The 70,819-nt window shown below is 39.1% G+C and overlaps 5 protein-coding genes across 6 annotated transcripts; 4 read left to right on the plus strand and 1 right to left on the minus strand.

The window, feature by feature from the left end:
• Positions 1 to 985: 985 nt before the first annotated feature.
• tac4 (tachykinin precursor 4) lies at positions 986 to 3,681 on the plus strand. Its single transcript, XM_072368956.1, has 5 exons — positions 986 to 1,322; positions 2,606 to 2,702; positions 2,850 to 2,888; positions 3,035 to 3,094; positions 3,282 to 3,681. Exons 1-5 carry the CDS (start codon positions 1,197 to 1,199, stop codon positions 3,317 to 3,319), a joined length of 360 nt encoding a protein of 119 aa, XP_072225057.1. The 5' UTR covers positions 986 to 1,196; the 3' UTR covers positions 3,320 to 3,681.
• A 1,930-nt stretch (positions 3,682 to 5,611) lies between these two features.
• Positions 5,612 to 24,890, minus strand: LOC140273111 (histone acetyltransferase KAT7-like). 2 transcript variants are annotated; one of them, XM_072368630.1, is made up of 15 exons: positions 24,690 to 24,890; positions 23,039 to 23,183; positions 21,214 to 21,432; positions 18,971 to 19,252; positions 18,769 to 18,851; positions 18,250 to 18,336; positions 16,355 to 16,453; positions 16,142 to 16,252; positions 15,362 to 15,553; positions 13,884 to 13,973; positions 13,363 to 13,503; positions 12,098 to 12,191; positions 11,765 to 11,911; positions 10,792 to 10,898; positions 5,612 to 10,708 (listed from the first exon to the last, which is right to left on the minus strand). In XM_072368630.1, exons 1-15 carry the CDS (start codon positions 24,702 to 24,704, stop codon positions 10,610 to 10,612), a joined length of 1,911 nt encoding a protein of 636 aa, XP_072224731.1. In that variant the 5' UTR covers positions 24,705 to 24,890; the 3' UTR covers positions 5,612 to 10,609. The 2 variants fall into 2 exon arrangements, with proteins under 2 accessions (XP_072224731.1, XP_072224730.1); XM_072368629.1 differs by having other exon boundaries at positions 18,971 to 19,255.
• Positions 24,891 to 25,136: 246 nt separating this feature from the next.
• Positions 25,137 to 38,317, plus strand: aldh16a1 (aldehyde dehydrogenase 16 family, member A1). The gene is made up of 17 exons (XM_072368425.1): positions 25,137 to 25,464; positions 27,937 to 28,036; positions 28,211 to 28,337; positions 28,592 to 28,749; positions 28,842 to 28,919; positions 30,485 to 30,672; positions 30,771 to 30,929; positions 31,014 to 31,172; positions 31,407 to 31,563; positions 32,014 to 32,089; positions 32,353 to 32,458; positions 33,203 to 33,336; positions 33,443 to 33,613; positions 34,482 to 34,686; positions 34,785 to 34,970; positions 36,693 to 36,818; positions 36,974 to 38,317. Exons 1-17 carry the CDS (start codon positions 25,375 to 25,377, stop codon positions 37,151 to 37,153), a joined length of 2,400 nt encoding a protein of 799 aa, XP_072224526.1. The 5' UTR covers positions 25,137 to 25,374; the 3' UTR covers positions 37,154 to 38,317.
• A 3,357-nt stretch (positions 38,318 to 41,674) lies between these two features.
• LOC140273120 (ferritin, liver middle subunit) lies at positions 41,675 to 43,256 on the plus strand. The gene is made up of 4 exons (XM_072368636.1): positions 41,675 to 41,997; positions 42,453 to 42,599; positions 42,724 to 42,849; positions 42,936 to 43,256. The coding sequence occupies exons 1-4, from the start codon at positions 41,896 to 41,898 to the stop codon at positions 43,089 to 43,091; spliced, it is 531 nt and encodes a 176-aa protein (XP_072224737.1). The 5' UTR covers positions 41,675 to 41,895; the 3' UTR covers positions 43,092 to 43,256.
• Positions 43,257 to 59,015: 15,759 nt separating this feature from the next.
• On the plus strand, positions 59,016 to 65,449 carry syt5a (synaptotagmin Va). Its single transcript, XM_072368721.1, has 9 exons — positions 59,016 to 59,166; positions 59,913 to 59,927; positions 60,489 to 60,670; positions 62,104 to 62,190; positions 62,312 to 62,479; positions 62,589 to 62,756; positions 62,859 to 62,976; positions 63,064 to 63,197; positions 64,752 to 65,449. Exons 1-9 carry the CDS (start codon positions 59,016 to 59,018, stop codon positions 64,959 to 64,961), a joined length of 1,233 nt encoding a protein of 410 aa, XP_072224822.1. The 3' UTR covers positions 64,962 to 65,449.
• Positions 65,450 to 70,819: the final 5,370 nt, after the last annotated feature.

Consider the following 70,819-nt stretch of genomic DNA (forward strand, 5'->3'; position numbering starts at 1 on the left):
ATTTTGACAAATAACAGACTATAATAAGTAATAAGTAATAAGTTACTCAGCATCTCCCATTCATCATCATTGGTACTGCAATGTTTTTGGTATTTGACATATGTGTAACTTTTTTCTTTTGGTCTGAGTTGTGGATGAAGTTAGATGAAGCAAGTGACTTGATGTCTAGAATGTTCAATTGAGTTTGTTTTTGACATTGATGGTTGGTTAAATCACATCCCTAATCTGCCTTTGTAATCCGTATCTCCTGGTTCACAAGTCAAATATTTTTTTTCATAACTGAGGGTGTAATGGAAAAAGCTTATTAGAAACCACAATAAAGATGCATCAAGTGTGGCCCAAAAACCATTTGAACTGCATTCAAGGTTGTGCACACATATAACATGGGATGCATAACATAATAGTAGGACCATAGGGGCCCCAACCCCCAAGATGTGTAATGTAATGTAGTTTTGTGTGAACCACACTGATAGAAAGAGAGAGAGAGACTCTTGTCAAAAACTGATTAGTTAGAGAATAAATGAATCAGGAACCAGCGCCCCCCCATCTGCAGAGTCACACAGACAAATCATGAATAGCAAAGGTACATCACAGCCTGAAATCAAATTGCAGCAGAAGACGGTGACACAAACCATAAAGATAACACAAAACATGATAGTGATCCGCTTCAGGTTTGAAGGAAGGCCTGAAAGTGAAAATTTAACGTCAGCGTCAGTTTTAGCTGTGATGTGGTTTGGCGTATTGAATATCACACCTCCCTGTAGTTCATGCATCCGATTACTCAAAACATGTCAGACATCAGCTAAAGAAAGGAATCAACACATCCATCTCTCGGAGTTTAGGAGTGGACGGTTTGTTTTGATGAAGGTGAAGTTTACTCACTGTGAATGTCGAATGAGTCAGACAAAGGAAAAAAAATATATATATATATATATATTTATATATATATATATGACCAGCAGGGTTTACTCATTTTGATGTGAGGCTGAGGGATGAGGGGAGGAGCGAGCGGAAGGAGTTTATAAAACCAAGCTGAGACCTTCTCATTCAGGATTAAAGCACAAAGTGCAGAAAAATAACATTCTGAATACGTTTCTTTGCGAGGCTGAAATAAGTTGGTCTCTGCGTGCTGCTGAATCAGGCGGATACTTTCTGATCGTTTGCTGCTTCTGTGATTTCTGGCCCCGTTAGTGATTATGGAGGCTGTGAAGTTTGTGGCCGTGCTGTTGGCTGTCGTGTTCGTGCAGATTTTCGGCGCGCTGGGGACTCCGCTTTCTGGAGAAGACGAAGGAGGAGAAATGTGGACTGTGGAGAACTGGCAGGTAAAAGTTTGAGGATAAACAGCAAGGTGTATCTGCATGCGGTGTGAGAAGGGACACGTTCATCCACAGGTGTGTCCCTTGACTTGTGAGAAAAACACATTTTAGGGGCTACTTTATTGTTTAATCTGAGAAAGGCAACAAGGCCGGCGTCGTTTAAATTTCTTCAGTTATCTGCAGTTTATTTGATGCCCTGATGCACTCTGAGGAGCTCCATTGCTCGTCGGAAGAAAAAGTCCAGAAACAACTTAAAACGAAAATTTCCGGCATTGATTCACCTGTCTCTGAACATGTTGAAAAGTTCTCCCTCAGTGGGCACACTGGAAGAAGTTTCCAAAAATGGCAGCATAAATTACTGTAAAAAACGTCTCTGCTCCACCAGACGAAGTACTTCATGTTGAATAGTGTACAAAATACCGGATTTAACGACGTTAAGCAGCCTTTGAGCCCCTTTAAATTGAACTATAAAAGCAGAACCCAAAGCGAAATCAGTTTGCGCGTCGTCCGGAACTATGTAAATCTACGTAAACTGTAAATCTCCTTCATCAGCCAGCAGAGACTATGTTTGGTGAACAGCTGAACACAAGTTCACTCCACGGGCACCGCTGTGGCGGTATCTTCATCGGTACAGGCGACTTCGAACCAATACGCACCTCAACCTAATGACGCGACGCAAACCGCTTTGGTTTCTGTCGCTACATCCTCCTGATAACATCATTAAATTGACGTGTTTGAGATTAGGCAGTAGTATTGCTGCATTGCTGAGTGTTCAGTAGTAATTATCTTTGGATAAAAGCGTCTGCTAAATGAATGCAATATAATGTAATGAAAAGTGATGTCAGTCTTAGTCCGATACAGTAAAACCAAATTAAATGGCTGAGGTCAGACCCTAATTAATCACTTTCTAAAACAAAAAAGTCTTATCTAATAACTGTTAAATTGTAAATACAATGTAATCAATGCCCTTTGAGCTGCCGAGTGCAATACGGACTGCAGTGAATGAAGCACATAAGTTGGTTATGCGGTTTTAACGGGCTTATTGACATCTGGGAAGTGAATTGTAGCATTTATAGTATTTGTATTTTATACATAGTATTTTTATATATCGTATTTTTGTGCACCAATTCAGTAGATCCTAACCTGCTTGTGAAACACTGTACAGTTTCAGCACCATGGACAGCACATCAGAGAGCAGGGATACGAGGAATAACTTATTGCATAATGTCCTGTAGGCTGCCAAAGCAGACATATCTGTCGTCTTTGTGTGTGTATGTGTGTGTGTGTAGGGCTACCCGCTAGAGAGAGGAATAACCATCCAGCTGGCAGATCTTATTAAGCGTTCCAAAGCACAGCAGTTCCATGGCCTGATGGGAAGAAGCCCAGGTAAACAAACAAATAAATAAGAGCATAATTGTACTTTATGTGGAGTTCAGAGCTGATTTTTTTGCACTATAATGTGCTGTTTTATATTCAAACTGAAACATTTGGTTTCCATTTTCATTTTTGGTTGAAATCTTTTTTCCTTCTTAGTTTCAGGTGCATCTAAACCTGCAAGGCTTGGTAGGAAAAGTGAGTAAAATCGCATAATAATAAAGTCATTGTTGCCTTTCATCTTCTTTTCACATGGCAGGTTAAAAAGAGTCTGATTTCTTTTAACCCCTGAAAAAATCTGTCATTCTCTCATTCTCCATCCCTGCGTTTTTTTCTTTTATCAGGAAATAACAACAAAGGGGAGGTGTTTGTTGGACTCATGGGCAGGAGAGGTTTAGGAGGAGGTAATGCAAACTCAGTGTGTTTCTACCTATGCTATTTTAGAAATAAATGGAAACGTGTAATTCATGTCATCTAAGAAATTATTCTATGCATTTTAAAGTTATTTATCTTTGTCAAATCCTTCTTTCTCCCAATGAAATGCTCCCTTCTTGATTGTCACATTTTTCTATTTCTTTCTCTGTTTTCCAGACATTGAAGAAGATGAATGGAATTCTGACTCATACTGAAGATGAAAAAACACCTTAACTCGCATTATAAAGGATCCATTTCAATGGCACAGTCCTATTCAGTCCTATGTTGTTGATCGACAGGACATAGTGACACACTCTGATCAAGATAGATGGTCTAAATACCTGCGCTGCAGTAAACTGAAACTAATTCAAGCTCCAAAAAAACTTAATTTATCATCTGTTCATCTCTAGATTCTAATGTACCATATGTTGTCAATGATAATATGTATTAACATTTAAAATGCTGTAAATATGATTTATTAACTAAAACTTTCAAACATCATTCTGTTACTTAAGGTTGTCATCCTTTTGTGTTGTTACTTTAAAGAACAATGTTGTTGAATTGGAAAGTTGTCACAGCATGGCAAAATTCATTTATTTAATGTTGGTTTAAAGATAAAAGATTCAGTTGTTCAGGAAAAAAAAAAATGTTCCATTTATTTCGTAATTGCACAATGATGGCATAATGTTGCAATTAATGAATAAAACCTTGTTTTGGTCACATAGTTCTCTGTATGTTTTTTTCCCCTATGAATATCATACCCCCTTTACCAATTCTAAGGTTTTACATATTAGGACATAACAACAACACAAGACATTACACCATGACATTGCTTATACCAAAACTAAGCCAATATATAGAAGAGCATGGAATAAAACTAAGTTTACCCTTGCTGCTTCCATCGGAATTTAGAGGCAAATAAGCATCCTGGTACTGCTGATGAAATGGACTTGGTTAATTGATCATCAGCAAGTATGAGCACCTCTATAAAAGCAGAAGTTTTAGCAGTTTGCTGGTCGATCATAGCATCAACTCGGAGGCCATCTGTCCGACAGCTAAAGCTTGGCTGAAGGTGGGTGATGCAACAGGACAATGATCCCAAACAGCAGAAAATCTACAACAGAGTGTTTGAAAAAGAAAAGAACTGAGGTGTTGCATTGGTCCAAAGTCCAGACATGAATCTGGTTGAAAGGTTTTGGTGGAACCATAAGAGAGCTGTGCATAAACCAATGTTGCCAACTTCAATGAACTGAAGCAATGACGTAAGAGACTGATGATGTTTTTACAGAGAACTGTTATGTCAAATTATTGCTGCTAAAGGCGGTTCTATAAGTTGTTGAATCATGGGGTGGATTTTTTTTTCTTTTCTTTACACGCTGCTTCTAAATTTTTGCTTAGTTCTTGTTAATCAAATTAAGAGTGATATTTCATGTATTTAATTTTTTTGTATATATAAAACCTTAGAAATAAAAAAGGGTGTACTTTTAATGTCAAATGATTGCGTGTAGCCTACTATTGAGAGATCATTATGTTCTGTCTAATCACAGGGTAAAATTCCAATAACACTGTATCATAATTTTCTGAATTTGTAACTCAGTGGTTTCTCCTCATTTTACAGTTATGTGCCTCCTAAACACTGAACTCCAAACCCAATGTTTGCAACAGAGAATCTTAGTCATGTTATAAGTGTCTCAAAGCCAACTCGGAGATATCAGAGATGACATCATGACAATTTATTTGGTCAGACTAAACACACAGTTATATATTGCAACTAGCAAAACCTGCCTATATTTGCAACACTGGAAGTGAGGCTTCCATGTGATTAGTGTTTAATATTTAGTTAAATTATGATAGAAAATCTAATTTACTAATTTACACGGCATACTTCAAGTTTTCAATTTTCTGTTTATAAGTTTATATACAGTCTTATAGTCTATATACAAAACTCACTGGTGAGTCCCCTTAAATAGGCGGCTGGAGCTCAGGAGGAAGAGCAGTTGCCCACTAATTGGAGGGTCAGGGATTCCCCGGGCCACATGTCGAAGCGTCCTTGGGCAAGACACTGAACCCCACATTGCCTATCGATGCATTCATCGGTGTATGAATGTGTGTGAAAGCGTAGAAAGCATGTAGTTATAGACTAAGACGTGCTGTGTGAGTGAAAGGTTGAATGTGGCATGTTGTGTTGAAGCGCTTTTGAGGGGTCAGTTAGACTAGAAAAGCGCTATACAAGTACATTCCTTTTTATTTATTTTCTTAATTTCAAAGTCAAGAAAAAACTGTTTACATTTTTTTTATTAAATCTATTTATTTCAAAATCTATTAGCCATTTTTAAATGTGCTATATATGTATGTATATTTACATATACACATATATATATATATATATATGTTCCTCATTAGCTAAAAAGAAAAACTTAACCAATCTTGAACAATCTTTACCTTCACACTTCTGTAAATGAAAACAGCTTACACACACACACACACAAAAATCTACATATCATCTGTATCACCATGTGCATTTATTGAAGAGGAAGGCAGGGGGAAAAGCAAAAAGAGAAGCACAACTGAGCTACTTATGGACACCACGCTACTTTTGTGTTAGTAATTTAGGTAGCAGTACTACAACAGCTCGCTGGTGACTTATAGAACGTGACGGAATGCCTGTTTAGTGTGTCTTATTCAGGTGGGTTAATAACCAGCAAAGTGCTCTGAAGCTGCCAATCTATAGCTGCCATCAGCACGGAAAGAATAACGAAACAAAACAAAAAGACAAGAGGATGGAGAGGACGCAAAGAAATAAACAAAGATTTTGTGACTTCACTTTTGGATACCTTAACACGTGTTTTGATACTCAGCACATCACAGGTGTCATTTGTTGACAAATTCATTTCTGTTATTTAAAAAACAAACAAACAAAAAAACATGTTAAGCTTTTTCCAGCCAATAGGAACATAATATTCAGATCTACTTTTTACTAAGGTGAAAACCAGACAATTTCTCACTGTATGGTTGTTGAATATCAATGATAGCATTAATAACAAAAAGAAGAAGAAAAAAAAGATCTATGTTTTTTAATTCGCAGGTACCAGCAGGTACAGACCATATCTTAACATAAAATAAGAACAAAAAGGCCCCAGTCATATATAAAACATCATTGGAAGTATGTCTTGCCTCCTGAAAGTTCTTCACAAATTAAGTGCACTTTCTGTTAATGCATGTAAGAAATGGTAAAAGGAAAGAAAAAAAGTTGTAAGAACAGGATGAATACATTTCTTTGAATCCACCACCACCTCTTAGAATAGATATATAGTCTACGAGGCAGTCTTGACTCTTCTCCCACATATAGCAAAGTAACAACAGCATTAGATCAAATATCAACAGGTAACATGAAATAATATAAAAGAAAATGAAGGAAAACAATGAATCTAAAAATTTATCGAGAAATAAAGACAGATAATACCTTCAACATCTTTTTGTGTAGTTTAAAGGCCACAGACTGTATCTTCCACCACAAAAAAGCAAATTAAATTTTAAACTGCAATTTTCCACCACACTGAAACACAAAAGCTATCAAACAAAGAGCGTTGTTAAAAAAAAAGATGATTTAATCTAACATTGCTGGCCACAGACCTCCAACTTCACAACTAAGTGCTGTCATCTGCATGGTGTTTCTAAGAATATTTCAATAAGATGCTTCTATCTGAATTTAACGGCTTCGCTAATTCTACTTTTACATTTATCATAAGGCAATCGCTTAATTATTGGATCGATTTCTGTCTTGTGTTTTTTATTTTGAATTAGCATTTTAGCTAACGCAGGTAGATTTGCATTTAAATTGTTAATATTATGATTAATGCACATTGTCCTTTTTTTTTTTAAATAAATGAACAAATGAGGGTGAAACTGCCAGGTTACGTCCACAGCTGATAAAATCCACCCATCAGCAGCTCTGATGGTGTGTTCAGACCGAACACAAAGTGAGCTGTGTGGTGGCGGCGTGATGCATGTAATCATTATGTTCACTTACTTAAGAATGCTTTTTTTAAAAAGCATTTTTCATGCTCTGTTTGGTGAATTTGGCTCAAATGTTAGTTTTAATGCCAAATAATATCCAGAAGAAAAAAAAAGTTAATTTATAGAAGGGAATCGACAAACAATTTAAACAACCAATTCAAAAGCACAGAGGCAGCAATCAAATTAATTGCTCTGCACCACAGCATTTTGCTTTACAGTCACATGACTTTTTTGTGACCTCTTCAACGTGACAACAAATTCATGTGGATGGCTGTACATGCGCCAGGTACATGTTACCTGCCACAACTGCAGGGGGAGCCAAAGAGGAAATAATTTAACGTGAAATTTAACGTTACTTTAACGCGAAATACAAATATAAGTAAATTACCTCAGCAATATTCTCAGGAACTAAACTTGTATATTCATTTGGCTACCTTCCTGGAACATACACTTATCTTGTATTTTACCACTAGAAGTAGACGTTTTGTGTAAAACATGCGGTATAAATGCAATCTAACCTTGATTAAAAAATGATAAAACGCCTTCTCAAAGTATGGCAATTCTTGCTGGGATAAGTTATCGCAGGTGGCCTTGATAGTTGGTTAAGGCTGTCGGCTACTTTGCTAGTGGGGCCTTGCTACTCTGAAAACATTGGAGCAAAATTCTAAGGGAGGCTCAATCTTGTTAAATCAACCACATATTTGAAGTTTTGAGATCTATATTCTTGTGTACATTTTTATTTTATTTTTGCACAAGCCAGTTCACTGCTGATGGCAAAAATAAACGTGGTTAAGAGCATGGCATCTATGGAATCAACCACTGAACCAGGGACGAATACTCGAGTTGAGAAATGCTGCTAAAACACTCCAGTGCCTGAATATATTTTGAATTACTGTAAGTTTTGCTTTATATTTTGGTCTGAACACACCATAAGGCTTATTGGCAGATGCTACATCTTGTGTGTTGGACTTTAAAAGCAAAAGTTTGTTTTACATATAGACAAAGGGCCACAGCTAGGCTAAGTTAAATTAAGCTGCTGCTGGGATTAAATCACTTTTAAAGTGTATTTACAGGAATATTAAACGACTGCTTCAATCTTAACAACACAAAAAAAAAAAAAAAAAAAAACAAAACATGGAGATTGTCGATAAATTAGAATCAATTTTGAATTAGTCACATTGGGCTTCCGACCATGCTTATTAAGCTTATACAAACGGTTCACCCTCGCCATTTAACCGCTTGCAGCAGTAATTACAGCAGTAACAAGGAGTGACAGCGTGCAAAAGTGACGCCTCAATCATGTCATTTCTGATAAGAGGAAATAAACATCTGAAATATAAATGACTTCTGCCATTATTTGGTTGGGTTGGGGGGGTGACGTCCCTCTGGTACCTAATAATCTCTAGTTACATTCAAATCTACAGGTTTTAGATAAATATATTTACAAGGAATCCAGTCCTACAAAGTAGACATTCCTTAACGCTCTATGCAGTTAACATATATTTTTGAAGAATATAAATAGCATGTTTTTGTAAAAATCTATAAGAAAAAAAAACAAAAAAACCCACTTGCTTAGCAAACACAACCACACATTTTCATGTGTCAACACAAAATAAAAAAAGAAAACACTGAAGCTCAACATGGGCTGTTCTAGCTTTAAAACAGTGGTAACGCCTTAGAGGTAGAGAAAGTATGAAATGTAAATGAGAACGTAAAACCAAATAAAGGACACGGAACCAAAATGTTTGCCGTCTTGTACGCTCCAAACCACGAAGACTTCTCCGAATCAAACTGGATATATCGTGAAATGACACAGCTGAGATAAACATTTAAAAAGAAAAAGAAAAAAAAAAAGAACGTGTGACAGTAAACATACATCAGGTCCCTCCACGATGACACAACACAGTCCAAACGAGGCGAGTGGCAGCTATAGGTTCCCGAGCTACCGCCTGACTGGCTAAGTCAGTGCTTTGCTCTGGGTTCAAAAAGTCACTGTTCGGTGCCATTTTTTCCATCTTACACAAGAAGGCAGTCTGAAAACGAGTTAAAAAGATCTTACCTGAGATCATCCTAACTCATCACAGCATTTCAAATATCTACATCCTTTCGGCTCAAACTTTTAAACCTTTAGCTGATGGGATGCATCATGTAATGTCAAAGTCATGCCTGCAGGCATTCTGAAAAGTGCAGTGGAGAAAGCATCGGTTCACAAAGGATGGCCGCATTCCATTTAGGGGGCAGAGGGGTCCTGCTTTTGTGCATGCAACATGGCTGACTGGAATGAAGTCATCATTATTACTCTAACATAAAAGTTCAAATTGTTTCCACAATTTATCATGCCTCTCTCAACATTGTGTGGAAACTCTTTCCTTAGTTTACATGAGAAGTCAATCAATAGACCAATCTTTTTTAACATAATTAGCATTACCAAGACCAAAAAATACAAATACAAATACAAATCCCTCTTAGTTAGGGCATCTGTTCTTTGAAACTCTGTTCTTAGAACCAGCCAGCTGGTCAGTGTCTACCAGAACGTGTTTGCATGAGTGTCGCCAACCTGCGTTGTGTCGACCGTCTCAAAAACTGAAATACAGCTCATGTTCGATACCGGCTGTCTCAGATTGGATTAGCAGACATGCCTGGTGCCCGTTGCTAATCAAATGACAGGGAGGAGGTGAGCGTACAACGCTCTATGACTTTTACTTTTCAGGAAACAAATTAGGATATGTCAGCAGCCATATTTATGTCTACTGTTCCCACCGGCTACAGATGCAGATCTTCGCTTTTCATTTTAGCCGTACTGTTGGGCAGAATCTCAACATTAATATCAATTTCTAGACCTGGGACCCCAAAAAGTTCCACTAAAACAGTGTCATGTACCTAAAACTTCTGAGTTAACAGCACAAATAATACAAAACTGACGCATTATTACAAAAAACTAGATTCTCGTGACTTTTGAAAGATGAAAGGCCAGTTGAATTCTATGAGTTAGAATAACTTACCCTACACTTTAATGCTGTGCTGTCTTCAAATACATGGCTTATTGCTATAAATACGTGTAAAACTTGTTACCTAGTTAACTTTAACGTATCTATATCTGCACAAATACTAGTTTTTAATTGTAATATTTAGTCCCAGAAATTAATTTAATGTCCCAGTCCAAAGTATCTGTTTTTGAAACATGTACAATTTCACACAAAGTACCACCCGCTCTACAGATGATTACTCTGACTAAGAAGTAATTCGTAGGTCTGGTCAAGCACATTTGACTTAATTTTCCTTTTATTCATATCAGTCAGCATCATATTAGTGAAATAATTTCTAGTAATAACCTCAGTAACAGCTTGAACCCAAAGAAAAGGCTGACTGTGTTTGTAAGTGACTCTGCTGTGGCGGTGAGGGTTGAGGCTCAGGGTCAGTGAGCATGCCAGTGTACGGAGGAGGACCTGCGTGCACGTGTGTGTTTTTGGGGTTTCAAGTAAGCTCCTTTATGTCCCTTTAGGTGGGGTCCATTTTAAGGCTGTGGGGTCAATGGCCTTGCTGTTACCCCGTTTGGTCTCCTTGGCCTTCCAGTCATCAATAAGGTCCTAAGGAAGAAAATGAACCTTGGTTAGCGGCCAGCTGGGCACAGTAAAGAGCTCCGTGAGGAAAAATCTGAAATGCTCTGTACCTGTCTTTTTAAAACCAGGTGCTTTCCCTTCCAGTATTTGAGCATCTGGAGGGATTGAAGCGTGCTGACAATATCCACCGGGTTCACTGCTGTCTCCTGACTGATCTCTGCAAGAATAAGATGAGAGTTCGAATGCTGGGTGATGAAGTCAGCATGCTATCGCTAGGTGTCATTGATTTAAGACTTAAAGAGACTGAAATTAGACTTAAATCACAATTCCACTGTGAAATATTTATTTGGTTACCAATTAAACTTAAAAAGAAGTGTCATATTCATGTAAACACATATGGGCAAACATATCAGCACAGTCACTGACAGAAATACTGCTGACACAAGCTTCTTTTTCTAATCGTGACACCAAAAATAAAAATAATAATATAATAAATAATAAAAATAAAAATGTTTGTAAAATAAGACATTCCTCTCTTTAAGCATTTCTTTAAAAAGCTAGTTTAGCTATATAAACCTAAATACTTATGGGGCACTCTTTTAATGGATTTACCATCACATGTGAAAATACTATATTCAGTACGTGACTAAATGGGCTTTCGTGAAAACCTTTTTTTTTAAAGAGCATTTAAAGACAATTTTAAGCTCAAACCTAAAAGTGCCCAAACCTAATTCTGTATTCCCAATGATGGTTTAGGGGTTAACGCCTTTAATTCTATAAATCTCAAAGGTCCATGATTAATACCAATTCAAAAATATCAGTTTATCAGTGGGTTTTTTTGTGTATCGTGTGAAAAAAAAAAAAAAAAAACTCATTCTAGAGTAGTAAAGGAATACATATCCCATAATCCACTTTGATAAATCAAATGTAGCGATAAGTCTATGACAGAAGCTCGGAAGGGAGCTATCAGCAAGTAAACACAGGTGTAAAAAATTCATAACGTCAATATCATACAAAAGTACTTATTTGCTCATGCAAAGGCTCTCTTATTCTTTTCATGTGTAAGTGTCATTCAATTCTGACCTTTGATGGAGATCTCCTTGCCCTGAAAGTTGTTCAGGTAACGGAGCAGAACGTCTTTCCAGTAACTTCTGTAGCTGATGAGTCCCAGGTCAGACAGGGGGCGCTCAGGCGAGCCCACCTTCTCCTCCACCTTGGACAACAGGTAGCCTGGTGGGACAGGTCAAACAGGGCGGCTGCTTGTTTCTCATCATTTTAAGCATCACGCTGCTGAATATGAAACCCAAATGCCAAATGTGCAGGCTCCTGAATCTACTGTTACTGGCTGGAGCCGAATCCCAGACTAGTGTGTATAGTAGTAAAATCTAGCATGAGTAGAGAGGCGTCTGTACTCACTGAAGTCTATGAGCATCTTGCCGTAGCCCTGCCTCATGTACTGTGGCATGGTGAGGATGCAAGACACATTGTAGTTCAAGAAAGAGTTCTTCTCCTGCAGAGGCAGAGTAAACGTATGAGCATGGCGCTTTCAACAAACATTTTAGCCGATATTCAGAGACAGGAAACATTTATTCTATTTACAAAATCAAAGGATTTAGTCTGATCCTAACTTTTCCCCATCGTCGAGTACTTTCGGTATTCTATATACTTACATTATTTATGTCAAACAGAGGCTGAGGCCTTTATCTAATTAAATGGCTAAGGAACCAGACCTGTTGTGCATCCCTACAGAATGAAAAAAACCTACCGGATTTGTTCCAAAGAAAAGAATCAAATGACGCTTTGACAATGCTCAATCCAGTACAGACACATGGTTAAAACAGCACGGCTATTTCATTAAACCGATAGATCAGATAAAAGCGGTGTAAACTGAACAATCTTAGGGGAAAAAAGTAAGCTTCCCCCCTCATATCTTCATGTTCAGTAAAAATTAACTGTGGACATAACCGTGATTAAACAACATATAGATCATATATCAGGTAAATATGCAATAACAAGTATTCATGAAGTAGTACTTAGTGAAGCCTTTTCAGCGCAAAATCAGCGCAATGGCAGCTCCCTTCCAAACTTAAATGATCAAGCAACTGACATTGCAAACTGTTCATAACTGAAGGATGACAATCTGTAGAGTTCAAGCTTCATCGGTGCTGTGCTTCCCATTTATGAATTTAGGCGGAGTTTTGCTACAGCTTAAAGTTGCAGCGTTCAATAATAACAGACATACTCCAAACAACAACAAAAAATGATCAGTTCATATGCCACTTTGCTAATTCAAGCGTTTTCTTATTACTTTGGACAGCGCAGCAGGTCCTTCTCCATTGGTTAAGGGCCCTAGTTATGTCACCATCGTTTAACTTTTATTTAGTTTTTGGAACCAACTGCCATAAAAGGCACATGGAAAGAGAATGCTGCTCAGAGGCTGACGTAAAAGAAGAAAGTGCACGTAGCCAGTGGTAGTAAATGCTGTTTGAGGGTACACATTTGAGAAATGGAGGCTCAAGCAAGAACAGGTAACGGTAAAGAAGTGAAATCTGCAACGGCCAACGAAAAGCCAAAGTTCAGATACTGAACTGTAGCATACTTCTTTCAAAATAATCAACTTAATATTTCCCAACTTCTAAAAGAAAAAAAATAGAGAGCAAGTGTAACTTGCCCCGTGCTACCTTGGAGAAGTATCCCACTAGGTGGCACCCTGTGTTATCAGCTTCGGTCATGACGTAGAAGAGAAACGGCTCAACGTCATAATACAGAGTCTTGTGGTCCAGGAAGAGCTTTGCCAGCAGACACAAGTTCTGGCAGTAAATCTGACAGAGGAAAAAGCACAACAGGTGGTAAGCCTCTAAATTCTCCATGAAAACACAGCTGGCTGAATTACACTGTTACACCTCTTTTAGTTCTGCAGGTCTAACACTCAGGGGTAAATTTAGGTGAAAGCAGGTCACAATTTAAGCTGAAGAGAAAACTAGCTAGGCTGAATGTTTCACTTCAAGCCATTTTTTACCCACCTTTTAGCATCCCATCCTTAATGTTCACACTGTTTATTACCTCATCTCTAAGAGCAGCTGTAGATTTTTCTTGATTTGTCTTTACCTTAGTGCAAACCACTTCTTAAACACAAGAATTTCAGCACCTTAGTTTGCTTTAACATGTTAGGCCATTCGTTTCTGGACATGCACGGTCTCACCTTATTCTTCTTTCCATCAACCTCAAACACAGAGATGTTCCCCTTCCTGTAGATCTCATCGCCTGGGGGGTGCTTCCACACACACTTAGCCTTCAGAAGAGATAACAAGGACGAAAAAGATAGTGAGTGAAAAGTGAAGAACAGAGGTTATTACAACATCTCACTCTCTGTTTCAGATAGCAGCAAAAGTGAAGACTCTTTTTAAACTCTAACTTATATAATCTGTGACCAGCCTTATAAGAGCACTCTAATGATTCAGAGAGTCTATAACCTAAGATGGGTGAGAGATCAAAAACGCTTAAAACCAAATAAACAGACAGTCTGAAGGGCAGAGTTAATACAGTCTATTTCAATAGAGTCTTAATGGTCTTGGAATAAAATGGAAGTGCTTTAGGTGTCGAGATTGTGCCACAGAGTCCACTTAATATCAAACTTAAAGCCTTACTTTTATTCTAAATCATCTACTAGAATATGCTCCGACTGAAACACCTGAAATGCTTCATCACTTGGTAAATTCAATGTTAGAATGTCTTTTATGTGTTGTAAAAAGGAATGGCAACAGCCCTAACACTGCGGCTGGGCAATATAGGCTAAAAATACGATCTGTTGATTTTCTTTTGTTGTTCCTGTAACTGCCTGGTACAGCTGGACCAGAGGTCCGTTATAGGGAAGAAATATGTCACCTTCTCTTCACGTGTATAGTTGTAAAAAATCGGCTAAATACTTACAACGTGGTAGAACATACCTGGGGTCCACAGTTTTAAGAATGTGGATAATGGGCAACTTATCTTCAGCAATGTGAATCGCATCTGCATCGATAATCTCTTTTCACCGGATCCTCTCCTACGGGATACACTGCGAAAATGACTCCACTAACGCTACGTGGAGCGTCTGCATCTCGTAGTGACAGACATTTCTTCCACTTGGCTGAGATGCTGAAATGAATCCGTCGCACCGCTGCCATTAGTTGCAATAACCTTTTAACCACGGTTTGTTCCAGGTCTGACTCTGGAAAACCAATGCAAACAATCGAAGAGACTCGGCCTTTTTTGGGAACAAACTTTTCCCTCGTGGATGCCTGAACTACGGAAGCCCAGAGGGTGTGGCAGCGGTGGAAGTCAAAGAGAAAACCAATTGTCTTGTAAAGAAATTGTCCTAAATTGACTTTTAATTGAAAAATAACTTCTTTTTGCCCAGCCCTACGCAACACCTTTTGGAATCATCAGGCCTGAAATGCAATTAAATGTAAGAGCCGTTGTTCGTGTTGTTTTTTCCTGCATTTGTTTTTGTTATGGCATTTTCATATTTCGACAAGCCACAAGATTGTAGCAGTGAATCAGTGACACACTCACCACACAGAAAGCTGCTGCAGTGCTTAAGCTAAACTAACCTCTCAAGGTCATGACATGAGAATTTATTCAAGAATTTTGACTAAGTGTGTTGCACTACACAGTTATTCCCCCCCAAAACCACATTACCATGTGCCTGCGCAGAATGGTCTGACTCTTCATATACTTAAGGCAGAACTCGCACATATAGAGCCTCCCCAGGCGGGCGTACTCCTCTGGGTATGGCGAGTGGTACCAGGTGTCCAGCTCAAAACGGCCAAACACAATAGTCTTTATCATGTTGCTGCCCTCCGACACCTGACCGGCCAGACGCAGCTTCTCCTGTACAGCCGGGACAGGAGGGTAAGGGAGAGAAGAGGACAACGGGAGGGGGAAGGTGAGCAGGGTGAGGGGTGACCGGAAAAAGAAGGAGGGGGAAAAAAAAAAAAATTATTCCGGGAAGAGGTTCAGGTGAGCCACAGATCCCGCTCTGGGGAAAACCTCAGTGGAGGGAACCAGCCAGAAAATTAAAGAAAAAAAAAGATGCAGGAAGAAAAAGTACAAAGTGTGTCAAATTTTTAGTTTTTAACATATCTTTTCTCTGGTTATACAATTTAAACTAATAGCAGCTTGAAAATCATGACTAATCTGAATCTACTCTTCATCAGAAAGCTGTAGTTCATTGGTTGTTAATTAATCAAAATGTGTGAAAACGTGATGGTGTAGAGTAAGTTGCACAACGTCCTCTCATCTGAAGAGTTAAAAACAAACAGAATGACAAGAAGTGATTGTCCAAACTACCAAAAATATCTCAGACTCCTCCTGTGGCTGCAGAGGAGGGTTTGCAGACTGAAACAGAGAAGAAGACGAATAAGGCAGAAAGGAGAAAAAGCGTAAGGGAGGGGGCTGATGATGAGTTTTCTCTCTTACAAGGTCCTCCGAGGCACGTGCCTGCGCTTTCCTGAACAGCTCGAGGTCGTAGTCACTGGTGATGTTCTCCAGCAGCGGCTCCCGGCTCGTCCCATGGCTTTGACGGTGTTCCTGGCAGCGGGTCGGTAGAAGGGAAGGAGAGAGCTTTACAAAAATAACCTGTGACAGAAAGCCCCACAGTTCATGGCATACGTTGGTTTCTCATCTGCTTACCATGTACTTTTCCTTCTGCTCCTTATTGAGGCCGGAGTTCCTCTTCCTGCGCAGCTCAGTCACCTTCTCTTTGTAGCGCAGCTGACGTTCTGTCGGGGCCTGGGCGACCACACAGAGACCAACACTTCAACTCTGATGCTTATGTGAACTGTGAAAAGCCTTGTAGCTCATTATCTTTTGAATAGTGACAACGACAGAGTAAAGAACACATCTCTATGTTCAGTTTAAATATCTGATGATTTGAGCAGGTCTTGCTGAACTTGAGTAAATCCCAACAATACTGTTACTGATATTCTATCAGTGTCCGGTACCGGGATGTTACAAGTAAGTCTGTGTGACAAAATGCTTTGGTAGTGACATCCATGTTAATGCCAGGATGGGGAACATTCCATAGAAAATTCCAGAAATTCTGTTGTTTTTTCTTCAAATTTTCATCTCTTCGTAAGAGACGAGACGTCTAACTCTTCGTTTCTTTGTTTGAACATGAGAGATGGGAAATAATAACTGGAATTGTTTTTTTTAATTAAACCATTTACTCTTTTAATTGCACAAACCCACTGATTATATAGTCGTAACCCTCAGTAGATTCTAAGCTTCTACTCATCAGGACATAATAAAAACCCATCAGGTTCATACCAGGTCTTAAAACAAAGTAAATGCAACCTCATGAATGAATGAATAACTGAGGTCTGGACTTTGACTGGACCATTGCAACATTTCTTTTCTTTTTCACACATTCTGTTGTAGATTTGCTGCTGTGTTTGGGATCATTATCCTGTTGATGAGCCAGTTTCAGCCCAGCTTTAGCTGTGGGACAGATGGCCTCACATTTGACTCTAGAATACTTTGGTATCCAGAGGAGTTCACGGTGGACTCACTGACTGCAAGGTGCCCAGGTCCTGTGGCTGCAGAACCAGCCCAGATCATCATACCTCCACCACCGTGCTTGACAGCTGGTATGAGGTGTTTGTGCTGATATGCTGCTGTGCATTATGACCAAACAACTCCACTTTGGTCTGGTCTGTCCAAAGGACATTGTTTCAGAAGTCTTGTGGTTTGTTCAGATGCAGCTTTACAAACCTAAGCTGTGCTGCCATGTTCTTTTTAGAGAGAAGAGGCTTTCTCCTGCAGCCCTTCCAAACAAGTCATACTTTTCAGTCTCTTTCTAACTGTGCTGTCATGAACTTTAACATTTAACCTGCTAACTGAGCAACAATTGCTTCTCTAAGATCATTGCTGATGTATTTCCTCCTTGGCATTGTGTTAACAGACACCTGAATGCTCCAGACCAGCAAACTGACAAAACCTCTGCTTTTATGGAGGCGCTCACATTCGCAGATGATCAATGGATCAAGTACATTTGATAAGCAGCACCTGGCTGCTAGTTAACTTCAGGGGAAGTTTTTAAAGGTGGACTTGATTTTTCACACAATGCTTCTACATAATGGCTTAATTTTTGTTAAATGAATAATAACGTTGTGTAATAGCTCATGTGCTGGTCATTACATAAATTTAAGACATGGTAACGAGCAGATGTTTGTTTGCTTGTTTTAACTCTGTGGATTATTCAGTCCTTCATCACTTTTACTCGGACCTTGCTACACAGTACTTGAAAAGAAACATTGATCTGAGCGGGAATTCCCTTCCACACACACATAGTTGTGTGACCATCCAGAAGTAGACGGTTTAACCACGGCAGGGTCACAGTGTGTTCATCCGGATTCACTCGCTCAATACAGCTGACAGAAACGGTCACCTTCCAGAAAGTCAGTGCCTGTGTACGCGCATGTGTCAGTTTTGAGCGTGAGTCTGTGTCACTATTTGTTATGCTTGTCTGACGCATCCGTAAATGCATCGCACAGCCGTGTCTGAGCGTGGGTTTGACGCCGCGTTACCTGGTTTCTGGTGGAGTGTCTGTTCTCGTCCTGCCGGTGCGAGAGCGTCCTTTCCTCGGTCTGCTTGTCGCGCGTCGATGCCTTGCCCTGACAAAACATCAACACCGTCTGCAACCAACAACTCACAAGCAGCCCCGCAGCAAAAAACATCGCAGCAACCCCCTCCATGTTTCAGCAGCTTGACAATTTCAATTTTGTTCTCTTGGATTACTTCAGCTTCATCCGCTGGACATGTTGTCACAGTGGTGGTGGCTGACTGGAAAACTGGTTTTACAAACAACTAATATTCCAAAGTGAAAGAGAAGACTGAACTAAATGCAGCTTTTTGTCCACTCCAAAGTAGCTTGTCGAAAGAATCCAGCAAATTAAAGTGACATAAAAAAGACAGAAAATGTAACCATCACAGAGTTTTTTCTATTTTAAAAATAGCTTACAGTCTAATAGTTTCTCACTCACTTCATAGCCTGGAATCCTTGTGTGTGTGTGTGTGTGTGTGTGTGTGTGTGTGTGTGTGTATACCTTGCACTCATCAGCAGAGAGGTTGTGGTAGAGAGGGCATCCTGAAATGGAGAAATGTCTCTCATGTCTTCCTGTTAGATGACCTGAGAGCAAAAGAGAGGGAGGAAGGAAGAAGGAGAGAACAGGTGGATTACAAAGAGATGTTCACAGAAAGTTGCTTGAGCCTGTGAAAAATGTGGCAGCACAGTGCTTGCGGCCTAACCCAGTGAGTTGCACCCAGGTGTGGGACACTTCATGTTGAAGTTGTAGCTTTCGTGGAAACGCCGTCGTTTGGGCCGATGGGAAAGGTCGTGGGCAGCGGCTTCTTTGAGCGACAGCTCTTTCGCCAATCTCTCGTCCTCCTCTTGTGACACGATGATATCGTTACTAGAAGACACGTGATCGTTGCTCGGGCTGGAAACTTCGATGTCGGACTCCGACGACGGGGCGTTGCCTGTTGGGGTGCGAGGTGGAGTTTCGTCTCGGTCTGCTCCCTGCTTTATGTCTGCTGGATCAGTTCAGACAGATATTAAAAATCTTTATCAGGCCTTCATTTTTTCACTAATCATACACATGTTCAACGCACATCTGAAGGCTACAAACAGCTCAAGCCTGAATACAGATGCAGTTTACACCCTTTAGCAGTGGCAACAGTCAGACAAATCCAATAGTGAAGAATGATGTTACTGCAGTAGAAGGCCAGGGAGCTGTGAGAGCCTGGCAGGCGAATGAAAGGACGTATTTCAACCCTATCCTCTCCTGTTTTTCCAATCATTCTGGGTTATTTAATATGTCACTCAAACCCAGGTGTGATGTGAACAGCTAGTTAGCAGAGCAACTGCAACAACCACTGGTACTCTGTCTGTACCTGGTCAGGAGGTGAGCGAGCCCAGTATCTGCTATTAAGTAACCCATATTGTGGAAAAAGCTTGTAGACCAACACATGTATGGATTTAGACAAAATGGATTGACATCGGGCTTAAAGCAGCTATAGAAAAAAAATTTATGCACAGTAGGGGTATTTACTGATTTAAAAAAAGCTTAAAAATGCCAGGTTTATGGTATGAGAGGCACAGTTCACAAAGAGTTACTTGACTCATAGGAATCTTTTTCTGCAGTTTGCTCCTGAAGAATGAGAAAATAAAAACATTAAATGTGGGGATCCCACAAGGTTCAGAGTTGGGGCCCAAAGTTTTTGCTTCATACATTAATGACATTAATAAGGAGAAAAAAAAATAAATCAGTCTCTTATGTTAGCAGATGACACAAAAAACGCTTTAAAATGATTACAGACGTTACATGTCAAATGTATCAAATCAAAAGGTGATTTAATGATAAAATAATATATGAAAGAGGACGTGAAAACATTTATTTGGGAGTTTGAAGTTAAATACAAAAAGAACAAAAAAACCCTGGCACAAAATAATCACATTCAGTAAGAGGTTCATATTTGCTGTCGATTTCTTTGTCACACTCCCAGCTAAGAGTAGAAATAACTCAGAAAGCTGACGGTTGGCTGTTATGTTCTGTGGTGCCGTGTTTTAACCACCTACGCCAGTCCGACACATTAATCCCCACAGAAAATTTCAAACTCAAAAACCATGTCAAGAAAAATACTCAAAACTTTACCACGACTACACGTTGACACATTAGTGTTACTGCAAATGAGCTGAGCACGCTGTGCTTCTGGCTTTAACTTTTCCTTATCATCCTGGTTGCATGTAATGAATTTTGCACACCCTTTGGAAGTCACTTAGTTAACAATTAAATTCAGTACATGAGATGCTAAAAAAAGGGTGTGGTCAATTTGTTCTGGTAATAAAACTCTTTAGTTAATTGCTGTCTTAGAGGTTGATTATATAAATTGTGTGTAAGGTTTTGATTCAGTATTACCTGAGTCAATCATAAGAATCTTTTATTATGAATCATCTCAATATCGACATTGCCCCCTTTAGATTTTATATTACTACATTTTTTCTTTGTTAAAACCGTAAGGTAATAACAAATGAGATCTATCAATAGATACGCGGTCACTGCCTACCGGAGGGTTCTGTTCAGCATATCGACTGACACACATCAGCCTCCTTTATTATCAGGAACACACTGTGATTACAAACAGGCCTCGCGGCATCGCCCCAGCTGCAGCACAATGACAGACTGAAACACTCTGATCCTCCCCCTCATCTTCACGCTGTTCACTCTTTTCTCTGCTTTCTTTTTTTTCTCCGTTTCTCAGCTTCTCCTTGAACCTTCCCTGATGTTGCTGCTTCACTTCTCATTTTTCACCCAGCCTCCCCTCTCCATTCATAAATATACCCTGAATATCATTTGCAACTAATTCATCCTCGGAAGACAGGAAGAACACAAACACACTCCTCTACTTGCTGTACAAAATACTGAAAGTATTCTCCAATTTAATGGATAGATCTTCTTTAAAAGACACACAGGAAGCACTAACAGCCTTACCATTAGCTTCAGTGTCCGAGCCAGATGACCGGCTCTGACGCAACGGGTATTTTTTGGCGGTGGAGTTTGTCGCCCCCTGCTGGCTGCGAGTGACCCTGCGTCCGGAGGAGAAGACAGGTGCTGCCACCGCCGCTGCCGCTGTGGATTCTGCTGATGACTCCAGGCCTTCGTCAGGACCCGCAGCTGCAGGAGAGCTGCAACGAACTGAGCTGCAGTTTTCTGGGAAAGAAAAGATGAAGATGTCCACTTTTGAGACAGCTGTCTTCTACTCTGGCTAAATGAGCTTTTTTTTCTTGTTAAAACTATAACATTGCAACATGTTTCAAAAGTACTGAGCTTTTACGACTTCACCCAAAACCACCTTCTGCAACAATTGTCTGATAAAGATAAAAAACAACTGCGTTATTACACAAAGAAGTTAACTAGTTACTACTTTTACTTTTGACAGATTTTTCTTTTAATGCTGTTGATCTAAAACAAAAGAAAAATGTATGGATTTATTAAACCTGAGCAGCACTCTGTAACCGATCAACTCCGAGCACAAATGGGGATCAAGTTACTTGTTGCAAATGGCCGCAATGGTCATGAAGAAACTGATCCTCTCACATCAAATACGATGGACCCTCTGAATCCGCTTCTTTGTGGGTAATAAATCTCTGGGTGGATTCTCAACATGTGTGAGGACGAGGACGGTGTCGTCAACTTCTCTTAGTAACAAAAAGCAGAAGAAACAGCGCCGGCCTTTCTTTCTCTGCTGTAAATCCCCTCTGGCAGACAGCAGAAGGCGGTCACACAGGGGGTGGTTATGTGCTTATATGTGTGTGTGTGTGTGTGTGGTGGGGGGAGGTCAAGCTGTCTGAATTCATTCCTGCTTTATGGCTGCCCAGATACAATAGCTGCTTCTGAACGGGTGAAATGAGGACGGTTTCAGTCACTAAAGTTTCTCTTTAGTGTCTGAATGAAAAAAAAAATCATTTTCTCTCTGAGATTAACTATTTAAATTAAATTACACTGCAGAGTGACACACTTTCAAGTTAAGTATGATAATATGTGTATGATAAAAATTTTTAAAGGCAAAATACAGCATGTTGCCCCAAGTCATACTTGATGCAACCATGGTGTCACTTTGCTACAGCCTTTTAAGTCGAAGCATATGGACTCTCCAAAAATAAGCCTTAAAATGTTTAATTTTTAATAAAAACTGATTCAACTTTAGGGCCAATGAAGAGAGAAAATGTAAACAATGAAATAAAAACTGGTTTCAGTCCATAATCAATCAATCAATGTTATTATTTCAACTGTTATTTGGTTTGGTTCATTCATATCACAAGAAATTAAATGATAAAAAAAATGAATCAAAAGTCAAACCGAAAGGGTGTAGGTCAAGGCTACAGCTGATATAGCACCTAACCCTGATGCCACAATCAGTATAGAAGGAAAATTAAATAAACAACATTGTTATCCTCTGATCTAAATACGGAATAATTTGAATATATATACAATCGTATCACTGTAAAAATATTATTGAAACACAATGTAAAGGGACCTCTGCTGAAATGTGTTTACACAGAGTCAAAAGTAATAAACCAGCTTTTACCTCAACACCAAATACATTTCAACTCCCACTTTGCGCCAACTTCTTCAAGAAAACTTTTCATATGGAAATTAACTATTGATGCAAACTATTTTAAAGTAGCATATTTTTTTCCCTCTAAAAGCCACTCATATCGGTATGATTGTAATGGATTTTTATTCCCTAAGTCTCTACTTCACTTCTTATTGTATAATTGTTTTGTGTAGTTTTTGCGGTTACTTAAACGTTCACCTTGTGAGTTCCGGCTGAGGCGCAGTGACGCTCGAGTCAACCGCGTGCTGCTGCGCCTGAGCGCGCTCTCAGAAGCTTCGGTGTGCTCGAGGTCGGCGGAAAAATCCGAGTCCTCTGTTCCGTCCGAGCTGCTGCCTGTGGTCCTCTGAGAAAGCAACAACAGTTATTAGCAACCTGTTTTAACTACTCTTTAAATTCGGCTTGAATGTCGCCAAAACAGCGTCAGACACGTAATTGAAATCCGCTAACTCGGTATTACTGTAAATTCGTGTTGGTATTTTACTACTATTTATTTATTATTCATTTTTACCAGTGGATAATTCAACAAAGATCCCATGCTGTTAACACATGCCCTTTGGCTCTGCGACCCCTCTTACTACAACGGATTTGTCAATAAATCCCTAAAATAAGCCTCATTGGTATCACCCCGCGCCGCGAACGCCCAGGCTGCACTGTTGTACCAACCAGCTTGCCACAAGACCTAAAAATACACCATCAGCGCGAATTTCCAACGTGTTCTTTGTTAAATTCTCTATATTTATTGGAGGACTACAACGCCTGACAACTCGTGAAAGCAAAGACACCAATTACGTTTCCCATAAACTTGTTTAGTAGAAGTAGCCTTTCTGAGAAATGCCGACGACCAGGCTATCTACGTCACAGAATAAATGGGGTGATGCTTTCAGGGGCTACATCGCATACCAAAATCCAAGCAAGCGGAGGAGGGGGAAGGGGGAAACAGGCTCTGTCGTTTGCATTGATTTTAAAATGTATCATTATACATTGTAATAACAAAAGGAGCGAAAAGAATAAAAATAAGAGCAACAACAGATTACATAAAATAGTGAGTTATCAGCAAATTAAAAATGGAGACTAACTCTAAATAAGAACATTGTCCACAATAAATACCATAAGTTAGCAAATAATGTGCTTTGTGTGTAAAATAACTTTTAATAGGTTAAATGCGTGTCTTCAAATGTTTCCAAAGAACTGGCAGGCGAGAAAGAGCAACAGATAGGAAAAAGGTGAATAGAAACGACATAATGAATCACTAACAGCACGAGCACACGTTTGACAACTTCACAACAAGAGGCTGTCCACTTAATTTGCATACCACCAATTAAATTAAAGGCGAGGCTGGATTTGAGCAAGACGAACCAATGAGCATAACGGTCGTCCCAAGTCTGTCCAATCACAGTGTTGTTTTGGTGCAAACGCTCGTTACATTCTCGCACCCAAAGAACAGTCTTTTCTGTTTCAGTTAGCTAAAGCAGTCTGTACCGATGTTAAACTGCGGTCAGACTTTAAGCATATCTCTATTAGCTACTCGCAACTGAACGGAACTGACAAAACCTGCATTTTCAGAGCAAAAAAGCGACATTTAAGAAACAACATGTTCCTGCAACTCAGCAATAAACATTAGCTAGCTTAGCTTTAAGGCAACAACACAAATCGACAGCTCAGCTGTCATTCCATCTTTTCAAATATCTGCAGCTTATATCCAACATATAGAAGATACACACATTTCAACTCCCAAACGCGTTCTTTTTCCCCATATAGTTTAATTATTACATGTACTTTGGCTAACATTAGCTATGACGTGATGCTGTTGTGTTTCCGATGTGCAGTCTCTGGCAACCGTTTGCCTCACCTTTCTCCGGGGCATTTTCAAAGAAATGTTGTATCTTCTCTAGCAAACTGTTATCCTTTACTTTAGGAGCAACTATTTCAAGGTTACATATAAATTACAACGACAGTAAATAAAACGCTATAGACGTAAACCAACTCAGCTGAAATAAACGCATAAATTTCTCCGCGCTTCCTTGTGAGCACAGCGCAAGCTCGATTGCTTTATGTTGGTACGTTGACAAAATACCTCCGTGTAGAAGTGTGCAATATTGAGGATAACTGTATTTTAGTGAACTTGGAAAACATATAATAAAGACATAACATTAATTTATTAACAGATTCTATATAGGATATTTTCAAACTTCAATTTGAATTCCTGAATTCCTGTCTGCAACTCACAAAGCCTGTAAGTTTGATGTCGTTTGCGTCAAATACCGGAACACGTCGAAAACGGACACCACACCGGAAAGGAGGAGGGGTGAAGCCTCTCGAGCGCGCTGCCTTGTTCATCCAGAAAGAGGGAAGATAGCACATTGTGTTTGATGTGGAGTGACAGCTCAGAAGTCTTCCTGTAACCCCTTCTCTTTGAATTCCTGCAGTTTCCCCTTTCAAGCTTAAAAATAAAGACTATTATCCTGAACTCCATCCTGACACGGAGACAAAGCGACGGAGAGATTTGCCTCCTCACTGATTGAATCCTCACTATTATGGCTGGTAGCACCACCAAGGCAGTGTACGATATTTTCCAGAGCATGGAGCACGGACCAGCATCAACTTCTAGCACTGGCACTGCACAGGTAAAGTTTTCAGTCTAATTTTCCATAGGAGAAATTGATCAGTTGTACGTTGTAACCGTATCTAATTTTGACTTACATGTTGTAGCCTACAGGGTTAGCCTGCTACTGTTTCACTCGTGAACTTCATTAACCGTGAGCTGACTGTAACTCACAAGGCAAACATGTGACTTTACTGTAAAAAAAATTTTTCGAAAAAGCTCGGACTTGCTAGATGGACGTATTTATGCTGTTAATAGAACTGTTAATGTCACTGGAATGCTAAAGTTAGCCACACTCCAAAATCTTTGTTTTTAATTATATAATATTTATACTCTATTTATAGTATGATATGATATACTCTGACACAAGTAAATTATTTCAGTAATTTATTCTTATTTATAAAATAAGCTGAAGAAACTTTAGTTAAAGTGGTTAAGAGAGATTTTGAACTTTGGTCCTCTGTCTGTAAATGGTTGACACAAGTTTCATATCCGTCCAAGTCACGTCAAGCAAGAGGTGGCGTCTTGCTGACCAATAAAATTTGAGTTTGGGTTTGGGTATTTCTTTTTCCCTGTGTCAGTTCAGTCTAATTTACATCAATACAATTTGTGGATCTTGTAATTTAATTAGAAATTCAAATATATCTTTCATTGGGTAAAATGTCTTCAAGGTTAGACTTCAGACTTCTTAAGAAAAGGTTTTCTTTATTCAGTTTACTGAGAGGAAGATTACTGATAAAATTAAAGGGAAGCACCAGTGTGTCTTGAGTAGCTCCATGTGATTTTTACTTTGAATCAGCCTTGATTTTTATCTACAAGAAACAAAAACACCAGGCATCATTCTGAAGCAAACTATGTTGGATATCGAAATTGTCAATATGTCGAATGAGTACATCTTCTCTCAATTCCAAGGTTTTACATGTCAGGGCATTATTTAAAAAAAAAAAAAAAAGCTGAATCTGAGCTCAAGGTAAATGCAACTTCAAATGAATTACAATGCATAGCATGTATTAACATCTCATTATAGCATGTGGTATTATTTATTAAACAAAAACTGAGCCAAAAGGCAGAAGCAGACTGTGAAAAAACATCCATGCTTACTGCTTCCACAGGAATTAAGCGGATAAGTAGCAGCCAAGCGCTGTTAATTAGATTGTCTTGATTGAATGATCATCAGTGAGTGAGAGCACCGCTATAAAAGCATACTTTTTTCTTTTTTTTGGAGAAGACCAAATGCTGCATATCAGCACAAGCATCTCATACCAACTGTTAAGCACAGTGGTGGAGGTATGATGATTTGGGGCTCATTCTGGAGCCACAAGACCTGGGTCAAATGTGAGGCCATCTGTCCCACAGCTAAAGCTGGGCTGAAACTGGCTCATCAACAGGACAATGACCCCAAACTCAGCAGCAGATCTACAACGGAATGTGTGAAAAAGAAAAGAATCAAGGTTTTGCAATGGTAGAGTCAAACCTCATACATCAACCTGGCTGAAATGCTGTGCATAAACCAATGCTGAAAAACTCAAAGAACTGAACCAATGTTTTAAAGAAGAATGGAGCAAAATTCCTCCTCACGTTCCATACATCATATGGAAGAGATTACTTTCAGGTTATTGATGCTGAAGATAGTTCTACAAGCTGTTAATCCATGGGGTGGACTTAGCATTTTGACGGAGAAGCTTTCAATTTACTGGTCCATCTTTGTTTCAACCCTCATCTATGGTCACAACATCATGGGTAGGGACCAAAAGAACAGCTCACAGATACAAGTGGCTAAAATGGGTTTCCTTCAGAAGGTGGCTGGGCTCAGCCTTCGAGATGGGGGAGGAGCTCTGCCACCCGCATGGAGCTCGGAGGAGAGTTGCTGCTCCTTCACGTTGAAAGGAGTCAGCTGAGGTAGTTCGGGCATCTGGTTAGGATGACTCCAGGTCACCTTCCTTTGGGGGAAGGCACGTCCTTCCGGGAGGAGGCCCCGGGGCAGACTCAGGACTCGCTGCAGGGATTATATATATATATATCACTCCTGGCCTGGGAACGCCTTGGGATCCCAGATGGCACTCTTCAGGAGCTGAAGAGTGTCGCTGGGGAGAGGGATGTCTGGGTTTCTCTCCTGGACCTGTTGCCTCATTGACGCGACCGCAGATCAATGAATGATTGAATTATTTATTTATTTATTTTTAATATGGCCATTTATTCTAAATCTCTCACCTTTTTAAAACATTTGCTTCTGTTTATTGAGCGTCTGTATTAGTCCGGTTTTGCGCCACTTGCATTATACAAACATCATCGGCATACAGGCTCACGGCTTTTGGTCTGGTGTATCTGTGAGCATTTTCGTTCTCAGATACATCTACTGCCGAGTGTTTTCCTGAAAATTTCAGGAGTACAGTTCTAGTCACTTCTCTGATGCAGAATTTTGTTGTATTGAAGTAACCTTCTGGGCATTTAGTTGTAGGGATTAACCTTGGTTTGTTCTTTTTCTTCCCTACAGGCCTGGCTAGATCATCATTCCCGTTCACTGGGTCTCTTCATCGATGGAAAGTTTGTCCGCCCAGCAGACAGACAGAGCCGGTCCCTTGCTGATTCCAAAGGTGAGAGCAGCCTGAGTTTAGAGTGCATACTCATTAAAATCTAAATCTATATATATATACGGAAATACAAGACATCTTATTAGTGTGGTTGCATTGTAGAAAATTAAATTGTGATTGCAACAAAAGATTGTGATGATGCTAATGTTATACGTGTTGTTTTTGTCTGTCTAACAGGTGGTGTCGTGTGCAGCACAATATGTGCTGAGGAGAGGGATATTTCCCAGTGTGCCTCCTCTGCTGTTAACGGCTTCAGGTCCTGGAGCACCCTGACCTGCTACCAGAGAGCCAAAGTGCTGCTCAGGTCTGACAGACGCACATTTACTCACTTTAGGAAAAAACCAAACAAACTGTGTCCCTGCTCTGTGGTCGTAGATGGAAATTCAGAATACAAAGGGAGGGAGGGTCAGATTTTGATGAGACGTTTAAAGTGACGTAATGACTTAGTTCTGTTGGGCCTCTCTGGCTCTAACACCAGCCCTGAGCCAGCGCTGGAGCCGCTTTGATCGATTAGGGGTTTCATCCATCGTTGTTTGTGTTACTTGTCCTCACTAACAGGTTGGGGAGTGTTCTCGGGCTGCACGGCCAGTGTGTGTCGGAGCTGTGTGAGCTGTGTGAGGCCTCCTGCTCGCCCTCCTCGCTGGTCAGACTGCTGCAATACTACAGCAGCTGGGCTCAGCTCAGAGACACTCTCATGTCCAACTGGACACCTGTTGGTAAGGGAACAGCAGTGTGTGTTTACTACAAAGCAGTCTGTGTTGAATTTTATGGTGTTTTTTTCTCATTTTGAGTTTTGCTTTTCTTCCAGGTGTTGTGGCTGTAGTCACCTCTGATGACTGCTCCCTCTATTCCCTTATGCTTAAAGTCCTGCCAGCATTGGCCATGGGTAAATGCATCATATCTTACAATGTACTTTAACGGCTAATCCTGCGGTCCTTCTTCTTTCTGTCACTCACTGAACAGGCAGCAGTCAAGTAGCCAGTCGCTACATTTCTATATTTATCAATAATGTAACCATACAGGATTTGTCACTGTGCTTGGAGAAGAGAGGAGCAGCAGGAGGGTCAGTTAGTGTTACACAGAAAGTAGTATCTATTATTCTGCCAATAGCTTTCTTGATTGATCAGTTTTATATAGTTTAAAGAGGGGGTGTCATTCAGCATGATTACGTGACTCTGTCCAGACCTTGGTTCTCCAAACATCATTCTCTCCAGCTCTGAAACAAACAATCAGGCGATAGTCCGGCATTGTCATTTAGAAACAGTGAAAATACCAAAAACAACAGTAGTTTATGTTTCAGTTTAAAATACAAATCCCCCCCGACCAATAATCACACCATCAAGTGAGCTGTACACATGGGCGCAGATGGCACTGGGGACAGATTCATAGTGACCTTGATCCCCCCCCAATCCCGTCCGTACTTAAGGCGGCAAGCATCTGCACCACTGGCTGTACATACAATCAGGTGCTGAATGGCAACAACAGAGCAGGATGCAAACCGCTTAACAGCTGAACACAAAACCAACTCGATTATATCTGAGTTCACACAGCATGAGAGTGCAGACGCACAAGCTAAGCACCAGTGACAAGTAAATCAAATCTTTACAAATAACAAATAATATTGAATGCACGTCATGTTATATTGGATCGAAAAACTGTCATTCTCTGGATTTAAGGTCAAATTTCATGATGACTAATTGAACGTGACAACAATTTTCCCTGATAAACTTGAATACAGGCCACACCACAGCAGATGTGGCTATCAGAACAACAGCAGCTGCTCTGGTGGCCCATGAAAATTTGAATTGCTTCTAATTTAATGACAATAATTTCTAACTGATGGCAATAGGCTGACTCTCCTCACTGTCTGCTGCTGTTGTGAGCAACAGGCAGCTGGCTAGTATTCTCTTCTTCGGAGCCATTCTCTGGCCCTCAGGTGCCTTTAGTTCCACAATAGGTCAAACATCTTGTGATTACACAGCCCACTTATTTAAGAAAAAGATACAATTGGTCAATTTAACTGTGATTTTAAAAAAGATCACCATCTGTAATTCCCAGGGCCCACCAGTCACAGAGCTGAACACATTCCATTGTCTACTGAGCACGACTGAGATGTAATAAATCTGATAGGATGACAGACTGGCTTCTTTCAATTACTCTTCATGTATATTGACAAACTCAATAGACCAGTTCACGGGGATTACTTCTTCAGAAACATTTGGTTTAGTTAAAATCAGGCATTTTCAAGATAACAAAAGTTTTAAAGCACCTGGGGTCCCCTCTGGGACCACTGATGGTTCACTTCTGCATGACACTTTGGGGGGGGGGGGGGTTAGTTTGTCAAGTAAATTTGAACACTCCTGCCCTAATAAAGGCCACCTTTGTGTTTAACTTTTATTCAGACCTCGTTGTGCCGGCTGTGAGTTATAGCTGAACTCTCTTTTTTTCCAGGCAACTCTGTGATTGTTGTCCCTGGTCACAGCTCCGTCCCTCCTGCTCTCCTTTTGGCACAGCTTTTTACAGGCGCGGGACTTCCTGTTGGGGCTCTTAATGTTTTAACTGGAAGTGATGTTATGCTGGGTGCCAAAGTGGCGCAGAACCCCAGCGTTAGCTACGTGACTTACAGTGGCAACAAGCAGGTGTGTGTTATTTCTCTCAGCAGGGAGTTGAGAATCCAGCCATGCAATTTATTGTAAGCTGACAATAATGGTGGGATTTTTTTTCCTCACTCTCTCAGGATGGGGTGATGCTGTGTAAGGCCTCAGCAGGGATGGGGGTTCCTGTGTCTGTCTCCCCGTGTATAGGGTTTACATGTCCCTTTATAATCTTTGAGTCAGCCGACATTGACAGCGCTGTGGACGAAGTGATAGAGACTGCTTTTAAGAAGAAGAAAGAGGTGATGCAAACAGTGAAGTATTCACTACAGGAGGATATTACAGCACATGTGTTTAACAGTCTTCCTTTTCCTCTCTGCCCTCAGGTCCACTGGGTGTTGTGCGTGCAGGAGAGTGTGTCGGACAGTGTTGTGGCCCATCTCAGGCTCCGTCTAGCCGGGATGAAGTGCGTCGCCCTGCGCAGTGACGCAGACAGACTCCTGGTGGATGCTGCAGTGCAGGAGGCTCAACAGCAGGGGGCAACGGTTAGTTAGATTAATTCTAACTTTTTTTTTTTGCTTTAAAAATGGTCAACTAATAAAAGGAACCGTAAGTACTGAGTACAAGCAGAAAAATACTTGAATATGATATGGTATGTATCTGTGGGCCCACACATTATGTTTTTAGATATGAAACATTGAAGAAGCTGTACGCAGTAGGTACTTGAATTGTTTCCAGGTTGAATAAAGAATATAATTCTTTTGTTTCCCTCCCCTCAGTTGGTTCAGTCCTGTGCTGCCCCTCCCTCAGGTGCCCAGTATCCTCCCACTGTGCTCTGTGGGGCGGCCCCGTCCTCACCATGTGTGGTCAGCCCCTGCCCTGGACCGCTGCTGCCTCTCATGACTTTCAGAAGCAACACAGAAGCGGTGGCCATGGGTAAGAAGACCTTTTAACTGTGGTGGAAAGGAACAGTTCTCTTTGAGTCGCCCACCAATCGGAAGGTCGGTGGTTCGACTCTGGCTTCCCCAGAGCGTCGAAGCGTCCTTGGGCAAGACACTGAACCCCACGTTGCTCCCCCAGTGTATCATTGGGGGTATGAATGTGTGTGAGTGGGGTGAATGCGGCATGTCGTGAAGCGCTTTGAGTGGTCAGCTAGACTAGAAAAGGGCTATACAAGTACAAGTCCATTTACCATTTACAAAACAATCCTTTTCAGTTTTTAAAAGCTTTGAACGGCACATGTTAAAGGTATTATGTAAAGCGTACTTGGGTATTGCAGGGTAAAATGTTGAAGGTATTTGTCTTTTCTGCTTTCTCAGTTGAGTAAATTTGAAAACTCTTGCTTTAGTGGAATGATATTCTCTGTGTTTATACTCTCAAACACAGGGAACCACAGCCCGCATGGCCATGCAGCATCCATCTGGACTGAAGACCTCACCTTGGCTCTGGAGACAGCTAAGAGGTACACACGATCATACATTTCTTCTGTTCTTTGTCCTCTGTTTTTGTTTTTCAATCCCTTCTCCCACTTATCTCTTTTGTCTCTCTTTGCCCCATTCTTTCTTCTGATCCCCTTTCTTATTTAATTGTAAACCTTTCCTCGAGTGAACTTATCCACAGCATCTTTTTGCTGTTGTTTCTTTACAGGTAAACCTAATTACTGCAACAGATTATGAGAGTTGCAAGTTACTCCTCACTGAGGGTGTCTTCTTCCTGTCTTTGCAGCCTGTCAGTTGGCTCAGTGTGGGTGAATTCTAACTCTGTGCGTGACCCCTGCCTTCCTGTCTCTGGTCACAAAGACAGTGGCACCTGTACAGATGGAGGACAGCAGGTGGGTTTAAGTGCTTCCTCACACACTTTAACAGGTGATACCTGCAGGTAAATGATAAGAAACAAACGCAGCTAAACACACAAACATGGCACATCTCACTGAAATATGAAGAGGAAAATGTCTCTGCTTAGAAAGAAATAACAAGACAATTGGATGCCAGAACAAAAATGGTAAAAATAAGGGCTTAAAAATAAGTATTATTGTGTTACATCAGCAGTTGTTTGGTGGCACAGTTAGTGAATAACATTTATTTTATTTCACAGTATGAAAAAAAGATCATATTCTAATTGCGTAACAACAATATATATTGATTAGTCTGTATTGGTACCGATACCATGTGCGTGTTCTCGTACTCAGTATTCATTAAATACTACAGAACTGATACCAGCGTGACAGGAGCTTAATTTTCCTGCAGTGTGTTTGTGAAAGTTAAAATGTTAAAACAATATGTTGCACTAAGAGCAGTTTCATATTACTAAAATGCACAAAGTGCAGTTATATTTGAGTTGAATATGCCTAAAGAAAGCAAAATGTGGTTAATTGTAAGAACTGTAATGGCCTTGATTAGTACTCTATCGGTACTCCGTATTGGCAAGTACTAAAAGGTGTGTACTTGTACTCGGTTTTAAAAAATGTGGCATCGGTGCATCCCTAATATTGATATATGTGGTGCTTATGAATTTGCAGGAGCTCCATGAAACTGTCAGTTTTATATATCCACTATGCATCTCTGCTTTCTATCAGGGCCTGTACCAGTTTCTCCGCCCCTCCCCTTCTTCCTCTCCTCTTCTTCGCTCCTCCCCTGTTTCAATGGACTACTCAAAGTTTGGAACTGAAGCATCCCCAGCTGTCATTCCTGATCCTTCTGACCACACCAGGTATGTTTTTAACAGTTTCTTCAATTTAAATGAAACCGTTTGCTCGAAAGTCATCAATGAGGAGATACAAAGATTTTATCCCGTGTTTTTTTGTCTCTCCCCTCAGTACTCCTCCATCCTATCTGCAGTTTGTTGGCGGTAAAGCATGTAAATCAGTGTCTGGCAGCAGTGTGGCTGTGCAGTCACCAGGGGGCGATGGTGTGTTAGCCTTCTGTCCAGATGGAGGCCGGAAAGACGTGCGTAATGCTGTGGAGGCTGCTATGAAAGTTCAGCAGGGGTGAGAGCTTTGCCTCATGAAGAGAGTCAGAAAAACAGGCACATAAACAGAACACAGAGGGACAAAAGTCCCAGCACATGTACTCACAAAGCAGTGGCCTCGGTGAACTTTACACAAGTCAAACATGAAGAATTTCTCCTACAAGCCTAAATCTTAAGAGTTTTTTCCAAAAGGAAAATTCTGTTCCCCAGGTGGCGATATATATTTAGATAAAAAATCCAAATCATCATATACAGTAGTTCTTTTAGAATTGCATTCAGTTGGTGATTTCCTTTAAAGGTCTGAGTGCAGGAGAACTGTTCTGACGGCCTGTCAGTGTGGCAGGTTTTAGATTTGATGCTGTTTTAAGCGAATCCACAATGCTTAACATTTGTACTCCTAACTAAAACCTTACAAACTGTTTGGACTCCTGTTACACGTGGAACTCACCACAAACATTTAGTTTCAGATCATCTTTCAGGATCCGTTTCAACCTTTAGTCAAAGAGAATTTCTACTTGGACTCTGAATCCCCTCATGTCCTTATCTAATGCTGTCAGCTTACAGTGTGATATCACAGTTCTGTTAAAGTGGCCCTGAAATGTCAGCTGACCCATCAAAACAAACAGGAATGTGATCCTTTTCATTGATTTGTGTTGTGAAAGCTGTTATATTCATAATATATACATAATATATACAGGCTTCGAGACGACACAAACGTGTTGAGGTATTTCCCAATCCAGTGTTCTTTTTTTGTTAATCGCCAGTCAAAGTCCAATGTCACTTTGAGCTGATACAGACAGTTTTGCTGTCTGTATCACTGCACATAAACAAAGTACATATGTAACTATAACTATTTATTTCGCTGCACATCCCTTCCCCTCCTCTAGCTGGATGAAGAAGAGTCCATCTGCACGTGCTCAGTCACTCTACTCTCTGACCAAGGGCCTGGAGGCAAAGAGGCAGGATTTAGTCACTTCAGTCATCACCCAGACCGGTGTCTCATCAGACAATGCTGACAAGGAGGTGGAGCTGAGCATTGCCAGGCTCAGTATTTGGGCGGCTTATTGTGACAAAGTGCAAGGAGGATCTCTGGTGAGACCTTCTTAAGACATTTGAATATCTTGCAGTGTTAGGCAGCCGGATCAGTGCAAGCCGTTCATTTCCTCTTGTGCTCTTCCCCTCTCCGTCAGCCCATGCCACAGTCTGGCTCTGCCATCTCCTTCCCTGAAGCCCTGGGAGTTGTTGGGGTTGTCCTACCTGACAAGAATCCCCTACTCTCCATGGTTACGCTTCTTGGTGCAGCCATCGCCACAGGCAACGCAGTCATCATGGTCCCCAGTCAAAAGTATCCACTGCCTGCCTTGGCTTTCATTCAAGTATGTGTAAATGCATTACGTTTTAAAAGTTTTAAGAATTCTGGTTGATCTTTGTTTAAACTTAGAAAACTTAGATCTATTTGTGACATCCAGTCTTGTGAATTTCTCTTCCACTAAAGAGAAGGAAAATAGAAGCAAACTGTAACATCGTATCAGTGTGGAGCGATAAGAGAAGTCAAATTTAAGTAAGAAACTAAAAGCGGTCAGATTTGTCATGTTTCCCACCATCTGAGCTGGAGCTCTTTTAAATTTGTCACCTACTTACCCTCTTCTTCTGTAATAATTTTAATGTAACTGGCTGAAGAATCAGCACTATCATTGACATTGAAATAGAAAATACTTCTCTGTAACATTTATGTAGCTTAAGTATCAGTAATCTAAATGTACAAATGAGGCTTGTTTGAACTGAATAGAATGAAACTTTTTAGTCCACAAAGGGAGATTATATTGTTGCAGAAGAAGTTATTGAGGGAAACTAACCACATAAACAAATGACTGGAAGGGAAATGAAAATCAAAATTGGTTGAAAAACTCTTGAAAAGTTGGAATCGTAGCAGAGTGAGGTGTGATTGAAATCCTACCATGATAATTATGAATGCATGGGGATGTTGTGTTTGTAGCCTGGCAACAACTCGGTTGGCGACGTCACAACTGACAGTTCAATATGCAGAGCAACAGTTTTCCTCAGCCAAATGTCCAGAACTACACCTGTTGTTGCTGTCTGTAGCATCTAAGACGTACGTAAAGGATTGTGGGTGTTTGGAGAATGCCTACAATACACAAAATTCTTCTTAAAGTAAAGGAAAGATCCTCAACACCTGCCATTTCGTCATCAAATATCACTGAAGGACTGTTCCTATGTCTGGGATCCTTCAAAGCAGTTACTCCTTCATTGTGTTAAATTTCAAGGATGCTTCTGTACACCCTCAATGTTCTATGTAATGTGTTATATCAAAGGACAGTAAAGTGATTGCCAATACAAGTTGACGTTAGCTAGTCAGCTAACAGCTGTGTCAGTTTATCATCTGTTGTGCGTTTTAAGTGGAACTGACAGTTGGACTGTTGCTGTGACATTTGGCCACTTACCTAGAAGTGGCCAAATCACTCATGTGTTTTTGAATACAAGGATTCTTTCCTAGCCTGAGAAGGATATGGCTTAGAAGGACCCATCTCACAAAAGAAGCATCCTTGAATTTGAGAAACAGTCCCAGAAGCATCTTTGATATTTCGCAGAATGAAGGATCAGGTCATTTGACGGGTCCTGTACGTTGGAACAGTCCTTCTGTGAGATTTGATGAGTAGTCTTCCTTTATTTGAGAAGTACCTAATGTTTGCCAGTATAGTCTGAAAACGGGTACAACAAGTTTTGGATTAGAAATTTGTAGCTTCAACTTTTTTTTTCAGTGAAACACCTGATACCGTTTTCCTGATACTCCTGTTCTGTCCTTGTCAGCGCTACAAGCTTCTCTTTTTTTAATTAGCCAGAGATCTCATATTTTCTACAATGATGAAGGGAAGAAATTGTTTAAACTTCCTCCTCTTTTCTCTTCAATTTGCTCCTGTCCTCTATCCTAGACATCTACTCTTTAACTTTGGGGTCAGGTTTACTCAGATGATTGGGTCTGATAAAGAAGTACACCCACTGAAAACACTTGTGTACACCTGGTTACATATTTGTTAGCAGAATTTATCTTTATGGCATGTTTTCCTCGTCCTCCTCAGGTGCTCCAGTCTTCAGATCTGCCAGCAGGTCTGGTTAACGTCATTACAGGAAGTCGAGACCAGCTGACAGTGGCTCTTGCTACTCACAGTGTCATCAAGGCTATCTGGTACTGGGGCAGTGCTGAGGTGAGGACAGCACACGAAATATAAACCATAATAATGATGGGGAAAAATTAGCTCACAAAAACAGGATCAAAGTCACACTATACCTTAAAAGAGAACTCATCACCAAGCCTTATTACATTTAATCTTCATTCTTGTCCTCTGACTTCCTGCCACAGGGCTGTCAGTATCTTCAGTACACCTGCACTAGCCCACTGAAAACCCTGCAGCTCTTCTGTCAAAAGGACGAGGATCGGAAAGACAGAAGCACAGACTGGCCTGAGTCTCATCCCTCTCTTCTAGAAGAAATGTGGAGAAATGCCGTCCAGTGGAAGAGTGTGTGGATTCCTACTGCATAAGAAGGCCGAGGCAGACAGTGTGAAAAATGAAGTGACAGTGACCTGTAAGATGTAAATTTAAGGAGAGATTAAGAATTATGAAATCCGTCAGTAATTCTTATAGTCGGAGCTTGTTTGAAATTGTCAGACAAGAGATCAATTATGATGGTTAAGGTCAAATGTCAACAGCATTGGTGATATATATGCGATTATTATATTATGAGTAACTTGCTATTGATTGGGTCCCTGATATAAAAGTGGCAGACATACAGTGTGGAGACTAATAATAATACTCTCTACATGTTCCTTTACTGTGCTGAAGTTGGCCAGAGCCGGTAATTCTACATTCCATTTCAAAGAAGCGGGTGCGATACAAACACAAAACCACGTCAGTGTGACATGTTATATGTGTACATACAGTTGATGGAATGTTTAAACAAAGAAAGACAGAACGAAAGAGATTAATTTTCCCAGAGGTGTAGCAGAATGGTCCTTTTACACATTTTTAATCGTTCAACATGATACTCATCAGTTGTATTGATTCATCGTTGGTTTAGACATTTTCAAGGAATAAGTTGAAAATAAGAAAACACAATGCCAGCTTTAACTTCTTATATCCTGAGTTTCTTTCATCTTGTAACTTAGACCAGTTATGCAACTTTAAACCCAACTGCCTTACACACAGTGTTGAGTCTTGTGGGGTCTCTAATGCCTTACCTTGTTCCCTTTGTTTTGACTTCACAGATTTAACTTATTCATGTGTGTTACAAGAACCATTTTTGGTAGATTGTGACCTTCTGGAACACAGTCATCCACGTAGATGCTATTCTGTGGGAGGGAAAGCTAGGAGTCCATGGTGCCCACATCTGACAACAGAGTATTAACAACCTGTCTGAAAAAGAAACGTGTGATGCCATAACATGGCTTTTTTTTTTTCTTTTCTTTTGTCAACTTGGTTCAAAAAGAGATTCTTTGTACTGTGTTTATCTATATTACTGTACAGTACTACTTACACAATAATACTGTGATTTGTTACCTAAAGGATCACTTATGCAGTTCAACCATTCTTCATGAAAACTGAAAGTCAATGTTCACATAGTGAAATAAAATGTATTTTCAAATCTGTCTCAAATGAATAATGATCCCCATGAATAAAATATCTCCATGAATAAAACAGGATGATTTAATGAATGTAAACACTGATTTTGTTCGCCTGCTGTTCATGTCTCCCAGGTTCCAACATTGTGTAACATTTGTAGTTTTGAGTTAAATTGCTGACCCATTGGGTGGATTGATACTAATTTTTTCAGCACTTTCATTCTGTAGTTGGCACTAATTAGCACATACTTGCATGCTAAATTCAAATGAACATTAATTGTTGCGGCTTGGCAATCACTTGCAGTCACTTTAGTATGTTAGCAGTTAGCTTTTTATCACTGCTAACATGAGGGTAACCCTAACAACATGTCAGTTGTTATTTTACATCTTAGGGTGACAAAAGCCAAGATAGCAGCGTTAGCTTAACCTTAAACTTGAACAGCCTACGGTCATATTCTGAGTCAGCAGTTCAGTTTACAGTGTGTTCTACAGAGAATCTTTAACAGCTACCTGGAGGGAGAAGGTGGTGGCTAATTACAGTTTTTCATGTGTGGCACAAGTCACCAGTCTGGTTGAAGCTTTATCACAGTAGACGTTTGACGTATTTTATTTAATTTAACGCTTAATATACATAGCGGTCGCTAATAATGCACAAAAATTCAACTTCTGTTGAATTAAATTATGTTAGAATGAAAGTCATTAATGCAATGATGGCTTTTGTGGTCTTTGTGGGGAGTCACTAATAGGGATAGTAATGTAAAAGAAAACTGCGTTCATGTCAACAATGATATATTAAGAAAAACATCTAAGCTGTATTAGTTATACACTGAAACATGGGTGGGTGAAAAAAGAAAAAAGCTTGGGTGTTTTCAGTAAGCCATGTCATGTTTTGCTTCCTTTTTTTTATTTTCCCTAAACCGGTTCGAGTCAGCAGATTGCTGAAGTCAACACTTTTATGGTCACAAGACTCCTCGCTCTCATTCCCACTTTGACCAAAGCAGAAGAAACAAACAGGAAGCGTGACGAAGAGGAATGCTGAGTCACAGCCATGACACAGCACAATCTGGACTTCATGCTGCCGTACAACACTGACTGTTACATGACAAGACGCAAAACAGAGACAAGAGGGTGTTGTCAAACTGCAGAGTCACTTTCTAAGTATTACAGTATGAGAATATGAAAAACACATGAATTAAGCCAACTCAAAGATGAGGGTTAATGTTCTGTTGTTCCAGGTTTAAAGACAGAACAGGTGTGGTACTCTTTAGAAGGCTGAAGAGTGCATGCAAACTGTGACTGTTTAAATGTATCCACTTGCATGATAAGCTGTTCCTTTCGACTCATTTGGCTTCTAGTGTCATAGTATAGCTGAGTAAAAAATGTTTACAGCTCCATCAATTGAGGATTTTCCTTCTAAACTTACAAATTATGGTCTATATCACCTCAAAGATTAGAGAAGCTGTGCAAGACCTGAAAGCAAACTTGTGATCTTTTTTTTTCCATCAACATTTCACTGCCATTCACGACATAAAACATTTGATATTCAATTGGATTTAATCATATTGTGCCAATTTACAATAAGAGCCATCTTACAGCACTTCATATACGGGTTGAGACCATGAGATTTTATTTAATTTTCATCCCATTTATCATCACAACTAAATTTATTCACTGTCCCTGTAGATAATACTTTATATAAAAGCTAGCACCACCTACAACAGCTACAACTGAAACATTAATTCATCAGTACTAATAATCTGATGTCTTATATCTGTCAAAGGTATCAAATTAGCACCTTCGTTCTCATACTTTAACTACTATATACTGATAATACTTCCTTTTACCTGAGTGATTGGCTTGTAATGGAGCAATTTTAGTCCTTTTTCCATTCGCAAACACATTTCTATGCCAGTTGAAAACTGAGGAGTTTAGAGGAAATGATCTTCTAGGGAAGAAGAAAGTTTTCACTGTCCATCTGAGGCCAACTGGTACATGCAGGTTTCTTAAAGTTTGGTTGGACAGCAGTAGGCATTGCTGGAAATGCACAAACAATTTGAACAGGAAGGTGTATTATTTACAAAGTTTAAGAGTGACTCTCTGAAAGGTGAGCCGATATATATGACACCAGTATATTCTCAATAAAATGAGTTCCTGTGAGCAGTTCACCTGCCGGTGGGACAAAGTTGGGCTTCAGCATTTTGCCTAAAGAAACTTCAGCATGTGGACCACTCTGTGACATCAAGTGTTATCCATTATAATCTACCATGTGTGCCACAGCCCTCCTTCTAAAACCAAGGACTGTGTTACATAACGAGTCAGCAATCATTAATCAAACCACAACTATGTGACAGTGTTTGGCATTTAGTTCTGAAAACACTGCAAAAATACTGTACTTTTCCTGTGTATAATTGACTGTGTGGTTTATCTTTTAATCCAAATAAAAGAGAAGCTGTTTACTAATCGAGTTTTTCATAGCCAGTAAAAGACGAACAGTCACATCCACACATGATCCCTTTTTGCTCAGCACAGCAAATCATTTCAACTAAATTGGAGCTTGTGCCTATATTGGTGCAATCCAATAACGTGTGAAATTCAAATTAAGTTTGAATGACTGGAGAACAGGACTCTGTGATGTGTGTGTGCTGCCCACACTGACGGGCCCTCACTCAGTAGTGTCTTGCGACATTTCTGTGGCATTGAGTAATGCAATAGAAGTCACGTTGGTTGTTAACAGCATATCATCAGTTTTTAGATGTCACAAGGTGCTCTACAAGGCTAAATCAGTTCCCTTTATAGTAGCTTTGTGTGGTGGCACAAAATCAACTAGTTTATCAAACCCAGTGCTGCCAAGCACACTGCCCAAATCTGTGAGAACGTCAGTAAATCCAGTGCTGGGTCACCCTTTTTCACTTCACAGGCCTGTTAGGCAGCTGTTGGTTATTTTGCAGTACCGCCAGTGCAAAATTGCAGCAGCAAATCCCCAAACTGATGTGTCATGAGATAATATAAACCTCAAGTAGATTTACAGCTGAAATATACATTGCCAAATGTGGATTGTTATGTTGTCTGTATTCAGATGTATTTTCTTCAAACATTATTGTTTTAAAGAGAAGTCAATTACAATAGCTTTAAAAAACGTTCCACTCATATATTACTCACTTACAACTAAAATTGATATCTCATTTCAAATATAGTTCAGTTTGCTGTCTCTTGGAATAGGCTACTAAAAATGCGTCGTCACGGCAAGTCAGATTAAAACAAATAAAACATTCCAACTCTGATTTTCAGGAATCAGTAGAAAAAAAATGCAATATCATGGTCCCATTGTTTGCAGCTTTTTTTCCTGTCGTAACTTGTCTGCGCTCGGTGATTGGTGGAAATGTACGGAGGGACATTACGTTGGTCACGAGGTCTACCGTGGCATATAAATACAGGGAGCACTGCACCTTCCATTTCAGCATAGGTTAGAAAGCCTAAAGGAGTTCTTGCTTCAACAGTGTTTGAACGGAATTTCCTTCTTCGATCATCTTCTTTACATCAAAAGCTCGGCATTTTTGCTACATAGAACCTTTTTTTGTACTTGAACACTACTGGGAAAAAGTTGACGTAAAGCTCTATTTTTGTACCGTTTTTGATAACAAAAACCACCAGAAACGCCAGCCAAAATGGAGTCCCAAGTGCGTCAGAACTACCACCGCGACTGCGAAGCCGCCATCAACCGGATGGTCAACATGGAGCTTTTTGCCTCCTACACTTACACTTCAATGGTGAGGAAATAATTTTTTTAAATTAAGAAATGTAGTATAATTCTTATGCCTGCTTGATAATATATTGCTGAGAATTATAACGTGGATCTGAAAATGATGTTCAATATAGTCTTTAAATGTTGCTGTATTCTCTGGTTGAATTGCGTTATTCAGAAATGCACAAGTCCCGTGCGTTTAAGGTTATGTTATGAAAGTCTGTTCTCATGAAACCGACTGGCTTGTTGCAAGACAAGGAGTGCCTTACACCCATACTCAGTTTGCTGGGGAGAAGAAAAATGCTGAATCATGCTTGGTTGCATCTTTACTCCTCTGAGAACCGGTTATCTACTCCAGACTATTGACTCATGTGCCTGACCACTGGAAGGCTCCATAACTATTATTTGTCCATCTTCAGCCATATAATAATGGGTGTAGTGTCCTAATGAGTACATTTTGTTCTCCTGTGCCCCCTGCAGGCATTTTACTTCAACCGTGACGATGTGGCCCTTCCAGGTTTCTCCCATTTCTTCAAGGAGAACAGTGATGAGGAGAGGGAGCATGCGGACAAGCTGCTGTCCTTCCAGAACAAGAGAGGAGGGCGCATCTTCTTCCAAGATATCAAGGTCAGTACAAACCTGACCGTCTACCGCTAGTACAGAAACCGGAGATAATTGTAGCCTTCCTACACTTATTTTTGTCTGGTAGTGTCTCTAGATTATTTCAGTCCATTTTATTTTACTCGTGCAGAAACCTGAACGTGATGAGTGGGGAAGTGGTCTAGAGGCCATGCAGTGCGCCCTGCAGCTGGAGAAGAATGTCAACCAGGCTCTGCTGGATCTGCACAAGCTGGCGTCTGAGCACAATGACCCTCATGTAAGTATTTAGAGGTTTAACAAGCAACCAAAGGCTGGGACCAAAATCTTCAAATTAATTGATCTAATAAATGCTCTTGTTTTCAGATGTGCGACTTCCTGGAGACACACTACCTGAACGAGCAGGTGGAGGCCATCAAGAAGCTTGGCGACTACATCACCAACCTCACCCGCATGGATGCTCACAACAACAAGATGGCTGAATACCTGTTTGACAAGCACTCCCTGGGAAGCAAGAGCTAGATGCACTGCAGTTGGCCTTGAATTCAACTCCATTCTCCAGCTGTTCAGCCACTGAGCATGATTTTTAAATTGAAGTTTTTGGTATAAACTACCATGGAAGAAATGTCTGTCAGCCTTATTGGGGCTGTTTTGATCTTTTAATCTAAATAAACCTTTTGAGCTGGATTTGTCTTTGTCTGTATTGAGTAAACTACATGGGTAGCTCTAACCTGGGAACCAACTTTGGTTATGGCAGAATTTCAGGATTTGTTTTTTTTTCTCCAATTATCGGCATTGACTGCCATACAGAAGTTTATATTTTTTTCCTTATGCACTGCAAAGATTTGAACAATTTAAGATGCTTGTATCTTTTGGATCTCTAGTCTTCATTGACAGGAAGACTATTCTTCCTGGGGTTCACATTGGATCAGAGTTGCAGCATTTTCACAAGCGTTACATTAAGTCATGCAACCTAAATTAACATAGAAAATGTCATTCAAATGTTTTAACACTCCATTTGGTCACCTTAACCTTTCATGAATCGCAGCCTTTAATTTAACTCTATTCCAGCAGTTCTTTATATTACAAACTTGAGTGCATTGGCTCAAGGTAAAGGTAGCATGAAGTTGTTACCAGAGGCCGGTCTAAAACTGTTTCACATTTGAAGTTGCAAAAACAGGTTTATGTGAAACCTAAGTCTTTCTCAAGTACATAAAGCTATAAGCCAGTCTCTCCTCTACCAGCATCCATGAACACCTGGCATGCTTACCAATAACACTCTGTGATGGAGCATCTCAGAGCAAGACGTGCTGCTCTATTTTGAATAAGCTGAAGTTTAGAAAGATCTTTCTTTGAAGCAATGGACCAAACTGTTGGGCAGTAATTTAGATGGGACAACTAAAGACTTAGGTTAAGTCTATTTATTAAGCAGATTAGTGCTTCTTCTAATGTTAGATGTTCTTACTCATTTTAGACACTATATTATTAATATGACTTGACCAAGATAAAGTTTAATCCACTGTTACTCCCAATAGTTTGGTTTCTCTAACCTGTTCAATGCCAAAGACACAGTTTGGGTCCAGACCTCAGTGCATGATTAGAGCCAATAACATATTTAGTTTTCAAGACGTTCGATTTGAACTTATTCTCCAATATCCAAACTGAGACCAGCATTAATTCATGTTGAAGTAACTTATTAACTGACGCAATGTTTTCTGCGGATACATGTAATGTTGTGTCATCCACATAAATCCCTATACCCGCATGCTTTAATGCATACGGCACGCCATTAACAAAGATGGAATATAGGAGCGAACCAAGGCTGCTCCCCTGTGGAACATCACTACTCAGCGTTGCGGTGCTGGATAGTGCTTACACATTGTTGTCTGTTAGCCAGGTAACTTTTTAATAATTTAAGATCTGATAACTGCGATAATCTGGCATCTAAATTATCAGTGCCACAGGGATGATCACATTTAATTGACAAAAGAAGTTTCTCAAGCTCCTCCTCATTGATCATACTGAACCGAAAGCTGCACTCCTGCCCCCGCATAATTTCTTTCTTAATAACGGAATCTGAAAGTTTGCCGTGCCCCGGCACCATTTGAGTTCTGATTGTGCCAACCTTGTTCATGAAATAATCACCAAAATAATATGCAATATCGTTTGGTTTTGCTATAAATACACCATCACATCCAATAAGTGTAGAAGCTTTTCTTGCTTTACACTTACCTACAACATCATTAAGAGTTTTTTTTTGTTATCACTGACACATGCTGAAATTTCTTCACCTTGGTAGAATAATGGTCTCATACAGTTTAATTTCAAATGAGCTAAAATGACACTATTGTTATAAAGCGCATATTTTTGCAAGATGGTCTGCTTCATATTCTATTGCTTGATACAGCTGGGTAGCATTTTCCTTTGTAGGTCTTAATTTAGTGCTCTGAAAGTCTTTACCCTAATTTACCCAGAATAGATGATTTTGTACCAAAATACAACTCTGATATCATAGAAGTCTGAACACTGTGTAAAATACTAATGGAAACAGAAAGCGGTAAATCTCATAAATCAATACTTACCCACAATAGAACATAGAAAACATCAAATGTTCAAGATACATTTTACAATTTAAGCAAAATATTAGCTCAGACAAATGACTTCTTCTTTCCATGATAGTTTTAAAGTAACACTAGAGAATTAGGTAATTCCTTTGTTATTGGCTCCTCCTGCAGTTGTGGAATGTAACACCACTGTCATAAAAACAAATCTCAGTGTAAACCCTGCACACAAAAAGAAGTGGACGACTTGAAAAGTGACTGTGAAAAAAATGCAAGCAGATATTTATAAAGTTTGTGACAGTTTGCTGACCATAACGGACACAATGGACTACTTGGAGGGACAGACGAAACGCAGCAACCTCAAATTTGATGGAGTACCTGAGTCACCCGAAGAAACCTGGGCTGAGTCGGAGGAGAGAAGCAAGAAGATCCTGGCGGAGAATTTACAACTGCAGCACAGGGTGGAAGTGGAGAAGGCGCACCGCACAGGGAAACCCGGCGGGGGTGACAGGCCCATAGTTGTTCAATTCCTCAGGTACAAGGACAGAGAGACCATACTACAAGGTGCAAAGTCTCTCAGAGAAACAAAAATCTACAACGAGGACTTCAGACGCGGGACACTGGTATGTTGAACCACAACACTTGACACTACAGATCCTGAATCGGAAGAATCACTAAGAAGACATGTCGAACTGGACCATTTGGAATGAAATACTTTTAATTACATTGAATGCAAATCACAGGACATTGGAAATTATATTGACCCAGAAATCAATTTGTTCTTGAACAACAATGACTGCCACTGTTATACAGATGATCAATATAACAGTACTTTCAAGACTGAAAATAAAATCTCATTAATCCACATCAATAGTAGAAGCCTATATGATAACTTCAATAATATCAAGGACTATTTAAATCAATTCACACAGCCGTTTAATATCATTTTAATATCAGAAACATGGGTTAATAATGAAAGGGGCATGGGTTTTGGACATAATGGATATGAGCTGTTGTGTGGTGAATAGGAGGAACAAAAATGGTAGTATGTGGTAGCTATGTATGTGGATATGAATTATAATTATAAGGTGATAGAAAACATGTCAACTGAATGTTGTAAAACACTGATGTAAACACAAGATGACCGATTCATTTATAAATACACTATACAGCACTGGCATATCCCAAAATTACCAGACCCAGACGAATTACAACTCATTGTGCAACATTAATTGATGATATATTTTCAAATTAAATGGATAACAGTATAGTAAGTTAGTAAACGATATCAGTGACCACCTTCCAGTCTTTACAGTCTATAATGATAATCAAGTTTCAAATAAACAGGGTAATATACCACTGTACAGAAGGGTGAGGTCTGAGGACTCTATGGATGCATTTAAAAACGAGTTGCTAAAACAAGATGAAGAAAATGATACTGATAAAGCATATGATGAATTTTTAAGACTATTTACAATATTATATGATAAAAATGGTCCAATTAAACAATACTGTAGAAAACAAAAGTATAAAGATGATCAATGGATGTCAATGGGATTGCAGAATGCTTGCAAAAAGAAAAACACACCATATAGAGAATTTATAAAACATAGAACTAAGGAAGCAGAATATAAATATAAGAAGTATAAAAATAAGTTAACTAACATTATGAGAAACTGTAAGAAAGATTATTGTAATAAGTTACTAGAGAATAATACGTATAATACAAAAGGTATACGGAATATATTAGATAGTATAATTAGAAATAAAACTAGAGAGATTCATTATCCACAGTATTTTATAGAAAAGTTTAATAATTTTTTTGTAAATGTTGGACCAAAATTTGCAGATGGAATTGAAGATCCAGTGACATCCAATGATAATCTAATAGATAGAAATCCAAGTACAACGTTTCTTAAGCCTGTAGAAGAAAAAGAGATTATAGATACTGTTAATGAGTGCAAAAACAAGACTATCATGAAATAGATATGAAAATAGTAAAAAAGGTAATTCATGGGATTTCCAAATCCTTAATTTATCATTACAAACCGGTCAATTTCCCAATAAAATGAAAATAAGCTAAAGTTATTCTTCTGTACAAAACTGGAGACAAGCATCATTTCACAAATTACAGACCAGTTTCTCTTCTCCCACAGTTCTTAAAAACTCTGGAAAAAGTTTTTAATAACAGGTTAGACAATTTCATAGAAAAACATAGTTTACTCTCGGATACTCAATATGGATTCAGAAGTAATCGATTAACATCACAAGCATTAATTGAACTAATAGAAGAAACTACAAATTCCATAGATAGCAAGAAATATGCTGTTGGGGTATTCATTGATCTAAAAAAAAAAGCAAGAAGAGAATTACGTCTTCCACTCCTATGTGTTTCTGGTAGGCAAACTGGAGGGGGTCAAGATCATCAGCAACCTGCAATCTCATGCGACGAACTAGGAGTCTCTCCAAGGTCTTCATGATATGAGATGTCAAAGCCACCGATCTGTAGTCATTCAGCTCCACCGGTTGCCCTAATTTGGGCACCGGTATAAGACAAGAAGTTTTTCACAGCACCAGGACTTTTTCCTTCTGAAGGCTCATATTGAAGAGCCTATGAAGAGGGACTGCTAGTTGACCAGCACAGTCCCTCAGAAGCCATGGACAGAGCCTGCAGCCCTCCCTGACTGAAGTCTCCTGAGCTCGGCTCCGACCTCCTCTATAGTTAGACACAGAGGTTGCAGTGGAGGGATGATGCCTGTTGGTGAGAGTTTCTGCAGAGGTGGAGGTGCAATCAGACAAAGGAGGAGGCTTGGGGATGCAAGTTGCCATTGAGGTGGAAGTACAGCTGGGCAGTGGAAACAGTATAGAGGAAGCAGCTGTAGTGGTGGGGGTGGAGGGAGCAGCGACAGAGGTGGAAAAAGCCACACTATCAAACCTGTTGAAATATTGGTTAAAAGTTTTTCAGAGTTTTTCGGTCTGTATCCAGATATGGTCCTCATTCCCCTCCACACCTCCTTGGTGTTATTGTTCTCCAGCTGTCTCTCTACCTTTTTCTTGTACTCCACCTTAGCTGGACGTGGTGTATTTTTAAGCTCCAGTTGTACATTCCTCCGCCTTTCTCCTTCCCCATTCTGGAACACCTTATTTTTCTGGTTCAGGAGGTCTTTGATGTCACTGGTGATCCATGGTTTATTATTAGGATAGCACCTTACAGTCCTCAGTGGAATCACAGTGTCCCTACAGAAGTTAATGTAGTCAGTGATGGTGCTGACCCTCCTGTCCATGTCAATGTCCATTTCTTCTTCCTCCAGCAATAGAGCCCAGTCTGTGACATCAAAGCAGTCTCTCAATGCATCACGCGCCTCTGGTGACCGCTTCCCGAAAGATCTGGTAGTAACAGGAAGTCTTTGTACACAAGGTCTGTATGTGGGTTGTAGATAGACCATGCTGTGATCAGATCTACCCAGTGGTGGAAGAGACACTGCCCTGTAAGCCTACTTCACATTAGCATAAAACAGATCTAATGTCTTTTCTCCACGTGTTGGACAGTCCACATACTGTACAAAGCCAGTCAGGCAGGAGGATAAAGAGACGTGGTTGAAATCCCCTGTGATTGCAATGAATGCCTCAGGATGCTGGGTCTGTATCCTAGCAAAGGCATCATGGATGTCGGTGCTGCCCTCGGTGGAATGTAAACAACGATGACGACTGTATATGGGAACTCTCTGGGTGCATAGAACGTACGGAAACCAACTGACAGCAGTTCAATGTCTGGACAACATATCCTCTCCTTAACGGTCATATTGTGGGGGTTAACCCATCTCTGACTAAAAAAACAGGATAATACCCCCGCCTTTCCACTTACCGCTCGTACTCCGGTCACGATCCGCCCGTATGGCTGTGAGTCTGGTGTGTTGTCGTTCAGCCAGGACTCAGACAGTCAGATCAAACTGCTGTTCTTATACAGCCGTTGGTTCCGCACAAGCGTCTCTAGCTTATCACACTTGTTTTGTAGCGAGTTAGAATTTTTCATAATCACAGAGGGCAGAAAAGGCTTGTACCTCCACCTCCTGTTGTCCCTCTTTGCCTTTCGTTTTGCTCCAGCTCTGCATCCACGGTACAGCTTTTTCAGCTCGTAATTGGATGTTTAATTCCACGTCCAATCCTTGACAGTGCCAAATGTCAAGGAGTTCTTCTCTTGTGTACACTGCTCTAGTACTGGTAGCAGTGCACATTGTCAAAAAATAAATAAAACGAAATCTAAGTAAAAAGCAGATCACTAAAAAAGTTGAGATAAAAACTAAAAATGACATATAATTATATAAATGACGAACAAAATTGAGAGCTACACAGACTTGCTGCCGATAAGATTGGCGCATAGCAATAACGGAGTCAGGCTATGGAACAGACTGAGCATGGAACTGAAGTAATGTCCAAACATTAACCAGTTCAAAAACGAATGTAAACAAATGATATTTACAAGATACAGGGAGGGGGGCTCGAGGGGGGTTTGGGGCTCTGCCATTATGAATTGAAGGGAAAAGGAAGAAAAGAGAGGAGGGAAAAAAATGTATATGTATATATAGATAGAGATAGATGTGTGTTTATTGTGTAGAAATATGTGTATGTGTGCATGTGTCGGTGCAGGTATATATATGTATATAGACTAGGAGTAGGATTACTTCTTCCTACTCCTTTTAGAAGATGACATTGATGCCCTTGCATTTGGCATTTATATATATATGTGTTTTTTATTTCTTTATTTTTATTTCTTTATATTTTTTTCCTGTGTTCGAAATAAAAGAAATCAAATCAATCAATAGAAGTCTGAGCACTGTGTAAAATACTAATGGAAACAGTAAATGTCATAAACCAATATTTACCCACAATAGAACATAAAAACATCAAATGTTCGAAATACATTTTACGATTTCAAGCAAAATATTAGCTAATTTTCAGTGATTGTTATATGCTGCTCAAGGCCTTCCCTGAAAAAGACATTATCTAGACGGGAGCATATGTTGCTCTAAAACCTGTATATATCTTTCTTGATCGTGCATTAATGGTTCCTTCCTCTCTCGATGCACGAGGTAGCTGCTTTTTCCATAGGCACTAATGCACCCACATACCATCAGAGTTGCAGGCTTTTGAACTTAGCATGTAGTCCCTCTCCTCTTTAGGCCAGTTGACCACTGAACAATTTTCCACTATGCCTCCGCACATTTTAAATGTGCTTTGACCCAAAGAATGGCGAAATTTTGGATCATGTTTACATGATAGAGTTTTCAAGTAACACTGGAGAATTTGGTAATTTTTTTTGTTATTGGCTCCCCCTGCAGTTGTGGAATGTAACACCACTGTCATAAAAACAAATCTCAGTGTAAACCCTGCAAGTGTACAGCCACACATATTAATAAAAATTACACTTATATACAGGTGATGTGGTGTATTCAAACTTATTGAGAATAGATGATTTTGTACCAAAATACGACTCTGATATCATAGAAGAGGCTAGGCTAGTTGAGGTGCTAACAGTGTACAGATATTCTTACATCTTAAACCTTTTAAAAGTTACCCGTAACGGACGTTGACGTAACCGAGACGCCGAAAAGACGCAAAGCGTCAAAGCGGAGATTAAGACAGATGAGGAGTACGTGACACTCTGCCAGTTAACTGATTTGATGCAGCAACGGAAAGATATGTTTATGTCTCTCAGCAACAAAGTTGGAAACCAAAGTCATGAATCACTGTAACTGAGTAATGTGCATAATAAAAGTCAATGTACTTCAAAACCAGACAGATGCACATGTTCTTTGGGTTCACAAATGTCTTTGATGTTGCTTTAACCTACAGCTGTGGATTACATAACGACTGCTGGAAAAGTCCCATGCAGTGATTTTAGAATCAAGCTGTCTGCGGGCCCAAAGATTAAGACCACCCAGTTTTGATTTTCAATCATGTCCTCTGAACACAAATGTCTCTGAATATAGCAGATGATGGACTATTCAAAGTTTTTGCAATTTCATGTTGAGGATCATTATTCTGAGGTTGCATCATAATTCATAAATGCAGATTTTTGCAAATTACTGGACCTCTGCCCACCTTTACCTCTGAGAGACTCTACCCCTCGAAGGAGCTTTTTTTGTACCCAATCTTGCAACTGATCTATTGTCATCTAACCTCATTAGTTGCAAGATGTTCCTCCAGCTGTTTCTTTTTAATCCTTCTTACTTTTACAACCTATTGTTGATCCTGTACTGTTTTTTTTTGATGCCATCAAATTAAAGATGAGCTGACATTTTCCATAAAATTATAAAATGTCTCCCTTTTCTCTTTGTTTCATTGAAAATTGTTTTTTTGAGATTTGAATGTCACTCTTTTTATCTACATTTTACAAAGCATCCCAACTTTTTGGATTCATAGTTGCACTTCATCTGTCTACAGTTAGATGTCGCCAGATTTTTAGCAATTAAATCTCTAGATTAAGCATTACAACACATCCTTATAATAAAAGTATGCAGTACCATTTTTTTGCAGCTTTAGAGACATATTAGGCTAAAAATAGCTGCAGAGGTACTCATTGGGTTGTGCCTGTCTTAAGGGGTCAAGACCTTAATTAAGATCAGACCCGTCCTGCTGGCCTGAACCATGATGTCTGACAGCTCTGGTTGGTTGATTGCTGTCCATGGTGCTGCAACACGCCACATACAGCCACTGCCAGCAATACAAACAGTTGTTCACAGATATTAATCAGCTTCTGCTTGCTCCACTCAGAGAATATATTGATCTCCCAAAAGAATAGAATAATTTTCTCCAACACAAGAACTATTTTAGTTATGCTACAACGTGATGAAAATATCAAGAACAACAAGTTTGATGTCTCTGTCGTTGGAAAATTTGCTCTTAAAGCTGAGATTCTGGCTGCGTTAGCGGACAGTAAGTAGCTGGTCGGGAGGGATTGTAGCGAAGATTAACACAGGATTGGGAGGGGGGAGAAGGAGAGGAGAGTTGTGCGCAACAACTTCCAATCAGTTCGTGGTGGTGGATTTGTGGTGGAGGACATTTGCACGCGAAAGAGTAATAAAGGACAAAAAACAGGGAAGATCGAGACTAAATCGGGTGAGTTATGTTGTATGTGCTCTGCATTATTGTTCCAATATACAGTAACTGATTGTAACTCATTCATTTTCAAAACCAATCTGGTGTCACAGAACTGCTTCTTTTTTTTGCAACAAGAAGAGGTTGCGCATTTTGAATTTACAATGAATAGAATTATAAAGGCTTTGCACTGAATAAACTAGGACCAGCAAATGTTTGGTATTAATATTTTCAATTTCAGCTGCAGTATATTTCCCCACGGCTTAGGCACTCAGTTTTGTACTAAATCTGAGGACGCAGCTGTGGTCACATGGCCACAGTATTAATGTCAGTGTTTTAAATTCTATATTTCAGCGCTTGATTTTATGACATTCTTTCCTTTTATGATTAACACTTCTGTCTCTGAGAGGGTTTGTCTGTGAGAAAAACATTTGATTTGGCACATTTATGTAGGATGTCCCAAAAGTGGCAGAGATTAGTTTAAGTGGATTATTGAAGGCTAATGCACCTCTTCATTGTCTGTGCCGTGTCTGTGCTCACGTGAAGTCACCTGCAACAGGCTTGAAGACAGGCTGCAAACCAGATGGCTGCAACGTTATTTGGATATTTGGTACAAAGCTACAAGCCCACAGCTAAAAGTAATAGACCACACTGCCTTGGTAATAACTGCAGTCATGTTTTTTTTAGAAAAGAAACAGCAAATTTAAGAAATAGTTTTGTCATTTTCATTTAGGAAAGATGCAATTTTCATTATTCAGAGGAGCTTGTTACCACTTTTATGTACACTGTGGCACACAGTTTACTTGTTAAGATTCCTGCAATGGGTTATGGAGTGAGCTTTAAAAGGAGCCAGGCTACCTCAGAGCAGAGTCATGCCTAATTTATTAGTGGGGACGTATCTGCATCAGATATCAGAAATCAAGATGTTGCACTTCAGGTGATTATTTGAATTCTCATAGAAATATTACTGCAGTGTTTCAACAGTATTTATACTTAATTGTGTTTCTAGTCCAAGAGGAACATACACATCTAGTGATCTTTCTATTATATTTGTGATGTAATTTGATATTTACGTTGCAGATAAATGTAAGAGTTGCTCATATTTGAATGTAAATGCCAAAAGTCCCTTCCTGTTCCTGACTGAGTAGTTGGGTTTGACGTCCAAGCTTATATTATGTAATGCTGAATTATCACCCAAATATCTCAGAAATTAATTGACAATCATCGAAACCTGTGATTTACTCAGAAATATCAGTTTAGTCATGTTTATTTGTTCTGGCACAATGTGTCTGACCCAAAATAAATCCAAATAAATCCAGCCCAGTCTAACAACAAAATGTGTATGAGGTTGGTGTGTTCCCATGTCTGTTCTATTAGTTTTTTTTATTTATTTGTGTAGTGCCAAAATCACAATAAATGTCATCTACAATCCAATTCAAGCCAATTATAATCCAGTTAATTCAAATACAATCGTAATCTAATCAAATAAGAAAGTAACTACAATGCAAATTTGTCTAATTCATACATAATATCATTAAATAAAAAAAAATAGAGTTGCCTAGCTGAGGAAACCAACAGATTGCATCTAAACTTCTCTTCGAAACAGTCCCCCATCCTGAGCATGCATGAGGCGACTGTGGAAAGAAAAAAACTGCCTTTTAAGAAACAAACCTCTGGCAGAATCAGACTCAGGAAGGACACCAATCTGCCTTAAATTGGTTTCTGGTTGAGAGGACAAAAAAAAAAGAGGGAACAATAAGAAACACAATAACAGGACAGGAATATCTGCTGAGAAAAATAATGCAATAATGTCATATGTACATGGGGGGCAGAGAGAGCAAAGAGAGGAAATGTGCAACATGAGAGGTCTAAAACATAGTGTCACAGTGAAGGTCCATAGATATTATTATAGATAGGTGGATAATATTCATTCAGACAATATTATATTTTGATAATGCGAAGTATCAGCGTGCTATGTTTTTAGTATGCAAACATATCACATACAACAATTTTGGAGCAAAGCAGTTGCAGTAATTTTACAATTCCCAAGCCTTTATTGTGTAACTGCTTTGTTAGGTGCTTTTGACCAACAAAGCTGTTACACATTCTGGAGTGACGAAATGTTATATCCTAAATATAGTAAAAAAGAACATGTTTAAAAACCATTACAGCTTCCAGTTTGACTGATTATAAGTCCAAATATGGGTGACTACTGTCACAACATTTTCAGCAAATAGTAACATTTAGGAACCAGGAGTGAGTCATTTTAAAGATTTATCATAGTAGTCATCCAGAAATAGAAAAGTATCATTATGAATAATGTCACTTTCATTAAGGCTCAGTATTAAAGGAGAAAGTAGCAGCTTCTTGAGTACGGAACCGTCTCTGATCATGTTAAGTTACCCAGCTACCCAGGAACATCCGAACTATCTTTTTTAACCTCTGGGACTTGTTTGTAGTTTGGATCAAAATCTTAAAGTCCAGTGCAATTATGCTCCAAACTCCAACCCTCCATGAATATTTGTTGGAAAGATCCTTTTTCTACAAAGTCTGCTTTGGAAGATGTGAAGTGAATGATACTAACTGTGATACGTGCAGATAAATACGAAGACAAGAAAGTGGGAGTGTGAGCAGCCTTTCTTCTCTTTTTGAATTACCAACCTTAGTGATGACACCATATCACAATAAAAATCTTTCAATTACATCTTATGAAGCTAATAAGTTTGATTTCAACTTAGTGAATCAACATAATACCAATTTAACAGATAGTGTTTCGTGTTTTTTAACAACAGGAAGGTTGTTAACCTGTCAACTAACTTAGATGTCCAAAGCCCAAATAATGCCTAGAATAAGACTCCAAATCAAGTTAAAGAGGAGATGTCTAGGATGCAGAGCAGGAACAAAATGGAGAAAAAGGTGAAAGAGGATTAAGTCATTTCTTCCCTTGGGCTTTTAAGGAAATGTGAGATCAGTGGCATATAAAATGGATAAACTTGGATCCCTGATGAGGACACAGCAGGAATATCAGGAAGGCAATATCATTTATTTTTCTCTGAGACATGGCTGCAGAAACAACTCCAACACCCCGCTACGCTGCTTTAAGACTCTACGGGCAGATACAGACAGAAATGTAACCGTGAAGGAGGAGGATTGCAGAGCTTGCTAACCCTGGACATGTCAATGAGAAGGAGCGTATGTACTGTTGGCTGTGAGTTCCTGTCCATGTTGTCTACGCAGAGAGCTCACCTGTAGTACCTGCCAGTGCAGCAAATGCAACCATTAGCTAAGTTATTCAAAAACAACAGCCCAACCCATTGATGGCGACCTGTGAAGATATTTACCACACCTTCATTTCTGCTACATTTGAACTCCTTTTAACAATAGCAAATATTCAATAGTCATTACTAGTGCAGCTATATAATTTCCTTTAGGGGATTAATAAAGTGTAATTAAAGTGAGCTGAACTGAATTGAATTGAATTTAACACGTGTTGATGATGACATTGATGTAAAAGTTCAGCAACCACCAAAGCCACCACATTTGAACCTGTGGTGACGAACCTCGATGTGAGCGCATCCTGCAGCTGGAGCAACCAATAGAAGTAGAAAAATGGTAGTCAAAGCCTTTGGGAAGACATTTTAGTTTTACACTACATATTCTAATGATATAGGCTACCAGTTAAAAGTCCAGCAGATATCTCTTAAAGTTTTTCTACTCCTTTTAATCAATTAATCAATGCAGCCTTCTCTGTCTTTGTTTTCAAAATGTGATTAGGTGACCGACACTGCGCAGCTTGTGAAAGAAATAAGCTTCGGTGGTTCTTTGTGACACAGTGACATGTTTTATTTTGCATGAAGTGAGTTTTGTTTAATATGCCAGAGACTGCTCTGTCCTACAGTAGCTAGATATATAATGCTGTTGACAAAGCTTTCTTATCTGTAGAAAGCTCAAAAGTCTTTGTAGCTTAGCTTAATAAGAGTTGCTGCAGTTACTGCAGCATCCTGTCTAGCACAGAGCAGCGTCATCATATCACCCTCCAGCTGAAATTAATTTTTTTGAAAATTTAAAATAGGTCACCAACCTGGAAATTTGGTTCAGAGACACAGTCCTGAGCAGCAATCTGACTCTGATGTCAGCTCTTGGCTGGAATTCAGCCTAAATCTAACGTGACCCAGAAATGACGAGAGTATATCTTCCTGATATCAGGGTGTTATAAACTTCTGTTCAAATGTCATCAGTTCTATGAAGACCAAAATGACAAAGGACTTAGCGGATGCTTTTATCCACAGTACTCGTCAGTAGGCTCAGGCAGATATTTCACGTCATCGTGATTTCAAATACTATTTTTTTACTCACATGTACTTCTAATATGCTGGCAAATGTAATTTTGTAAAACAAGAATTGAACCGTGAATTTCTTTGCCATCTCATTTAACTCAACCTAATTTTCATTTGTTACATTCACTACTTCTTCCACCTGAAAGAATGAGAAGGCTGCATTAAATCGTACAATATTACACATATGAAATAGTACCAGTCTGGAAAAGAAAAAAAAGTGTTACTGCATTCGTGCAAATTGATTTAAAGATAAAGATCTTATTTCTGCTATTTATTTACCACAAAATGGTCACCAATTGAAAGCAGTCTTTCTCTATATTCTGTTTAGACTCACATACTGTGATCTCCCTCTTTAATCCTCTGTGTGACAAATCCGAGGGCAACATGGGTCAGTGTTGCAAATCCTTCCACCTAAATCAAAAATAATTCTGCAAATATGGTGTGTATGTGTGTGCTGGAACGTTAGTCAGTTTGAAGATATGAGGAAGAGAGCCTGACAGGCCTAGTAGACGAGTGAAGAAGAAGGCGGCAGGAGAAAACCCAGAGAGGCAAACTGTCCTTATTTGTTTTAGCCCAGGATTTCTGGATTACCTTCAGCAATTAATCTTGTTACATGGTGACAGAGGGAGCCTAGTTTGGAAGGGGACTCGGAGTGCGTGAATGCGTGTTTAGATGTCCCTGCTTGCATGTTAGTGCTCAGAGTGACAGCTGGAATTCTTTACAGGGCACAAACATCATGAAGCTAAAGACATAATTATCAAAGATTTTAACTTTCTTTCTTTTATTCTTTAAGCCAGATTTCCTATACATTGAATTTCTCCCAATGTAAACACTTTAAGCCTTTCTTGCGTATTTGAATAGGAAATATTTCTGATTATTTTCCATTTGTTTGCATCTTGTATGTATAATATACTTCAAGGGATTTCACATCTCACAATGAAAGAATCACAAGAGTAAATCATATGGGCGGCTGCATTTAACTTAACTATCAGGGCTGTTGTATAGTTAACTTCAACAGAGCATCATTCATGTTATTAGTAACACAGGTGAATATGCCTGCTATGCAAAGATACATGAAAGCCAATTTAATGTAATTTGACATGTATGTGAGGTGTACACCTATAACACATGTCTGCTTTGACAAGTCTTGCTATCACAGAGTGCCAGTAATAAGCCACAGAAGTCAGTCCTTATTGAAGGCAGAAAGAGTGAAAAAAACAACAAAGGAAGCAGAGATGTATGAAGATGGTAAAGACATGCAGAAAAAGTGAAAAAGCTTGATTATGAATATTTCAAATTGAGTTTTAAATTAAAGAAGGCCTTTATTTATATCTATAAATTCAATTCTATTTAAAATTAAATATATATATATATATTGTAATATGTATAAAACAACAAGAAACATAATATATAAATGGGGTTAAAGCATCAATATGCAAGTGTACACAAATATCTGTTTAGTGCACTGAAGCCCTATATTAGGTCATACGAGGCTGGTTTGCTAGCTTCCTAATGAGCTAGCTTATATACAAATTATAAGAAAACATTTTGTTAAAGCATGAAATGCACAAGTCTAGTTTCGAGAACTCATTTTCCCATACAAAAACATGAACAAAAATATGCTAAATATGCTAGCAAGCTAAAGACACCTTACTTCACTGGAGTGAAGTAATGTAACAGTATTCTTCTACTTATATTCAAAATAATTTTTGTTTTTACTAATTTTAACAATTTATTGACAAAAAAATATATATATTATCAACTCAAAAATATAATATATAGTCAACACAGGAAAGTAGCTGAAATTAGTTTAATCTCATCTGGTACTTTGGAGTTTAACAATTATCAATAATTGACATTGTGGCTTTGCTACCTTTTGTAAACAAATTATGTAAGGTAAAAAAAACAAACAATCTATATGTGTGTTCCTATCATTTTCTTTATCACTGGAATATCAAACTATGATTTTGCATACTTTTAAGAGAAACAATGGGAAAACAATGCTTGAAATGAAGGACTGCTGCCTGTTCAGAGGCAGGGGAGTGAGAGAGGATTAAAAAGATTAGAACCAGATGAAAGGTCTGACCAGAGGAGGTTTGACAGAAGGAAACATTTGAAAAAAGAGAAACTGGGAGATGAAGAAACTCTTTTATAAAGGGTGTTAAAGTGTCGTTTGCCAAAGGGCTTCAGTCTTGTGACTGTAGTGAATGTGTGGATGTAATAATTTGAATATACAGCTCCGAGTGAGTAAATGATAGACATGTTTGATGACTTTGATGTAATTTTATGATTGCTTATTTTCTTGCAGCATGTCTAAAACAGAAACATTTTGAAAGCCTTCGCTATCAGAACAGTTTGTGTTGTTCTTAAACTTTCCAAAGTCAATTCTAACAGTTTCACATCGTCGATCACTGATCATGTTTGGTGCTCCCTGATGTTTCAGAGCAACAATGCGATTGGTCAGCGCTGCAGGGGTGCGGCTGCGAAGGGCGGCAGAGGAGGAGAAGGAGCGACCAGCACCCCCACCCCCCTCGCACCACTCCAACCACCAGTTTGCCAACATGAAGAACAAGTTCTTCAATGAGCTCACGCACCTGCCAAGTGAGAACCCACTAATATACAGACAGTACATTTTAAATAGAACATAAGCACAAAACATGCTGTTGATAGGCAATTAGACCTAATCAGGCAATTGTATTTAGACAACTGGATAGTGTAGTGCAGTGTTTTTCAATTCCGGTCCTCATGACCCTCTGCGGAGGGAAACATCAAAAACATGCAGGGCAGTGGGTCATGAGGACCAGAATTGAAAAACACTGGTGTAGTGGGAAGATCGCTGCCCTTCATGTAAGTGACCATGTACGTGTCAGAGAATCCTGACCCCTCTGAAATGACCTCACCTCCTGCATGAGAGGTACAACCTCCAGTAGGGGTCCTTAGGCAAGACCCCCTTACCTGGGATAGGAGTGTAAGTCGCTTTGGATAAAAGCATCTGCCAAATGCATAAACATAAGCATCTAGTAGTGGGCTAACAATTGGGTTCTTGTCAGTTTATTAAAAGGGAAGTCTGTTGAAATACATTTGCTGTAAATGTCAGTTTTCTAGTCACAATGTGCACAGCTTAGTTTTTAAACAACTGAGCCCTCTCTTTTGCATTTTTGTAAGGAATAACACAGTAATCCAAATGATATCATCTTTAACACAGACTCTACATTATAAACTAGGTGCAAAAAGCCAGGTTGTTCCCTCACGCCTCTTGCATTTTACATCATCTAACCACTCTGTCATTCCACTTTCCAATTTTTTTCTTTTCCTCTTCACATGACCAACCTGCTCCACTCCTCAAGATCATAAACTCAAGAGTAAGTCCATCCCATTTCATCCCATTTATTTTTCCTGTTTAAGAGTGATTCATTTCATGTTCATGTTTGTTTAATATGCTATCATTTGATAATCAGTACTTTACATGAACCAAGCCATTTGGGAATGCCTTTTATATCTTAAACACATGGATTTTTTTGTCCAAAATGGAAGAGATGGACAAAGTTACTACAATTCCTGCTGAGGCCAACATAATGTGCAACAAATTGCTCATGCTGTCTTTGTAAAAGGTTTTACAAGATTCAAAACCAGACAAATCTCTCGAGAACTTAAAAGGGAAGTCATAGGATTAACAAATTCAAAAGCATATTTTTTAGACATTTTTTTAGATATCTATTCATGATTTAGCCTTTTCACTAGGGTTTCAATTAAAAAAACTACATATAATCATGAAAATTATGCCATTTTGAACATGATTCTCCAATTCAACAAGTCTTACCACCTTAGAAGGAATATATTTTCTCACCTGGCAGAGTCAAAGCTTTTTTTTCGTTTAAGCAGCACCAACCTACCTTGCTTCATACTTTCACTCCGTTGTGCAGTGCCCATGTGGGCCGTGGGAGCCATTGTGGTTGTGGTCCTTGCCCTTGTCGCCTGCCTGATATTCTGCATTTACAAGAAGTGCTTCAATAAGGGCAAGAAGCCCAAGAAGGTCCGTGAGAGGAAAGGTGGACGGGGGCGCAGGAAGAAGGATAAAGACGGAGAGGATGGGGATGACAAGAAGGTAAGAAAGGGCTCTGTCAATGTGTATAAATAGCTTGGTAAATCTACAAAGCTAGCTTAATAAAACTCCATTCTCTAGTTTTATTTGAAGAGCCTGTATTGTAGGCTTGTGGCTGCAGAATAATCATGTTAAGAGAAGAAATAACACCATTCCTATTATTTGAATTATTAAGTTAAAAACAAGAGCAATAATGTTTAAATGGGTTGATTTTTTAAAATTTTTTAAAAAAATTTTAAATGCCCTTCTTTACTCAATTGTCAGAGAAAGTTGATTGGACTACCAATCAAATTCCATTAGGCCCCACTTAAGGTCCCACCACAGCTTTTCAATCAGACTGAAGTCTGGACTTTGACTAGACCATTGCAACATCTTGATTCTTTTCTTTTTCAGACATTCTGTTGTAGATTTGCTGCTGTGTTTGGGATCATTATCCTGTTGATGACCCAGTTTCAGCCAAGCTTTAGCTGTCAGAGAGATGGCCTCACATTTGACTCTAGAATACTTTGGTATCCAGAGGAGTTTATGGTGGACTCGATGACTGCAAGGTGCAGTTTCCCTGAGCACAGTCAAACATTTGGATTAACTGGCTGAGACTTCCACTGCTGGATAAAGCAAAAACTGACTTGAATGTTTTCCACTTGTGAATCTTTCTCACTCCAAATAGTTTGGAATTGCCCTTATAATCCTTCCCAGATTGATGGGTTGCAACAATTGCTTCTCTAAGATCATTGCTGATGTCTTTTCTACTTGAAAGGGTGTTAACAGCCACTTGAACCCAAATCAGTAAACTGACAAAACTTTTTTAAAAAAAAATTGAAAGAGGGTGTAGTTTATTCTAATCATGACTGTTGCTGGAGGCTGGTGGGCTAGCTTTTAAGCTCTGTTTGTAGCATTTGGGCTAAGTGACGGCTTCTTGCTGATGCTGTATGTAGTCCAGTGCAAGTACAAACATGAAGGTGGTTTCAATGTGCTCATCTACACTTTGTATGACAGCACAAGACGAAATTCTGGTCATGCTGTTTAGCTTTTATCCAGGTTGGTTACAGCCTTGAAAACAATCCTTGAATGGGATCAACAGCCCATTAAAGATTGCATTTGAGTAGGCCAAATGTGATGAAAGAGTCACAGCTGCTTTCTGCTTGCGATTGGAAACAGATCAAAGAAGCAAGTGGTTCCAAGCATCGCTATGGAATGTCAATACTTTATTCAAATCTGTAGGCCAGCACAAGTAGATCAAATGTTCCAAATCATTTTCAATCGTTTAAGGGGAGTCTGGTTTATCACAACTGCACACTCTTCAATAGCAACTTATTGGTACCTAATTGGAGATTTAGCACAATCGACACAAAACTCCTAGTATAAAGTAGTCAAAATAAACAACATGTGAGCTTAGCAACATTACCATTAACAGTTAATCACTTTGTCTCTTCTAGGATGGAGAAGGTGGTAAGGAGGAGGAGGAGAAGGAGTCCCTTGGCAAACTGGAGTATTCACTGGACTATAACTTTACTGATAACCAGGTGCACAATGCTCACATACCTATGCTACACTTGTAATTATCTGTTTCTTGATTTCGGTCTCATGAGAATGTGTCTGACTCTACGGTTAAACTCACTTTCTGCTCTCTCCTTCTTCCTCCAGCTGATAGTGGGCATCCTCCAGGCTCAGGACCTTCCAGCTATGGACATGGGTGGGACCTCTGACCCCTATGTCAAAGTGTATATGCTGCCAGACAAGAAAAAGAAGTTTGAAACCAAAGTCCAGCGCAAAAACCTCTGCCCTGTTTTCAATGAGACTTTCAGCTTTAAGGTCTGTCCACTAAGACCTTTTTTGCAGATTACTCACGTTGGATTCTCCTTAAAAGGTTTAAAACACAGTATACTGTCGTTAGACTTATTTCAATACTCTCCCTTTCCAGATACCCTACAGTGAGCTGGGTGGACAGACTCTGGTGATGCAAGTTTTTGACTTTGACCGTTTTGGTAAACATGATGTCATCGGCGAAATCAAAATCCCCATGAACAGTATAGATCTTGGACAACCAAAACAAGAATGGAAGGATCTGGTTGGAGGAGAAAAAGAGGAGGTGCCTGTGTTTTTTTGTTTGTTTTTTTTCCCAAACAAACATAATATTAAATGCCAGCTTACAAACAATATAACACACACTTTGTTCTTCTGTTCCTAAAAGCAAGAGAAGCTGGGTGACATCTGTATTTCCCTGCGTTATGTCCCCACGGCTGGTAAGCTAACAGTTAACATCATGGAAGCCAAGAATCTGAAGAAGATGGACGTTGGAGGACTATCAGGTGAGTACTTGGCGAGGTGAAGGCTAGTATTCAACAACTCTGCTGATCTGCTGTCTAATACCAGCATCTACTGTCTCTCTCTCCCAGATCCCTTTGTCAAGGTGGTGTTGCAGCACAATGGCAAGCGACTCAAGAAGAAGAAGACATCAGTCAAGCAAAACACTCTGAATCCTTATTTCAATGAGAGCTTTAGCTTTGAGATCCCCTTCTCACAAATCCAGGTTTGTACTTCCCAGTTGCACCACTTTTCCCCATGGAGCTGGATTTATTGACTGTGGGCATAAACATATCCACACGAGCTCTATATCTGTTTTGGAAAATAAACTTTTTCATTTAATCTAAAGGTGTTAAAAAGAAGGGGCCATTGCGATTTAAAACCATTAATCTAGTTTGACATCTGTGTGTCTTTATCTAACACAGGATATTTTCAGTCTGTGGACAGGCTGGCTATAGTGCTACCACTGAGTCTCTATGCAACGGCCAATCCAGGCTTCCAGTGAAGCCGGCAAATACCCGGTACATAGAAGATATTCAGGGCAAGATTTCCTTTTTCATGCACAGAAACATTTTGAAAGCTACTAAAAAGGCCATTTTTTTATATCAGAGAATGGTCAATGGAAATTATATTTCAGCCAAAGTGTTCAATGTGTTTTGCTCTCAACAGGACTCAAATTAAATGGTCACTACTCGAATCACAAATTAAAACCTGGAAGCTTGCTGTACCAAATGTCTTGTCCCTCATTACAGATACTATATTTAAATATATATACAAATTAGAAGATATCTGTTTATATAGATTTGAGAAATAATAACTGTCAGACATAATATTTTGTCAATGTCATATTTGTGGCAGGGGGCTGGGATATGACATTGTTGGCTGGTTTGATCCATACTTGACTTCTATGTCTGCTATAGCACCTTTGTAACATCAACAGTTTTGATGTTAGTGTTGTTGACCTTAATAAGGATTGATTGACCAAGCCAACATTGTTTCTATAAAATTATTTAACTATAGACAAGTTATGTGGTGCAGATGTTAATGTTACCAGCAGCAAAAACCAATAACCTTCCTATCATCTTCTTAGTCTTCTTGTTTTTCTCGGTGATACCAACAAGCTCATATTTGGGAATGTTAGCATGCTAACATACATTTCATTTTATGTGTTTATGCATTTAGCAGACGCTTTTATCCAAAGTGACTTACCAATGAGGATACAACATTGCAGCTAACATCAAAGCTAACAATAAACTACATAGTTTATCATAGTAAATCACTTGTCAGACTCTGTCAGAGGTGACAGGGGTGACAGTGTAGGGGCAGAGTGCAGGCATAGAGGGAAGTACAGAAAGATAGAGGGTGTAGGGGGGAGATGATTGAATATACCCTGTCTTTCTTTAGTTACATATTTTGTCTGGTTGCACTTTGGTTAGCTGGAATAACTTTTTATCAACTACAACAAAACGCACCTTCAAGGGACTCATTGTTTAGCTGTATGATGAGCCAGGAAAAAAACTGCACATGGAATACATTTGAGTATCTTAAGATCTTGAATAGAAGTCAACTGGACTTCATTTTCTAGTTCTTGAAGAAGTTTCACCTCTCATCTGAAAGGATTCTTCAGTTCAGTTCATAGAAAACTGAGAGGTGAAACGTCTTAAAGAACCAAGAAACAAAGTCAAACTGCCTTTATCCAGTTTCCTAGGATTCCCGTGACGTGGACAATTGAGAATCTACGCCAACAATACATTTGACTTTCCTCTGTCTCCTTGCACAGAAAATCCAGGTGCTCATCACAGTGTACGACTACGACAAGCTGGGTAGCAACGATCCCATTGGCAAGTGCTGGATTGGCTACGGGGCCTCAGGCGTCGGGCTGCGCCACTGGTCAGACATGCTGGCCAATCCCAGACGTCCTGTGGCCCAATGGCACACATTGCTGCCTGAGGAGGAGGTGGATGCTGCTCTAAAGGCCCCCATCCGCTAAACACAGTTCTGTAGACATACATCTGTTACAACATTATCTGTACCGAAGAGATTTCCTTCAGCATTAAAAAAACAACAACCGTAGGACTAACTTGAATGGTATTTTTCATTGTGCTTCAGTTATATTCACAATTTCCTTTGTTAATTTTGTAATATTTCACTTTGGGATCTATTTGTATGAAAACATTTGATTTCACTTTGGGATCTCTTTGTAAGCATACATGTTTGCTTTATATTTACAGAATACATAATTTAGACTTGCATACAAACAGGTGTAATCACAACAGTTTTATTCATACACATAGCGATTGAATGCTTATGTGTGAACACTTGCCTATGCATGACAAAACTGCACACTTGCATTGACTGACTAATTAAATGGCTTAATTGGTGTAAATTAAAGGGATGCTCAATTTTGTCCCAGATTAAAAGACTTCACTATAGATGAGTGGTAATTCAAATTATTCCGTCTGTAATTTTTGTCTAAAAAAGAACTACAATTCACAGAAACTTAATTTTTTCATGATTGTTTCACCAGAAGATGTATTTGTGCTCTCTGTCTGGATGACTGAGATAACATCGACGCTACCAAGCTAATCTATAAGTGTGCTTTCTTATTGTTTCTACTGTTAGCTCGTTGCAGCAGTTACATGAACTCTTTTTTTTTCATTTTTGACCAAGCTTGTTAGAATTAATTAGGCCTTGACCTGTGCTTTCTGATACTTTGACACAAGCAAACCCAGACGTTAGAATGTAGGGATTTATGTGTATATGATGGAATCCTCATGAGGCTTTCAAAATCACATGAAGTTTTGGTTTGGGAATGTTTGACATGAAAAGCAAGCTAGTAGCTACAAAAAAGTCTGTGCACCTTCAATTATCTCTGAAGGCGTACAGAACATTTTGTCCACTTTAAAACAAGGAAAATAGAAACCCAATCAATAGTTTCTGTTAGATTAAGACGAAAAACGGTTCCTCAGCTGAAATGTTGATCCTCTTCTGTAGTTCTTTTTATCAATTTGTTTCCCTCTTGTTTGCTCCAATTAACTCATCTACCAAACAAACAAAACTTTGAAATTTTGTTGTAGTTTGTTGCATGTTGGTACTAATTTTTCAATGTGACTCTGTCTGTCTTTGGATGAGAGGACATATTGCTTTGGATGTGTTGTGAGTGTTCATATTAAAGCATGTGTGTTTGTGTGTATGTTATTGTATATTTCAGACAAAATGTTAATCTGTGTGTGGTTTCACTTTCTATTCATATGATTTGATTGTAAATATATAGCAGTATGAAATAAATGACAGATGGTGTGGTGAATGGATGGATTTGCATCTGTGCTCACATGGTTTAATACCTTCATGTCCTTTCACTCACGGTCAGGTAAATTAGTTTTTTAAAGCTGAAAATGTTACAGTGCATTTAAATATACCATATCATAAACTATTTATGGTATAATATGCTCCAAAATGGGATTATGCCTGATAAAAGCAATGATAATGTTACTCTGAACCCTTTTCTGTAATTTTGTAAATTGAACTAATCACTACTGTGATCAGAGCCAATAATCAATCATGAATGTGGGCTTTTTTATTGTCAAACATCAAATTCCAAAGCCAGCACAGCAGTTGCTGAAGAATTTGATTTTAGTCAGTGTTCATGATTTGTTTGTGTGTGTTCATTTGTCCTGATTCACCTTGGCCAGTCTGGATTATCAGCATGTCCTCTTTAGCCTTCATGCAGTGAGCCAAACATGTGATGCAGGAATTAGACTGGGGGAAGGGTAGAAAACATAATTACCACAAACAGGAGAATGTAATACAAATAAGGTGATTGAGTACTAAAATAACGTTTTACCATTAGGTATAGTTTCATATTAAAGTATTTTATGAGGTCCCAAAGAGCAGATATATCAGATTTTAAAAAAAAAATCATCATAATCAATGGGGTAAATGTTGATCAAGTAATTCCTTATTATATGTATCATATTATGTATATTTCTCAATACAAACATCTGCCACTGTGAGGATTTAAAGTCAGAAGGAGATTCACTAAAAGTGTAAGAATATGGAAACAGATCTGGTTTTGGTGATTAAGCTGAAGGAAAAATAAAACGATAAGAACACATACTTACATTTTCTGTTTTAAGATGAGACTAAACAAACACACACACCGAGGCCAATTTGCACTGTAATAAAACTGTAAAATAATTACACATACTATCGCAGACTCACGTGACAGTGGAAGCTCATTTTAAACCACACAAAACCCACACGGCAGTTGCAGCTGTAAAAGCAAATAATTTGTTTATTTCCTTTTGTCTCTTATCTTTGGTTGTATTCTGTTGCTTTTACCTTTTACTGTACATTTCTTGAATTTTGAATCTTGAATATTTGTTTGTGCTCTCTCCTGTTCTTTCATCAAGTCAAATCCTTCACCGCATGGCACAAGAGCGCAATCTCCTCATTAACTACGGCAGATGTGGTGAACTCTGATGACCTAAAATCTATTGCGAAAGCTCTCTGGGTCTTACACAACACTCCAGGCAGCCTATATGATAGCTTTTAACATCTGCCTGCAGATGAAGACTGCAAGCAATGCAACAAAGCGTGTCCAGTCCTGTACAAACTGAGCAGCTGTGCTTAAATCCCAGGTTCAAGCACTAAAGGGTCATTGAAAGTGTTATTAAAGAAAGTGGGATAAGAATTTTTTAGGATTTCTAGAGGATGAAATCCTTTGTTGCGATACATTTGTTTACGGTGTTTGAGATGGGTAAAAGTAGGAGAACTGGTCTGCTTATTTCAGCTACTGTAACCTTCTCTCCCAGGGTAATTTTCTCAAACTCGCTTTTCTACCCGTTCATTTAGCCTAAAGGGAAACAGAAGAGTTTTAAAAAGGCCTTGTTAAAGAAGTGTTCAAGAAGGATGACAGCAACAATCCACTTGACAAAGCTGTGAGGAGGCTACATGTCTGTATCTGTCTTAAATATGTAGGACTATGATTGTGATTTTATGATGTTAAGTCTGCCACAACATGAGAACCACTGACAGGGAGTCTGCATAGCTTGCACTGTCTTATCAAAAATGTCATTTCCAAGTTCTGGTATTTTCTTAGATGTTATTTACTCACAAATATATGCAAGAAAGGCCTGAGGAACATACAGAACATACACTGATCTAATTTCCAAACTCCTCACATCCAAATATGACATGGTACTTGGTACCAAAACTAAATCCTGTGATTGATACCTCTTTGGGAAAGCTTCTTTTCTTTTCCTTGTTTTCTTCCATTTTTTCTTGTTGGAAAACTTTCCGTTTCCTTTGCTCTTTGGTTATGTTTATGAACCAAATCTAGTTAATGTTTTTAGATACTCTGCTTCCTAAAAATAATGCAGTGTGTTCGACATCGATATGGAAATACAACATTTTATTCTGTATAGAGTGACATAGTGTCATTTTATAGCAGGATCCTATAGCACCAGGGGTTAGGGTTAGGGTTTTACTGCTGATGCTTCTCATATTCCCGACAGGTAACTGTTGGTTTGATGTAACAGATTATTTTCTGACTCATGGTATAGCTTTATTATGATCTCTAATGCCTGTACTGACTGTGACAGAAACAATATATGGCGTGAGGTGCATGGTTAAAGGGCCACCAAGTCTTATTTCAAATTTAGGGAAGATGAATGCATTAAGAACAATCAAATTCTCACTGTCAAACCTGTTCAGACCGCAGCCTTTCCATAATAGTAAGTACATGTTTATTCTTAGCGAACAGCCTCTGTGTCCTCCTCCTCATATCCTGGCTCTTCTCACCCCCTCTTCTTCCTCTCTCTGACTCAGCTTGTTTGTAAAAGTGTTTTCATGTATGAGGTTGGTGGTCGCCAACTGTCTCTCATTCAGCACCATCTCCACAGAGGCCACACAGTGACTGTTTTCCTGCACCTGAAACTTCTGCCTCAAGAATATTATAATGAAAACTGGACAACAGCAAAATGGATAATAATTATAATAATAATGATAAAAGTATTAAAAAACAAAAGATCAATTGATATCAGTTCTATTGATAGAATGTCAGGAGTTCTGAAGAAATTAATGCAATCATTTTAAACATTTTCTTTTTAGTTTCTCTATGCTTTAACTATTGCTTTTGTTCATTTCAAGCTTTATTGTTAGCTTTTGTTTTCATCATTTCTGTATTGCTTTTGCTTTTTCTCATTTGCTTTTGTCATTCTTTTAGCATTAGTTATTTAACTTTTTAAATGCTTTTACTGTTACTATTCTATAAGTCAATCAAGCTGACCATCAGTCTATTCCCACCAGTAGATCATTTGTGCCAGGATGTGTCATGTCTGTAGTTTTTTTTAATGTTTTATGTTCCTAGTTAGTTTTCTCAGTTTCTTCTGCCCTGCCATCAGCAAGTCATAGTTTCATGCCAAGTTTTGTTTTATTAGTTTTTCTTAGTCACCTTTTAGACTTTTTTTTGGTATACCGGCTCAGCCGCACCTTTTGTGGGATTGTTTGGAATAAATCAAGTCTTTGTTTTGGAATATCTGCATCCGGGTCCTCCTTCAACACTATGTCACACGCCACCCATCATTATGACAGGATGAGAGTTAGGGGGTTAGGGTTAGGGCTTTCCCTCCTCTTGCAATAACTTAGTAGCGTCATAGACTATTAAGAAAAAACAAGGCCAGTCTAAAATGGCAGTGCTGCTGCTGGAGGTGATACAAATTTGTTTTTGTTTTGCTCTGTGAAAAGTTTGAAGGAGATGTTGTATGTTCTTGGAGAGGAGCTGGAAGCCACTAAACTTTGACTTTATGTGAATAAATACTCTTAATGTTAAAACTAAATCTTTGGTTTTTGGAGACAAAAAATTAAAAGGTAAAATAATAAATTTGTCGTATTTAAATGTCTTGGGGTTGTAATTATCATAGTTTAACTTGTAAACAACATATTGATTATATTAAATGGAAAATGTTTTATTCAATAGCAATTCTTTATAAATCTAAGATGATACTGAATCAAACCTTTATATATAATATACTGCTCACAGACACTGCTCTATGAATCTAACTGTGTGGACTTATGGGGATCAATCTTTAAATCAACAATTACCTTAATAGTTTTATAAAAACAAGTTAAATGTCTTATTATCAAGGGTGGCTAGTATGATTACACAAATCCACTGTTCTTTAAGTCTCATGTTATCAAATTTAAGGTGTGACATTGATGTGACATATGGTGTCAATGGTGGGAACTCCTTATCTATAGCAAACGGATCAAATTGAGAAAGCTTTGTACTTGTGGACCATGTGTGACTTGAGGGTATTGTAATATCCTTCTTTTCCAGTTTTCCATCCCTGGCCTTTACATGCAGCAATTTCTCAAGGCTCCCTGAATTTATTTATTTCACAATAATACTTTCAATAGATGTTGAAACATCAAAAATATTGCAAAAGTTTATTGAGATATGTTATTTTTTTAACTGATCAATGATTCTCAGATGGCATTAGGCACAAAATAGTGAGCCACAGCGCATCCTTGATTGGAAAGACTGAGCCTTTGCTGGCTGCTCCTTTTGTAACCAACACTGACACCCTCACCTGATCTACCAGAATCTTACTTATATATTCTATAAACTTCTGCCTTTGCCTCCCTCTTAACTGTTTTTTTTTAGTGTGTTGCTTGGATCAAAATTGAAATTGCTCTATATTTTCTAAATACAACAGTTTGTCAGTGAAGACTTGGAAAATAATTTCCTTTGTACTTTTATCTTTTAAATAGAGTTTCAAATAAAACGACAAATTACAGATTTCCATTTTTTCTGCATTATAGATCATTGACAAACTTCTATGGAAG

Source organism: Leuresthes tenuis, unplaced genomic scaffold (genome assembly GCF_036924035.1).
Source record: "Leuresthes tenuis unplaced genomic scaffold, fLeuTen1.0.hap1 SCAF_17, whole genome shotgun sequence".
NCBI classification, from domain to species: domain Eukaryota; kingdom Metazoa; phylum Chordata; class Actinopteri; order Atheriniformes; family Atherinopsidae; genus Leuresthes; species Leuresthes tenuis.

Coding starts and splice junctions, on each gene's coding strand:
- tac4 (XM_072368956.1), top strand. CDS start 1,197: ATGGAGGCTGTGAAGTTTGTGGCCGTGCTGTTGGCTGTCGTGTTCGTG. Junction 1,323..2,605: donor GGACTGTGGAGAACTGGCAG/GTAAAAGTTTGA, acceptor GTGTGTGTGTAG/GGCTACCCGCTAGAGAGAGG. Junction 2,889..3,034: donor TGCAAGGCTTGGTAGGAAAA/GTGAGTAAAATC, acceptor TTCTTTTATCAG/GAAATAACAACAAAGGGGAG.
- LOC140273111 (XM_072368629.1), bottom strand. Junction 21,433..23,038: donor CCTCAGCCGGAACTCACAAG/GTGAACGTTTAA, acceptor TTTCTTTCCCAG/AAAACTGCAGCTCAGTTCGT. Junction 19,256..21,213: donor CTCGGACACTGAAGCTAATG/GTAAGGCTGTTA, acceptor GAACTGATCCAG/CAGACATAAAGCAGGGAGCA.
- aldh16a1 (XM_072368425.1), top strand. CDS start 25,375: ATGGCTGGTAGCACCACCAAGGCAGTGTACGATATTTTCCAGAGCATG. Junction 28,037..28,210: donor GTCCCTTGCTGATTCCAAAG/GTGAGAGCAGCC, acceptor TCTGTCTAACAG/GTGGTGTCGTGTGCAGCACA. Junction 32,459..33,202: donor GTACAGATGGAGGACAGCAG/GTGGGTTTAAGT, acceptor GCTTTCTATCAG/GGCCTGTACCAGTTTCTCCG.
- LOC140273120 (XM_072368636.1), top strand. CDS start 41,896: ATGGAGTCCCAAGTGCGTCAGAACTACCACCGCGACTGCGAAGCCGCC. Junction 42,600..42,723: donor TCTTCTTCCAAGATATCAAG/GTCAGTACAAAC, acceptor TTACTCGTGCAG/AAACCTGAACGTGATGAGTG. Junction 42,850..42,935: donor CTGAGCACAATGACCCTCAT/GTAAGTATTTAG, acceptor TCTTGTTTTCAG/ATGTGCGACTTCCTGGAGAC.
- syt5a (XM_072368721.1), top strand. CDS start 59,016: ATGCGATTGGTCAGCGCTGCAGGGGTGCGGCTGCGAAGGGCGGCAGAG. Junction 62,757..62,858: donor TTGGAGGAGAAAAAGAGGAG/GTGCCTGTGTTT, acceptor TGTTCCTAAAAG/CAAGAGAAGCTGGGTGACAT. Junction 63,198..64,751: donor TCCCCTTCTCACAAATCCAG/GTTTGTACTTCC, acceptor CTCCTTGCACAG/AAAATCCAGGTGCTCATCAC.